Genomic DNA, 72,089 nt, shown 5'->3' on the forward strand with positions numbered 1-72,089 from the left:
CATCCTCCGATTGCTTTTAATGGGTAGTTTTGCCAAAACCTCTCAATGCCAAGAGGCTGCTGCTGTCTTCAAGGACTGTGCCCATGTCCCTCACGCCACCTTTGTCCTTTCCTCCTGGTTCCTTGGGGGAACAGGACCCACATGGGCTGAGGGGCCTACGACAAGCAGTAGGTTGCATCCTGGGGGTCCTTCTTGCCAGTGTGAATGGCTGCTCCGGTTCCGCTGCCAAAGCAACTTGTCCCCTAGAAACAGAGCTGGCTGCTGGGTCCAGCTGCTTCCCCGGTCCCCCGAAGGGCTGCAGCCCACTCAGCTTTGCAATGACTGCTAATAAAGATGGGAGTCATCCAGGGACGATGGAAAAAAAAAAAAAAGGATTCTCCTCTGGCTACTCACTTTCATGGATGTATTTTATAATATCTCATTACTGAAAAATTATATATTCTTTATAATTTAAATTTATTCGACTATCAACTCCTCTGTTTCCTTTTCTAATATTACAGTCTGAACAATTATCTAGACTCCTCAAGAACCTAAAATTGTTGTTTCTACTAAATTGACACTGTGTGTTACTGTGTTTATATATTTATTTTTATTATATTTAGCATTGATTCCCTTATTTATAATTTTAAGCATATGTTTATGCATACCACTTGCTTGCTTAGGTTCTCCAAAAAGTAATTGATTAAAAGGGATTATACATTCAAGAGATTTGGGTAAACTTACTTTGAAGGGTCAAGAGAAAGGGAACAAAAACAAACAGAAAATAATTTTCTATTTTGATGTAGATCTAACACCTGTGAGAGGAAAGGAAGAAGGGAAAGATTAGCTAAGATGAGCCTCCGAAAGCTGCTACAAGTTAGGACTCTCATGCAAAGTCTGCAGTCAAAGTCGCCCCTAGAGGAATCGCATTCAAACAGGAATGCTCTGATTATAATCTTTGTGATTTCATTTACCTTTAATATATTGAAGGTCAGCCCTATATAGTTAGCCTACAAATTTAAATCTTAAACTCTGCCCTTTCTCTTTTTCTCTAGAATAATAAATCAACTTGTTATGTTCAAAAGAATACATAATGTAAATTTTCTATACTCACTTCTCTGAGTGATGTCATCTGTACTTTGTTTTCCCTAGCTTGTCCATTTCTTTATTTTTTCTTTTGCCACTTTCCTCTTTAACCTGGATTGTATCAAAGGATTAGTGTCTGATTTCCCTGTCCCTATCTTTGCTTCTCTACAAACTAGATTTCACATTAGATTTTATTATAAGTTTTAAGAAAGGTCTACTCTCTTAAAACATTCCTAAGTTTATAATAGGTCGTTGTTGACAGAAGTTGCAATGCTATATAGCAGAGCTTATTCATCCTGCTTAACTAAAACTGCCTGTCACTTGATTAGTAACTCCTCATTTCCTCTTCCTCCAGCTCCTGCTAACCACCATTCAATTTTTTTATGGTATGAATTTGACTATTAATAGATTTGATATTGTCAAAATGTTCATAATATCCAAAGCAATATACACAGTAATTCTGTCTCCATTAAAATATAATAACATTTTTTTATACAAGTAGGAAAAAGAAATTCTAAAATGTTTTGAACCACAAAAGGCTTAAAACTCAAATTAATCTTCATAAATAAGAACAAAGCTGGAGGTATCACGTTACCTGTTTGAAAATACCTTACAAAGACTATGAAGTAAAATAGTATGGTATTGGCATAAAAACTGATATGTAGAGCAATGGCCAATTGACTAATAGAGAGTACAGGAATAAACCCAAACTTTATCTAAAACACTAATTTTTGATAAGGGTAACAATAATACAGAATGAATAAAAGACAGTCTTCTCAAAAAATGTTATTAGAAAAACTATATACCCATATGCAAAATAATGAAATTACACTTCTACCCCACATCACAAAATAAACTCAAAATTAATTAGAGACTAAGATGACTTAAAATCATAAAACATAGGAAGTAACAGGAGAAAAGTTTCATGACATTGGTCTTGGCAATTATTTTATGGCTACAATACAAAAAGCATAGGCAAAAAAAAAAGTCAAAGTCAGAATTAGATAAATGAAACTACAAGAAACTAAAATGCTTCTACACAGCAAGTGAATTCATCAATATAGTGAACAGGCACCTTAAGAAATGAGATAAAGTATTTGCAAATGATTTATATGATAAGGGGTTAATACACAAAAGATATAAGGAATTCCTCCAACTTAATACCAAAAAGGTTAATAACATAGTTTAAAAATGGGATAAAGAATAGATATTTCTCCATAGAATTACAAATGGCCAATAGGTTTGTGAAAAGAAGCTCAGCATCACGAAGCAGGGAAATACAAATCAAGATCACAATGATATGCAGCTTCACATTTGTTAGAATGCATACGATGAAAAAAGACAAATGTCAGCAAGGATGTGGCAAAGTTGCAATCTTTGCAGTGTGGATGGGAATGTAAAATGCTATGGCCTCTGTGGGAAATTGTATGAAAGTTCCTCAAACTATTAAAAATAGAACTGTCGGGGAGGCAGAGCAAGATGGCGACCGAGTAACAGCTTCCTTGCATCTGGGCACCGTGAGTCTGGGGAGATAGGACTCCAGGCATCTCTGGCTGGTGGGATCTGCCTATCATCACCCCTGCGAGGATACAGGGAGTCAGCGAGAGACTTCTGGACCCCAAGAGGAGGACTAAAACAGTGGAAAATCAGCAAGTGGTCGTGTGTGTTCAATCCGTCTAAACTTGCCCTCAACTATAAATTCAGTAGCAGTGAGACTGCAAACCAGAAAGGCCTTACCTGGGAACTGTTTTGGTGTCTTTGGACTTGGCACTCAGTTGAACTGCCTTGGGGACAGCCTGAGCGGGAGTGCGGAGAATTTTGGCCATTGTCTAAGGCCCCAGTCTGAGCCGCTGAGCCAGACGGAGCTAATAGTGTTTGGCTGTGGGTCACAGGGAGACATTGTGAGCGATCTGCCCCGGCGAGCTCCGCCCTCAGGGTCGCAGAGCTAGAATTGGGTGGGAGCTGGTAACCCAGCGACCAAGTAGCCTAAGGGCGGAGTCTGAGCCGCCTTGCAGTCCTAACCCTCGGGGGCAGAGGGAGACCAGTTTTGGCACACTGGGTAAGTGGATAGGCACTTCAGCAGTGATTCCAGTGACAAGCACTTTCCTGGGAAAGCTTCTGCTCAGCAAGTGAACAAGTTCAATGTGCCTTTTAAGTGGGCTGAAGAGAGATTTAGGGTGTCTAACTGCTGGGGTTTGAGAAATCAGCAGCCTCCAGTCGTATCAGAACTGTGATTAACATCTAATACCCCAGAAGACCACGTATTGCCCAGACAATATTCAATAACATATACATACTGCTTTGTTTTTGTTGTATTTTTTTTTTTTTGGTTTGGTTTTTTTTTTGTTTATTTTGATGTTGTTGATGTTATTTTGTTTTTTAAGTTCAACCTTTTCCATACAGATCCTTTTTCTTTCTCAATTTTTCTAGTTTAATTATAATTTCACATTGCTGCCTATTTCAATAATTAGAACTTCATTTTTGCTAGTGTTTCTACTGCTATTATTTGGTTTTCCACCCAATTTTATCCCGTAAAGTTTTCTGTTTGCTTGTTTTGGTTTGATTTATAGCATTTTTGTCTTTCCTCTCTACTTGGTGGAGGTGGGGTACTGTGTCTGATCAGGTTAGCAAAGAGGTGCTAACCTCAAGGGAACCACACAACTGGGCACCCCCAGAAGGTGGGTTTTTTTTAAGGTTGTATCAAAGTACTCTACTGTACACCTATATTGCTCTGTCTCCCTCTTTCTGTGCCTCTCTTCTTTTTGTCAATATTCCTTTTACCCACCCCCTCTCCTTTCTCTATTTTTCTTTGTTTTTCTTATCACTCAGTCCTCCTTTCTTTTATCCCTTTTTTGCTCTTCAACCTTCTCACCCTTCTGGTCCTGTAACCCTTAGTCCACAGGCACGAGAACTTAAAGAGCAAGAGGAAGTGAAAGGAAAATTAGGGCAAGGAAACAGATAAAAGAAATCACTCATGAGGAAGAATCAGCAGAAAACTCCAGGCAACATGAAGAACCAGTCCAGAACAACACCGCCAAGGGACCATGAGGTAGCTACTGCAGAGGATTCCACCTATAAAGAAATGTTAGGAATGACAGAAAGGGAATTTAGAATACACATGTTGAAAACAATGAAAGAAATGATGGAAACAATAAAGGAAACTGCTAATAAAGTGGAAAATAACCAAAAGGAAATCCAAAAACAGAATCAAATAAGAGATGAACGATATGAAGAATATAAAAAGGATATAGCAGAGCTGAAGGAACTGAAACAGTCAATCAGGGAACTTAAAGATGCAATGGAAAGTATCAGCAACAGGTTAGACCATGCAGAAGAAAGAATTTCAGAGGTAGAAGACAAAGTTCTTGAGATAACTCAGATAGTAAGGGAGGCAGAAAAGAAGAAAGAGAAAGCAGAACGTTCACTGTCAGAATTATGGGACTTTATGAAGCGTTCCAACATACGAGTTATAGGAATTCCAGAAGGGGAAGAAGAATGCCCCAGAGGAATGGAAGCCATACTAGAGCATATTATAAAAGAAAAATTTCCCAAATATCACCAAAGATTCTGACACACTGCTTTCAGAGGGGTATCGGACCCCAGGTCGCCTCAACTCTAACCAAGCTTCTCCAAGACACATTGTGATGAACCTGTCCAAAGTCAAGACAAAAGAAAAGATTCTGCAAGCTGCCAGGAGTAAGCACCAGTTGACCTACAGGGGCAAATCCATCAGAGTGACCACAGACTTCTCTAATGAAACTTTCCAAGCAAGAAGACAATGGTCATCTACCTTTAATCTACTTAAACAGAACAATTTCCAGCCCAGAATTCTGTACCCTGCTAAACTAAGCTTAAAAATTGACGGAGAAATCAAATCATTTGTGGATATACAAACACTGAGGAAATTTGCCACAACAAGACCTGCTCTACAGTAAATACTTCAACCTGTTCTGCACACTGACCACCACAATGGATCAGCAGCAAAGTAAGAACTCAGAAATTAAAGGACAGAACCTAACCTCCACACTGATGCAAAAGATAAAAATAAGCAATGGACTCTCACAAAATAAGATGAATAGAATACTACTACACTTATCATTTATCTTGATAAATGTTAATGGCCTGAATTCCCCACTGAAGAGACATAGATTGGTTGACTGGATTAAAAAACACAAGCCATCCATTTGCTGTCTGCAAGAAACAAACCTGGCTTCAAAAGACAAATTAAAGCTCCGAGTCAAGGGTTGGAAGACAATTTTTCAGGCAAATGGAATTAAGAAGAAAAGAGGAGTTGCAATCTTATTTTCAGATACCTGTGGATTTAAAGCAATTAAAGTCAAAAAAGACAAAGATGGTCACTTTATATTGGTCAAGGGAAAAATACAACAAGAAGACATTTCAATTCTAAATATCTATGCACCCAATTTAAATGCTCCCAGATTCTTGAAACAGACCTTACTCAATCTGAGCAATATGATATCTGATAATACCATAATAATAGGGGACTTTAACACTCCTCTTACAGAGCTGGACAGATCCTCTAAACAGAAATTAAACAAAGATATAAGAGATTTAAATGAGACCCTAGAACAACTGTACTTGATAGACGCATATACAACACTCCACCCCAAAGATAAAGAATATACATTCTTCTCATCACCCCATAGAACATTCTCCAAAATTGATCATATCCTGGGACAGAAAACAAATATGAACAGAATCAAAAGAATTGAAATTTTACCTTGTATCTTCTCAGACCATAAGGCACTAAAGGTGGAACTCAACTCTAACAAAAATGCTCGACCCCACCCAAAGGCATGGAAATTAAACAATCTTCTGTTGAATAACAGATGGGTACAGGAAGAAATAAAACAGGAAATCATTAACTTCCTTGAGCATAACAACAATGAAGACACAAGCTACCAAAACCTGTATGATACTGCCAAAGCAGTTTTGAGAGGAAAATTCATCGCTTTAGATGGCTACATTCGAAAAACAGAAAGAGAGCACATCAGCAATCTCACAAGAGATCTTATGGAATTGGAAAAAGAAGAACAATCTAAGCCTAAACTCAGTAGAAGAAAAGAAATATCCAAAACCAAATCAGAGATTAATGAAATTGAAAACAAAAGAATCATTCAGAAAATTAATGAAACAAGGAGTTAGTTTTTTGAAAAAATAAATAAAATAGATAAACCATTGGCCAGACTAACGAGGAATAGAAAAGTAAAATCTCTAGTAACCTCAATCAGAAATGATAAAGGGGAAATAGCAACTGATCCCACAGAGATACAAGAGATCATCTCTGAATACTACCAGAAACTCTATGCCCAGAAATTTGACAATGTGAAAGAAATGGATCAATATTTGGAATCACACCCTCTCCCTAGACTCAGCCAGGAAGAAATAGAAACAGACCTGAACAGACCAATTTCAAGCACTGAGATCAAAGAAACAATAAAAAAGCTTCCAACCAAAAAATGCCCTGGTCCAGATGGCTTCACTCCAGAATTCTATCAAACCTTCAAGGAAGAGCTTATTCCTGTATTGCAGAAATTATTCCAAAAAATTGAGGAAGAAGGAATCTTCCCCAACACATTCTATGAAGCAAATATCACCCTGATACCAAAACCAGGAAAAGACCCAAACAAAAAGGAGAATTTCAGACCAATCTCACTCATGAATATAGACGCAAAAATTCTCAACAAAATCCTAGCCAATAGATTACAGCTTATCATCAAAAAAGTCATTCTTCATGATCAATTAGGCTTCATCCCAGGGTTGCAAGGCTGGTTTAACATATGCAAGTCCAGAAACGTTATCCACCGTATTAACAGAGGCAAAAATAAAGATCACATGATCCTCTCAATAGATGCAGAAAAAGCATTTGATAAAATCCAGCATCCTTTTCTAATTAGAACACTGAAGAGTATAGGCATAGGTGGCACATTTCTAAAACTGATTGAAGCTATCTATGACAAACCCACACCCAATATTTTACTGAATGGACTAAAACTGAAAGCTTTTCCTCTTAGAACTGGAACCAGACAAGGTTGTCCTCTGTCACCTTTACTATTCAATGTAGTGCTAGAATTTTAGCCAATACAATTAGGCAAGACAAGTGAATAAAGGGAATCCAAATGGAGCAGAGGAGGTCAAACTTTCCCTCTTTGCTGACGACATGATCTTCTACTTAGAGAACCCCAAAGACTCAACCACAAGACTCCTAGAAGTCATCAAAAAATACAGTAATGTTTCAGGATATAAAATCAATGTCCACAAGTCAGTAGCCTTTGTATACACCAATAACAGTCAAGATGAGAAGCTAATTAAGGACACAACTCCCTTCACCATAGTTTCAAAGAAAATGAAATACCTAGGAATATACCTAACGAAGGAGGTGAAGGACCTCTATAAAGAAAATTATGAAATCCTCAGAAAGGAAATAGTGGAGGATATTAACAAATGGAAGAACATACCATGCTCATGGATGGGAAGAATCAACATTGTTAAAATGTCTGTACTTCCGAAAGCAATCTACCTATTCAATGCCATTCCTATCAAAATACCAACATCATACTTTCAAGATTTGGAAAAAATGATTCTGCGTTTTGTATGGAACCGGAAAAAACCCCGTATAGCTAAGGCAGTTCTTTGTAACAAAAATAAAGCTCCGGGCATCAGCATACCAGATTTTAGTCTGTACTACACAGCCATAGTGGTCAAGACAGCATGGTATGGCACAAAAACAGAGACATAGACACTTGGAATTGAATTGAAAACCAAGAAATGAATCTAACATCTTACAACCACCTAATCTTCGATAAACCAAACAAGAATGTACCTTGGGGGAAAGACTCCCTATTCAATAAATGGTGTTGGGAGAACTGGATGTCTACATGTAAAAGACTGAAACTGGACCCACACCTTTCCCCACTCACAAAAATTGATTCAAGATGGATAAAGGACTTAAATTTAAGGCATGAAACAATAAAAATCCTCCAAGAAAGCATAGGAAAAACACTGGAAGATATTGGCCTGGGGAAAGACTTCATGAAGAAGACTGCCATGGCAATTGCAACAACAACAAAAATAAACAAATGGGACTTCATTAAACTGAAAAGCTTCTGTACAGCTAAGGAGACAATAACCAAAGCAAAGAGACAACCTACACAATGGGAAAGGATACTTGCATATTTTCAATCAGACAAAAGCTTGATAACTAGGATCTATAGAGAACTCAAATTAATCCACATGAAAAAAGCCAACAATCCCATCTATCAATGGGCAAGAGACATGAATAGAACCTTCTCTAAAGATGACAGACGAATGGCTAACAAACACATGAAAAAATGTTCATCATCTCTATATATTAGAGAAATGCAAATCAAAACAACCCAGAGATATCATCTAACCCCTGTGAGAATGGCCCACATCACAAAATCTCAAAACTGCAGATGCTGGCATGGATGTGGAGAGAAGGGAACACTTTTACACTGCTGGCAGGACTGCAAACTAGTACAACCTTTCTGGAAGGAAGTATGGAGAAACCTCAAAGCACTCAAGCTAGACCTCCCATTTGATCCTGCAATCCCATTACTGGGCATCTACCCAGAAGGAAAGAAATCCTTTTATCATAAGGACACTTGTACTGAACTGTTTATTGCAGCTCAATTCACAATCGCCAAAATGTGGAAACAGCCTAAATGCCCACCAACCCAGGAATGGATTAACAAGCTGTGGTATATGTATACCATGGCATACTATTCAACCATTAAAAAAAAATGGAGACTTTACATCCTTCATATTAACCTGGATGGAAGTGGAAGACATTATTCTTAGTAAAGCATCACTGGAATGGAGAGGCATGAATCCTATGTACTCAGTTTTGATATGAGGACAATTAATGACAATTAAGGTTATGGGGACAGAAAGAGGGAAGGACGGAGCGGGGTGGGGCCTTGGTGTGTGTCACATTTTATGGGGGCAAGACATGATTGCAAGAGGGACTTTACCTAACAAATGCAATCAGTGTAACCTGGCTTATTGTACCCTCAATGAATCCCCAACAATAAAAAAAATAAATTAATTAATTAAAAAAAAAGAAAATGCAAAAAAAATAAAATAAAATAAAACTGTCATATGATGCAATGATTCCTCTTTGGGGTATTTATCCAAAATCATTGAAATCTGTATCTTGAAGAATATTACCACTCCTGTGTTTATTGCAGCAAAGAAGTTCATTAAGGAATGCATAAAGAAAATTTGGAATATGCGCATAATGGAATATTATTCAGAATTCTTAAAAAAGGAAATCCAGGAATATGTGATAATGTGAATGAATCTTGAGGACATTATGCTAAGTAAAATAAGCCAGTCACAGATGGACAAATATTGCAGATTATACTTATGTAAAATGTAGCAAGGAACAGGGTGGTGGTTGATGGGGATAGGGGTCCCTGAAATGGTAAGTTGCTAATCAATGCTCAATTGGTTATCAATTACTCAATAATTGGTATGGATTAGATACATATTTTTGAATAAATTATAGCATCGATAAGAATATTTCCAGCAACTGAATTATGATAAACTGAATATTTTTCTCTCCCAAATTAGTTTATTGAAAACATTAACCCCCAAGGTGATGGTATTAGGAGGTGGACCCTTTAGAAGGTGATTAGGTCATGAGGGCAAAGTCTTCATGAATGGGATTATCTCTTTTATAAAAGAGATCAATGAGAGATCTCTCATCTCATTAGCTATCTGATCTTACATTGCAAGGATGGCTGTGGACAAGGAAATTGCTTCATAACAGATACCCAATCTCTCAGTGCCTTGATTTTGGCCTTCTGAGCCTCTGGAACTATAAGAAAAAAATTTCTATGGTTTCCACTCAGCTTGGTCTATATGGTATTTTGTTACATACATTTTGAACAGACTATGACAAAATGTCTAAACTATACAGAAATTATCCCCTGTAAACAGTTATCAATTCCATGATAAAAGAGCTAAGTATGTTTCTTTCCTAAGAAATAATGTTAATGTGTATAAAGTTGTATTTCAATTATCAGAGCTGTCATATTATCACTCATATATCCTATCTTTCTTTGCACTCTCCCAATGACGTATGTTTCAAAACAGCACTATTGAGGTAGAACTGGTGTACAATAAACTTCATGTACCTCAAGAGTACAATTTGATAATGCTTGGGATATCTATACATTCATGAAAACATCATAGTGATCAAGATAGTATACATATTATTACCTAAAAAGTTTTCTTATGCCCCTTTGAAATCTATTTCTCTATTTCCTTTGCCCTTCATTCACAAAGCTATTTGCTTTTTAGTAGTACATACTAGTTTGCAATTTTTAGATTTTTATAATAACAGAATTATAAAATTATGACTTTTTTCTCTTTTTATTTCTAAGTGAAATAGAAATTAGTGCTTTTTATTTCTTCATGGATAACATCACAGAAATTATTTATATGCTGTTAACTATACTACGCTTTTAAAATTAGTTTCAAGTGCACTGTCTCTCAGGTGAAAATAAGTTAACTGTAAAACAGCCTCAGGCAAGTCCTTCAGAGGTTATTCCAGAAGATGTTGTTATCATAGACCATGACAGCTCTATGTGTGTTATTGTCTCTGAAGACCTCTAGTTGCTCAAGATGTGAAGGTGGAAGACAATGAAGTTGATAATCTTGACCCTGTGTAGACCTAATGTATCTGTGGCTTAGTTTTTATCAGAACATTTAAAAAGTTAAAAAAAAAAATTGAAAATAGAAAAAAAGCTTATAACTTAAAACGATATAAAGAGAACATATTTTGAATAGCTGTAAAATATTTTTGGGTTTTAATCTAAGTGTTATTGAAAGAGTCAAAAAGGGGCGGCGCCTGTGGCTCAAGGAGTAGGGCGCCGGTCCCATATGCTGGAGGTGGCGGGTTCAAAGCCAGCCCCAGCCAAAAACCACAAAAAAAAAAAAAAAAAAAAAAGAAAGAAAGAGTCAAAAAGGAAAAAAGTAATATAAAAGTTATAAAGTAAAAAGTAACAGAAGTCAAAGTTAATTTATTTTTGAAGAAAGAAAAATATTTTTAATGAATTTAGTGTAGCCGAAGAGTTCAGTGCTTGTCCAGTCTGCAGAAGTACCCAGGGATATTCTTTCTATGCCTTCATCTTCACTCACCAGCAGCCCAGATAAACTTCCAGTTTTGCAAGCTCTGTTCATCTTTTTATCTTGCACTGTGCCATTTTTATCTTTTAAATTGAACTTTCACCATACCTTTTCTAGGTTTAGATATGTAAATATTTCTTATTGTGTGGCATTTGCTTACAATATTCAAGGGGGCAACATACTATACAGGTTTGTAGTCCAGGAGCAATAGACTATATCCTACGGCCTAGCTGTGTAGTCGGCTAGACCATCTAGGTTTATGTAAGTACATTCTGTGATGTTCACACAATGACAAAATCACCTAATGATGCATTTCTCAGAAGAATTCCTTGACATTAAGTGACACAGGACTATGTACTATGACCCAAGTACTTTTCTACTTATTGAGACTTGTTTTATTCTTTAGTATATGGCTTATTTTGTTAGATATTTTTGCTGCATTTGAAAAGTATGTATATTGAGCTCTTGTTTGGTGGAGGGAATATTCTAAAAATATTAATTAGGACAAACCACTTGTTAGTGAAGTTCAAGTTTTCTGTTTCCTTACTTGATTTCTATTGACGTATTCTATCAAATATTAAGAGAAAGATATCAAAACATGTGACTATAATTGTAAATTGTCTAGTTTATGTATGTCTATTTATCCTCGCAACACTTTCAGTTTTTACTTCTTTTGCTTCATTTTTAAACTGTTAAGTTAATAGATGTCCAAGATTATTAATAATCTGAAGAACTAACCACTTATTATGAAATGCCTGGTTTAAAAAATACTGGTATAATCTTTATGAAATCAACTTTGACATTAATATACTAAAGTCAACTTTCTCCTGACAATTATTGGTATATCTTTTTCCGTAATTTTATTTTAAACCTATGGGTGTCTTTACATTTAAAGTTCATTTTTTGTAAGTAGTTTATAGTTGGATCTCAATCTTTTCATCTAATCTGAGAGTCTCCCACTTAAATTGGTGTGTTCAGGCTATTTACATTTTACTTTGTTTTATTTTTCATTTTATTTTTGGTTGACATACAATTGTATACATTTACGGGATACAGAGCAGTGTTTTGATATATGTATTCCATGTGTAATGATCGAATCAGGGTAATTAGGGTATCAATTGCTTCAAGAACTTAATATTTCTTAGTGTTAGGAAAACTCAAATTCCTCTCTTCTACCTTTCTGAACATATGCAGTAAGTTAATGTTAACTATATTCACCCTAGAGTGCTAGAACACCAGAACTTATTTCTCCTATCTATCTGTAATTTTGTGTCCATTAACCAACCTTTCCCTATCCACACCCCAACCCTATGCTTTCTAGCCTCTAATAGCCATAATTGTACTATTTCTGTTTTGAATCCCACTTATGGATGAGAATACATATTATTTATTTATCTTTGCCTGACTTATTTCACTTAACATAATATCATCCAGGTTCATCCATGTGGCTGCAAATAATGGGATTTCATTTTTTTCTAATAGATTATGAAATTCCATTGTTCATATGTAGCACATTTTCTTTATCTATTAATCTATTGATGTACATTGGCTTTTGTGAATGATGCTGCAATAAACAAGGGGGTACCAATAGCTTTTCCGCACACTGATTTCTTTTCCTTTGATGTATACCCAGTAGTGGGATTGTTGGATTATTTGATGGTTCTATCTTTAGTTTCCCCCCCACCCCAGTAGCTGTACTAATTTAAATTCCCACCAATAAAAGTTCTCTGACTTCTCTTCATCTTTATTATTATTATTATTCTTGTTATTTTTTATAATAGCCTTTCTAACTGGTATAAGGTAATATCACATTATGGTTTTGCTTTCCATTTTTCTGATGAAATAAAGCATTTGAGTTTGTATTTTCACATGCTTGTTGGTCATTTGAATGTCTTCTTTCGAGAAATAACAGTTGAGATCCTTTGAGCCATTTTTTAATCAGATTTTACCTTTTTTTTTTTTTTTTTTTGCTATAGTGTTGACCAATTCCTTTTATACCTTGGATATTAGTTTCTTGTTGAATGAGTTTTCAAATATTTTCTCTCATTCTTCAAGTTGACTCTTTCGTTTGTTGATTCTTTCCTTTGCTATACAGAAGTGTTAGAGTTTGATATAGTCTCATTTGTTTTTGTTTTTGTTGCCTGTGTTTTAAAAAACTTACCCAGAAAATCTTTGCCTGGACCAATGTCCTGAAGCATTTTCCCTATGTTTTCTTCTAGAACATAAGTAGTTTTATGGTTTCAAATAACCTTTAGTTATTTGAGTTCACTTTTATGTTTGATAAGAGATTAGCATCTAGTTTATTCTTCTACATATGGATATTCAGTTTTTCTGGCAACCTTTATTGAAAAGAGTGTCTTTTCCCAGTGTATGTTCTTGGAGCCTTTATTAAAAGTCATTTGGCTGTAAATACATGGATTTGTTCCTGGGTTATTTATTGCGTTCTTGTATTTATATTTCTCTCTCTCTTTTTTAATACTAAGGTCATGCTATTTTGGTTACTGTAACTTTATAGTATATTTTTAATTTGGGTAAGGGCGATGCTTCTACTTTTGTTCTTTTAAGTCAGTATTACTTTCATTATTCAAGCTCTTTTTTGGTTTCATACATGTGTTAGAAGCATTTATTCTATTTTTGTAAAAAATGTGTATGGTATATTTAATTGAATTTCTGGATTGCTTTGTCTAATATGGCCATTTTGACAATACAAATTTTTCCAATCCAGGAGCATAAGATATCTTTCCATTTTTTAGTGTCCTTTTCAATTTCTTTCATCAGTATTTTCTAGTTTTCATCAGGCAGAACTTTCATCTCCTTGGCTAAATTTAATCCTAGTTATTTTAATATTTTTGTAGCTGTTTAAATGAGATTGTTTTCTTGATTTCTTTACCAGATAGTTCATTTATTTATAGAAACTCTTTTCTATGTAATTTTTTTAGGCTTAAACTTTGATTGTAAATTTTAAGTTTTTTGGTGACATCTTTAGGTTTCTCTACATACAAATTATGTCATCTGCAAAGAAATCCAATTTGACTTCCTTTTTTTCTAATTTGAATGCCCTTCATTTCATTTTCTTTCCTAATTGTTGTGGCTAAGACTCACAGTACTATGTTGTATAAGAGTGTTACAAGTGGACATTGTTATCTTGTTACAGTTCTTAGAGAAGAATCTTACAGATTTTTTGTATGATGGAGCCTTGGGTTTTTCATATATGGCCCTAATTGTGTACAAGTATGTTCCTTCTGTATCTAATTTCCTGTGTTTTTATCATGAAGTAATATTGAATTTTATCAATTAATTTTTCTGTATCTTTTGATGATTTTTTCTTTGTTCTATGAATATGATGTATTAAGTTTATTGATTTGCATATGTAGAATCATCCTATCACCTCTATAAATATTTCTTTATCATGATGTATTATCTTTTTTTTTTTTTTTTTGCAATTTCTGGCCAGAGCTGGGTTTGAACCCACCACATTGGGCATATGGGACCGGCACCCTAACCCTTTGAGCCACAGGCGCCACCATGATGTATTATCTTTATGATGCACGGTTAGATTCAGTTTCCTGGTATTATGTTGAGAATTTTTGCATCTCTATTCATCAGGAATATTGGCCTATAGTTATCTTTCTTAATTGCATCTATTTGGTTTAGGGCTAAGAGTAATACTGCCCTTGTATATGAATTAAGGATTACTTCCTCTTCTTTTTTATGTATTTTTGAATAGTTTGAGAATAATTTATACAAGCATTTCTTTGTACCTTTGGTAGAATTTGGATGTGAATGCATCCAGTACTGAATTTTCTTTACTGGGAAACATTTTATTGTTAATTCATTATGTTTCTAATTATTTGTTGGTCTATTCAGATAATCTGTTTCTTTCAGGTTAAATCTTAGTACTTTATATGTGTCCAGGAATTTATACATTTTTCATGAATTTTTATTCAAGTTTTCCAGTTTTTTTGGCATTACAGTCAAGATTAGACTCAAATAATCATATTTCTGGAATATCAATTGTAACATTTTTCCTTTTTTCTAAATGTTTATTCCTTAAAATTTCACTTTAAGTACTGTGAAAATATACCACAGTAGACAAAACGAATCCCTGTGACTAAAATGAGAAACAACAAAAACAGAACCGAAGAGCAGTAACAGGGTGAGGGATTGGACACATATCCTTCTGGTACTAACTTCCACAGGTTTTCTTTTCTGTAATTAAAAAAAGAAAATGTTCCTAAAAAAAAAAAATTGAAATAACTATAGCTGAAAATTTCCCAAACGAACCTGATTGACTAATGTCAAATGATGAAACTGCCTGCTTACCAGTCCTACTACAACTCTGATGGGATGGAGGATTAGCTTTAAAATCATTTTCTACTCTTACATTAGTCACAGACCTCAAGCCAGTTTTAACAGTTTATAGAGAATGTGCACAAACTGTCTTTGTTCCTGACAATCCACTCGAGACCTTTTTCTCTTAAAGAGAAAAATTTCATCCCATTTTCATGCTAAAACTCCACCTTGAAATGCACACGGAATGTATGTTACATATATTAATACATTTACCCATTGTGCATGTGCTTAACTGCCCTCTAATAATCCACAAGATGTCCCAAATCCTGTTATATGTAATATACGTATGAGAGACAGATCTTATAAGGCCTAATACGCAGCTTCCCTCTCCCTCTGAAAGAGCACTTCCGGTTCCCTCTGAAGGTTGTATTCTCCAATCTTCAGGTTTTCTTCAAAATAAAAAATTTTGTCCTTTTTCTTCCTCTGTAGATCTTGTGGTATTTAGTTAAGAGAATTACTTTTGCTGTAAGTACAGGTTTGGATATGTTGTTTCTATTTTCTATTTTCACTTGTTTTAATAAAAGTTTTGATTTTTTTCTTAAATTTTTCATTGACTCATTGGTTATTCAGAAGTTTGTTGTTTAATTCCCATGCATTTGTATAGATTACAAAGTTTCTTTTGTCCCTTATTTCTAGGTTTATTCCATTGTGTTCTGAGAAAATATAGTTTCATTTTTTCATTTTTCAAAAATTTGTTGAGACTCGTTATGTGGCCTAACATATGGTGTATTCTGGAGAATGGCCTATGTACTTTTAGGAATGTGTATTCTACAGCTGCTGGAAGAAATCTTCTGAAAATTTAGGTCTATAATGCAATTTAAGTCTAATGTTTCTTTGTTAATTTTCTGTCTAGCTGAGAGTGGAATTGGATTCCGCAACTATTATTCAATTGGAGTCTATCACTTTCTTTAGCTCTTATAATATTAGCATATTTATATGGGACTATATGCTAATATACATATGTATTAGGGTATTGCATGCACTCGTCTTCATAACTGATATATCCTCTTACTGAATGTATGCCTTTGTCAATATACAACTTCTTCATTTCTTTTTAAGTATTTTTTATTTAAAGCCTACATTTTCTAGGCCAGGTGCAGTGGCTCATACCTGTAATCCTAGCATTCTGGGAGACCAACGTGGGTGGATTACTTGAGCTCAGGAGTTCAAGACTAGCCTGAGCAAGAGCAAGACTCCTGTTTCTACCAAAAATAGAAAAAAAAAATAGCCAGGCATTTTGGTGAGTACCTGTAACCCCAGCTACTTGGGAGGCTGACGCAGGAAGATCACTTTAGCCAAAGAGTTTGAGGTTGCTGTGAGCTATGACGCCATAGTACTCTATCGAGGATGGCAAAGTTTAAGACTCTGTCTCAAAAAAAAAAAAAAAAAAAAAAATGAGTACTTTTTCTTATGTAAGTATGGGCTCTTCCTGCATGTTTTTGAGAGGAATTTTTTTTTTAATCCTTTCATTTTTAGTCCATGTCTGTCTTTACAAGGGAAATTTTTAGGGAGCATACAGTTGATTAGTTATATCCAGTCAGCTAGTCTATATGTTTTAATTGGGGGGTTTAAAGTAGTTTTGTATGAGATTGTTGTTAATAGATATGGATTTACTCCTGTCATTTTGTTAACTGTTTACTGCTTGTTTTATTTATCTTTCATTCTTTTCTTCCTCTTATTGGTTTATTTCCATAGTATGGTGCATTTCTATAGGGATAACTTTTGATCACTTTCTCTTGCTAATTTGAGTATCTTCTCTACTAGTGAGTTTGCTATTTTACTGGCTTTTAATGATATTAGATAATACTCATTTTGCTTTCACTTGTAGATTTCCAGTAAACATTTCTTGTAAGTCTGGTCTAGTGGTAAAGAATTTCCTTAGTTTTTGATTTTGGATGAAAACTTTATTTTTCTTTAATTTCAGAGTGGTACTTTGCTATCATGCTTGGCAGGATTTTTTGTTATTATTTGTTTGCTTGTTTGTTTTTAGCACTTTGAATACATCATCCCTTTCTTTGTGGGGCGGCAAAGTTTCTGCTAGGAATCTGCTGTTAGTCTCATGGAGATTTCCTTATATGTGACTTGATGTTTTCACCTTACTTTTAGAATTTTTTCTTTGTCTTTAACATTTGAAAGTTTGACTCTGATGTGCCTCACAGATCTGTTTGGGTTGAATCAATTTGAAGAGGTATGAGCTTCCTGTATCTATATGTTTATATCTCTCCCAAGATTTGAGACATTTTCAGCTATTTCTTTTGTTAAGTGCTTTTCTATGTTTTTCCCATTTCTTCTTCTTCTGAGACTGCCAATTTTTTTTTCTTAATGGCATCCAATGTACCATGTTAGCTTTCTTCATTTTTTAAATTCTTTTTTCTTTCTTTCTTTTATATTTATCTGACTATTTAGTTTCAAAATACCTATCTTCCTGTTCATAAATTCTTTCTACTGCTAGGTGGAGTCTGTTGTTGACACTTTATTTTTTATTCTATTTACTGAGTTCTTCAGTTTCATCATTTCTGTTTTTTTTTTTTTATGCTATTTCTTTGTAGAATTTTTCATTCAGATCATGAATGGCTTTTCTGATTTATTTGTATTGTATATTTGTTTTCTTTTATATGTCTTTGAGTCTTATTTAGATCATTACTTTCCATTCCTTTTCAGACACTTCATAGATTTCCTTTTCTTTGGGGTATGTTAGTGGATAATAAATGTGTTCATTGAAGATGTCATATATTTTTCCTTTTTCATGTTTCTTGTGTCCCTATGTTGATATCTGTGGATCTGGTGTAACAATTACTTATTACAATTTTATAGAACAACTTTTGTAGGGAAAGACTTTTTCCGTAGATAAAATGTTTGTTTGGCAGAATGTTTGGGCTTTTTCTCTTGGTGGGCATATTAGTGTAGACTCCATGTTTTCTTTGTTTATCAGAAGTATCAGTGGCTTAGGCTACAGTTTTTTGTGGAGGAGATTTTTTGTGGAAGATGTGACTGTTCTGGGGATGGGTAGTTCCAGTACTTGCACCCCTGGGTGGTGAGTGGGCATTGGCTGTTGTGGCTGTGGACCTTAGGGTGACTATTCTTTGTGCTTCTGAGCAACATGGGAAGTCTCACAGCAACTCCGTTGCTGGAAGATGTGGGTTTTCTGAGCAGTGGCAGTATTAGATCTGGTAGCAGTGGTGGCCCAGATGTTCGAGCCGTCAGGTCCCCAGGTGGCATGTACAGGTGTGTAGTCGCCCTGATATGGAATGATGCAAGATCACTGTCAGCAACAGTGGCCCTGGGCAGACAGCTCTAGGCACTGAGTATTATATGCTTTAGCTAATTATGTCCTGGGCAGATTCTCTGATGTACTGGATAGCTTGTTTCCAAGGTCATAGGGTGTTGCACAGGCTTGGGTTCTAGATATATGGCTGCACTGCTGGGTCTAGCTGGTATTATCATCCTGTCACACTCTGGGTGGAGACAGAGAGATGTCAATGGGGCCCTATGGATGTCAAGCTGCAGAAATTATTGGGCCTCAAGACAGGATGTAGTCTGGTATCACCTCCATTCTCACAAATGTGCCGTGTTGCAGCTCCTTGGGCTCAGGATAGGGGAGGAGAGTGTGAATTCCCTCACTTGAACAACAAAGTTACTCAGACTCTAATTGCTCCTTATAATAGGCTCAAGGCCTGTCAGGGTTGTGGATCTCTCCCATAGTCAGTATTACAGGTGGATTGCTCTTTCTGCACAATAGGGAGTCCCTCTGGGCTGATCCCAGAAAGTTGCTTTCCTTTCCTCTCTTGGCTACTGTGTTGAATTTCCACGTCTCAGAAAATCTTTTTCACTTCTTTGCTGAATTCCAGAATTCTCGCTTAAATGCCATGTTTGATGTTTTGTTATCTACTTGCCATTTGGTCTCTTTTTGTGTAGAAGGTAAGTGCTGGTGCCTATGGTCAGACATATTGATCTAAGTCTTCCATTTAATTTTTTTAATTATTAATATTTTGACAGATCACAATCTGTCATCTTGTTACTTCTTTTCCATTTATTTGAGCTAATCTTTGCACACCATTTATCTTTATTTAGTATTATGTTGACCAATGAATAAAGACCATATATTTTTCTTCAAAATATTCCTTCTGTTCACCTGAAATCTCTCTGATCCTCTGTCCTGAAAATTTTATTTTCTATGTTATCCTTAGACTCAGCTATATCTCCTGAAGTCACAGAGCCCACAGGTCTCTTCCTTGTTTCTGTTTTTAATTGCTACAATTCTGAAAGTCTTTCAAGATAGTAAACTCAAGTTATTGTAAGGGTTCATCTTTTTTTCCCATTTCTGAGAGTTACTCTCCTTCAATGCCTTAGATCCAATGTCTTAACAATTTTGTTTTGTGTACCTTTTGTTATTATTTTTCTTGACCATTAGGGAGACTGGTTAGGCTATGTCTGGTCTCTGCTAGATCGTGTTGCCTGAAAACAGAAGCTGACCCAGATAATTTCAAAATTTAGCATGGTCTTTTCTTATTTATTTCCCCCTTCTTTCACCTAAGAACTTTCTCAAAAAGTCTAAGAACTTTCTCAAAAAATCCAACTATTTTGGGTAAAAGTAGAACATAAGTATAAAGCAATTAGGTCATATGGGCCATGTTACCTATCCAATGAACCAAAATAAGGTAATGACCTGATGTAGAGTACTGACATTTTCTAATGCTGATTTTGTCTCCTTTGAAAATCCCTTTTGTCCCAATATTAGACAGTATCTCTAGCATAACTCTTGTTCAAAGCATTTTTTAAATCTAATATTGCTTTATTTTTATTTTATTTTTTGGAGAAGAATAATAATTTCTATTTAGTACTTAAGACCACAACCTTTAGAATTTGAATCCTGGTGTAAGAGATTGAGCAAGGCCTTTAATTCTTAATACTCCTTCTTTTTTTTTTCCTTTGGTAGTAAAAAAGTGATATAAATGGTGCCTACTTTAAACCTTTGCTGTAAAGTTTAAGTGAGTAAAATGCAACATAGGGAAGAAAAAATAAAATAGCATTCCTTTAATACATTAATTGAAAAATAATTTCAATTTCATATGAGAAAAATGTATTCATTTTCATGATGATTCAAATAGGTTTGTTTTCTAAAACTATATAAGAATATACACATTAATGAATTATCTGTTTATTCTAAAGTTCTACCTATTCTAGCATCACTAGGGCTCATTTTAAAGAAGTCAACCATAATAATTCTGTGTATGAGATAATGTCTCTCATAGCAACAAACCTCAATTCACCTCCTGCAAAAAGGTATTTTTTCCCCATTTTCCTCAGTTACTGTGACTGTAGGTTGGTGATCACAGCAGGATTACAAATAAGGACTAAGATTTCTTTTTTTCTTGGTCCATTATATATAAAATTGTGATGTTAAAATGCTTTCAAAATAATCACTTGGATTAGCCCAAATGATAATGGCATGAGGTTTTCCTGGAATTTTAGATTCACAGAAAAATGGGAAGGAAGGTACAGAGATTTCTCCTGAACCCTCACATACCTATCTTCCTCTATTATCAACACTCTAACATTTGTTACAATTGATGAACTTACATTGTCACTTCATGAGAATTTTTCATACATCATTTTCTCCCAAAATGAAATAATGATTTATAATGATTTCTCTCAAGGCCCAAACAGATATATTAGTAAAAAGCCTTGTCTTTAATGGAGTGGGTCCTATTATTGCAACATAAGGCTCATTATTCTTTAGCAATCTACATTAATACATACTTTTGTCAATTCATAAGGAATAATTAGAGCATTTATAGAAACATCTAGTTATTTTTTAACATAAAAAAACAACAAAGTCAGCGCACATCAAAGGGTCCTCATCTGTGGAGGAATATTCAACAGATGCATATAGTTATTAAGTTCATGTAATTTTAAATTATTATTGAATAGTAATATTTAAGGTGGGAATGGTAAGTATTTAACTGTTATTGTTTTATTCCAAAGGAAATTTTCTAAAGAGACCTAAACATGCTGTGAGTGAGAGGGGATTTATTTGTTACTTATGTTTTATGTATGTAGGTAGATAGATGGATAGACAATAGTTAAACAGCTTCATGTGAATATATATGTACCTTCTTCTTAAGTTAATAATCGATACCTATTTTCACTAATTTCCAAACAGAAGTAAAGTTAAAGATATATTTAATCACTCCTTTTCTTTCTTTATTTTGCATTATTCAATAAAAGATAATGGTCTCAGATGTGCTGGTCAAATTGGAATCACTCTTCTGGGGATTGAGTAAAGATGCTCTGATGGAACAAACACAGGTAAGACAGGGAAGAGACAATTCCATGTGGCCGAAACATCTGCTTATTTTTTTAAATCTTGCATTTTACAGGTATCTTAAGAACTATGTTAAAACAATTTTAGAACTTATTAAAGTGAAAATTAATTTTCTTTGTGAAAAGGCAGGGAAGATATAAAATTTTAAATCTTTGAATGTAATAAACATAACAGCACATATATCAGCAGTATGAAAATATTATGCAATCAATCCATGAACAAAATAGAAGAAATAGTAGACTTACGGAGATTACAGTTGTAATGGTCATTAATTGTTACTATTTTATTCTATGATATCAGTGACACCTCAGAAACTAAGTATTTTTTTTTTTTTTTTGTAGAGGCAGAGTTTTACTTTATCGCCCTTGGTAGAGTGCCGTGGTGTCACACAGCTCACAGCAACCTCCAATTTTTGGGCTTAGGCAATTCTCTTGCCTCAGCCTCCCGAGTAGCTGGAACTATAGGCGTCCGCCATGACACCCGGCTATTTTTTTGTTGCAGTTTGGCAGGGGTTGGGCTTGAACCCACCACCAGAAAATAAGTATTTTTAACAAGAAAATTCTTAAACCTTTAGAGGAAGATTTTTATGGCATTTGTATATCCATAATTTGATTTCCACTTTAAGAAATACTATTGTCTACATTCATGTCAGACTATAAAAAAGTCTTAAATAAAAATAACACATTAAAATAAGAAGATGGGGTCATGCCAGTGCATTAAATTGTCTACAGATAGATATTGTACTTCTTCAATTGAAGGGGACATGAGGTTTAGTTTCAGGAACATTTATGATACAATAAATACTTTGTAAAATCTTATTGAATGAATAAAATTATTATCTCTAGGTCTCAGGATTTTACATCAGAATATGAAGTTATTATCCTACTTTTGTACTGAAAATCAACTAAAACCAAATAATTTCATGCAATGTTTAAAGTTCTTGTTAGATTTGAAGTTTAACGATGCCTAAAAGTACCACCTGTCTCTACCCTCCCTATTGGACATTCAGTGTTCATACAATAACACATGTCTATTAAAATATTCTTCTGGATGGGTTCTGCTTTAAGCATATGTGTCAAGGAAATGATTTGTTGGAATAGCTAGGCTGACACCTCATGGGCCCTTCAAAGCCAGGGTAAAGCCCGCAGGTCAGCCACCCCTTTACTCCTAATTGAGTGAAAGGAATCTGAAGGTGCCCAGTCAGGGGAATGTCTGTGTGACTATTCTTACATGCGGAAATCAGAAGTGCAGGCCGCTGAGACCATCAACCAGTAGCTTGGGCTAGAGGGAAACTGAATTGTCTGTCTGAGGAGATGAGACTTGCTCTTCCCCCCTTTCTCATTGCATCATTATGTGGCCACTTCACATGTTGCATTACCCTATGTCCCTGTGTACCCTTTACCCAACCCTTCTGGGGGCTATAATTTCCCCTCTCATTCTTAACCTTGACGGCTGACTGCTGACAGGCTTCCGGTTTTATGCACTAAGTTTGGTGTAAGTTTCATTCTTTCCTCAGCTCCGACTCCCTTGCCGGCACTGTCTCAGGTTGGGGTCAACTAGACGCGCCTCAGTGATTAACTTTGAATAATCACATTTAAACTTCACGGCAACCCTGCATGAAATGCTCAGGTCAGGGTCCCATATCTACCATTTCAAAATGCAGTAAAGTAAAAGAAAATGAAACAAACCCAGCATAAACCACAATTTTGTTTTATTGTAAGTGTTTGTAAATTCATTTGCTGGCAAATCATCCTTTAAATTTTGAAGCTACTCCTATGTATAGTTTAAAAATTCGGGCCAAGTAAGAGACTATTTGCCTTCATCCCTGCAGAAATATGAACAGATTTATTCATGAAGTGTAACATAGTACATACTCTATATGTTGTATTATGTAGCATCTATAAAAATATCTTAAAACATGTTCCAAAATATATCTCGTCTTAATGATGTGGGATAATACAATTGTGACAGTATGCCTGTATTTCACTCATAAATATCACTATCGTACACTCTGCGAGAGATTATGAATATAGTCAACATATTAGTGGCCTACTTTTTCTACTTAAAAAGATTTCAGGGACAATAACTAATGATTAAGATTATCCTCAGTAGCAGTAAAACAGCAACGATAATAGGGGTAATTCTTACTGCAATGGAAATAAATGAATCAAGATCTTTCCTATTGTCTTTTGATGAACTAGACAGTAATTTGCCTCTTTTAATTTCATATGTATGACAGTAGTGTTTTTAGGAAAGCTATTCATGTGTTCCTTTTCACCTTTACCCCTTTTCTTCTGAAGAGAACTCTATCTGCCCTATAAATACTAAGAAGTCTAAGAGAGTTCAAGAAACCAGCATGTGTCTGTGTCAAGCTTAGCCCGGCTCCCATGGAACAGCTGTTTGTTGTGTTTTGTTTTTTTCTTTTCTCTAGCGGAAACTCTAAATTATATAATTGAGTTTGTTTTTTTATTAAGGAAATATGATTTTAAGGATGCTCAGAAAAAAACTTGTGTCCAAAACTGCAAGTGGGTATAACATCCTTTGATAGATTTTTAGAAGTAAAAATTTAATAAGGTTTAACTTCATTTGTTCTAAAAATTTTCTTTTGGTGATCATTTTCCAAGTTAGATATAGAATATGAAATAGTAAGGATTTTTTTGTGGGATATGTTTGGCATTTTTGAAATAAAGTTGGACATGTTAAAAAATACTTCATATGCAATTTATGTCATGCTTTTTCACTTAGCATTATAACAAAAATCCGTCGTTATTAAAGTTCTTCATAAACATTGTTTTATTTCAGTGATTACATAAAATTATATATCCCCATGATTCACCTCATCATGCACTATTTTAGCTCATTTGGCTTTCTCTCAATTTGCTTTTAATATAGGCAATTATGCTATTAATATCGTGAGCCTAAGCTCTCACACAATATTAATCACATAATTTTTTTCTTTTTTTCTTGCATGGTAAAGTAGTTGAAAAGCAATAAAGAAAAAAAGTTTTATATTAGACCAATGTGTATATCTTTAAAATTAGTTGTGCCTGAAACATATAAAATAAACTAAAATATATAAAACCTAGAGAGCACATGCCAAACTGCAGATGATATAAATGTAGTAGAGTTAAGGGAATGAATGATCCTGGCATGCTCAGGCCTGAAGCTACTTTAGGAAGAGAAAAAATTATATTGTTTATTTCACATGGGAGAGTATTGTTAAATTAAAATATGTTTGTGATTATTTATTTATTTTCTTTCTTTTTTTTTTTTGTAGAGACAGAGTCTCACTTTACTGCCTTTGGTAGAGTGCCATGATGTCACAGGACTCACAGCAACCTCTAGCTCTTGGGCTTCTGCGATTCTCCTGCCTCAGCCTCCCAAGCAGCTGGGACTACAGGCGCCCGCCACAACGCCGGGCTATTTTTTGGTTGCAGTTCAGCTGGGGCTAGGTTTGAACCCGCCACCCTCGGCTAGATTTGAACCTGCCACCCTCGCCTACTCACTGAGCCACAGGCGCCACCCTCTTTATTTATTTTCATATATACATATATTTATTATTAATTATTATGGGCAAATATGAGAAGCTTGATGGAAATGTAATTATTTTTAAAAACTTCGAAACATGTCACTTTTAAAATAACTTTGTTATCACTCAACGCCTTTACAGTCATATTCAAGAAGTAAATCTATTTCAAAATTTGACCTTAGTTATTGTTGTATATGTTGAAATTTTGCTTTTATTTCTAAGAATTCCAAAAACCAAGAAACTTACTGTAAAATACTTCAAATAATGTCAAGTATAACATGTCTATAATAAAAACATATCACAATCTTGAAGTTCTATAACATTTTTTCTGGGAAATTTATTTTCTTGCATGAGATAAGATCATATCTTTTCTCTCCTTAGACTTGTGATAATTCAGTTCTCTTCTCCTCTGCTGAGATTTGCTTTAAATTCCTTTGCAGAAGTCCTAGCAAATCTCCAAAATGTTTCACACTTGTGACACTAATCGATTTGTTTCTCTACTCATACTCCAGGCCTTTGTTCATTTTGTAAGGGAAACAGTGTTAACTGCTCCTATCAACGTTCAGCCAACTCCTCAAAATTTTCTCCAATTTTTATGCCCTTTAGGATCTTAAAGAATTCATTCCTAAAAGAATCACCACCTAAAATCCTTTCTACCGTATCATTTCCATTATGTCCACTGGCATAAAAACAAAAAAAAATTTTTTTTCTTAATACAAACAAAACAACAAGGCAGGCTAAGAACAAAAAAGCACTTGAATTCACCTCTGCTCAAATGTACTACATATCACTTTATTTTCTCCCTTTCTTCTACAGTAACGAAAACATATTCATTACATAATGACTGCACTTCCTCCACTTCTTTAGCACCAGCTGTCTGGCCAGTGCCCTCCTGCTGGACTTCCCCTGGCAACTGCTCTGGTAAAGTCAAAGAAAAGCTCACATTAAGGTCATTTTTGGGTCTCAGTATCTAACACAGTTTGCTTCTTGAAACACAAAGCCTTGTTTCCAAAAAAAAAACAAAAAAAAAATACTTTTACTTCCTATCAACATCCCCTTTCTTAGCTCCCTCTTGAGGATTTCACAGAGCTTGGTTCTGAGCCTCCCTCTACTATGTTTGTAACATGTAATTATTTGGTTACTTAGCCTCATAAACATTAAATACCAAGTATGTGATGAAAAATTCTAATACCCTGTTTCCCCAAAAATAAGACCTACTTGCAGGAAAGATAAAACATCCTCTGAAAATAAGACCTAGCGTATCTTTGGGAGCACACCTGAAAATAAGACACTGTCTTATTTTCGGGGAAACAGGGTATATATCTGTCAGGGTCCCATCTCTAAAGACCTGTGGAAACTGGCAGCGATTGAAATACAGAGTTACAAGCGATGGTAAAGAAAGACAAGAGAAATAAAGTGGAATTAAAAGAAATACAGAGTTACAAGTGATGGTAAAGAAAGACAAGAGAAATAAAGTAGAATTAAAAGAAATACAGAGTTAGAAGCGATGGTAAAGAAAGACAAGAGAAATAAAGTAGAATTAAAAGTGGGAGCTCAGGGGTCCATTGCCCATCATGGGATTCTGGCAAAGGCCCAGAGTGTTTGCTACACTCTGATTTTATGGAAGTCTATTTGCTCAGAGGTTAAGCTGAGGGAGGGAATAAAGACATCAGCAGTTTCTTGGACTGATCATATCAGCTCGTGTTATATTATTAACCTTAAGGGTGGCCTTCAGAAATCTCGGATCTGAGCCTTGTATTGGGAGAGCCTCCTGCTTGAGGTCACACACACAGATTTCTAGGGAGGCGTCAAACTCCGATAGTTCTTTGCATACATTTATGGGGTACAATGTGATGATTTGATACACAATGTGGAATACTTAAAACAAACTGATTAACATAGCCATCACCTCATTTACTTTTTTGTGGTAAGACATTTAAAATTTACTCTGAGTTATTTTGAAATATTCCTATGCCTTGTGCATGTAGGGTGAGATCCCACCAAATTCCCTCCCTCTTCCCACCTATTCCCCTCCCCCCTTTCCCTCTCTCTCCTCTGTACTTCTTGCTATACTACATTTGTGTTGGATCATTCATATGAGTATATAAGTATTTATATATTGGTTTAATAATAGTATTGAGTACATTGAAAAGTTTTTTTTTTTTTAATTTTTGAGATATTTTACTAAGAAGAATGTGTTCCAACTCCATCCAGGTAAAAATAAAAGATGTAAAGTCTCCATCTTTTTTTAATGGCTGAATAGTATGCCACAGTATACATATACCACAATTCGTTAATCCATTCACGGGTTGATAAGCATTTGGGTTGCTTCTAAGACTAGGCAATTATGAATTGGGCTGCAGTAAACATTCTGGTGCAAATGTCTTTGTGGTAAAAAAAAAAATGTTCTTTTGCATAGATAACTTGTAATGATATTGCATGATCAAATGGAAGGTCAACTTTAGTTCTTTGAGGGTTCTCCATACTTCTTTCCATAAAGATTATATTAATTTGCAATCCCACCAGCAGTGTAGAAGTGCTCCCTTCTCTACACATCGATGCCAGCATCTGCAGTTTTAATCTATACAATTTATTGGCATTTATTATATTCAGAATGTTTCACAACCATCACCTCTCTCTAGTTCCAAGTCATTTTCATTATACAGAAAGAAACTTGGTATACATTAAACAGTCATTTCCCATTTCTCCCTTCCCCTGTTCCCTGGCAACCACCAGCTTAATTTATTGATTCTGGATGTTTCATATAAATACAGTCATACAATGTTTATGCTTTGTATCTTTAAAAAGTAAAATTTAGCATTTGTTTTAAATATGCAAAAGATGCTCGATAATTCAGCAAGATAAAATTTATTCTATTGCAGACATGACAGAAGAGAGGCTATTTTAAAATTTGCATATGACATCATGCGTATGTGCTGATCAGTTACTCACTAGTAGCTTTGATTGTCTAGCAACATGTAGTTTCAGAGGAATAATAATACTTAATCTGACACTTAAAACTATATTCTGGAATAGAGTAATGGTTACAGTAAGAAATGGTTTCACTGGAAAACCACTTATGTTATCTATTTGAATTATTCTGTATCCTTCTCAGAATATGGAATATGATTATGTCAGTGAAATGCGTATGATACAAACCAGTCAATGGTGTTTCGCAAATAAAATGAAACTCTATACTTCTTGTTACTTATACTCACTATAGTAATTTCCAATAAAATATCTATAAAATGTAAAGCTGTGATAGTTCTTTTTCTGGGACAGCAAACAATTTAAGAAGCTAAAAAAAGTCTATAAAACTTAAAGGTTGTTATTTAGGGTGGTGCCTGTGGCTCAAAGGAGTAGGGCGCCAGCCACATATGTTGGAGGTGGTGTGTTCAAACCCAGCCCCAGCCAAAAACTGCAAACAAAACAAAACAAAACAAAAAAACCTTAAAGGGTATTATTTCTACCCTCACTTCATTAAAAACAAAATTTTAAAAAATGTTGGACATTTACTTCACGCCATGTACAAAAATCAACTCAAAGTCGATCAAAGACCTAAACATAAGAGGTAAAACTATAAAATAAGAATCACGACCTTGGATTTGATGGTAATTTCTTATGAATGACAACAAATGTGTGAGCAACGTGAGAAAAACGAGAGATAAATTGGACTTCATCGCAATTAAAAACTTCTGTTCATCAAATAAACAAAACCAAACCAAAGCACTGTCAAGAAAGTAAAAAGAGTGCTAACTGTGTGGGAGAAAAACATTTGCAAATTAAGGCTTTAATATGTAGAGTTTATAAAGAACTTTTCACAACAAAAAGTTTGATTCTACCTCTTACTTGCAGTGTGACCTTGGTCAGGTTACTGTATATTTCATGAACCTAAGTTTATCAACCTTTAAAATAATGATGATCATAATTACCATTTCATGGAGTTTTTTTTAAAGATTACACATATTTATATATAAAATACTTACAACATGTCCAGTGTAATATGCATTACAGAAGTATAGAAGCGTGTGAATTCATTTTGTAGACAACTGGAAAAAACAGTGATACCAGAAATTACAAATGAGACTGAAAATTAGCTGCTGAAAACAAGTTTGTCTAAATACTCATTGGGTCAGTTAGACTGCATACCACAGTTCTCTCTAACGGTTTCAATGCAGAGACAGCAAGATAATTCTAGGCAAAAATAAACAGAGGGGCACCAGAATAGTTGAGAACCCAGTTTAGCTGTTATATTGAAAACAGGAAGGGAAAGAGAAAGTCGGCGTATACAACCACAAGAGTTGCAGCCACTTTCCCGCAGAGCATTTGCTGGTTTCAGATGCAGACTCAAATGCATGCTGCTACCCTTTGACACTCACACAGGTGAATGAAGCAACATTGACTAGTGAGGCTACATTTGCAGTTTTAATTCTTGCCAGACGGCTTTGCTCTCAAGCCTACAGGTTTGTATTTCCTGTCCATCAACACAGAGCCTCTAATCATCTTTAACTACTTAAAACTAATGAAAGCCAGAAATCACTCTCATTTTCTTTTAGCAAAGTCTTCAATACAAAAAAGAATACCAAAATGAACAGAAACAACAGCCACATACAACAGGGAGGGAGCAGAACAGTAACTAAAAAACCTACAATTCAGACCCTTCAGAGTCAAGAGATGATGTTGCCTACATAAAGCAGTATCTTGATGCCATAGAAAATAAACATTCAAAAAGCATGATATGAGTATTTCAAAAATTTTCCAGAAATAAAGCCAGTCACATGCTAGTAATCAGAAATCAAATGACGTGAGACTTCCAAGTGGCTTCGTTAGGTTGCAGACGACAAGGAGAACAGAACCATCTTCAGAATCTCCAGGTAAGACTAATCCAGAGGGACTGTTGAGTCCGTGGTCCAAAGACCGAACGTGGAGGAGGGCAGAAGTTGCTGAATGCCATTGAAGATTAAAAAAAAAAAAAAGTAATTTACTTGAAGTATGTGATAATATTGAGATAATTTTTATGTAATTGTTAGAGAGTTGGGTTTAGGCGGGAAAATTAATGAATATGCAAATCTAAACTCTTGAATAATACCTAACACCTGGGTAAAAAATAATAATGTAACTCTTAATGCAATTTTAGTATAGAATTTATCTCTGTCATTCTTATATAGAGACAAAATTGTGGCTTACCTACATTGAGATAATAAAGGGAAAAAATTCAGTGTGAATGTCTATGATTGTGAGAGTGTATTCTTTATACATGAGAATATTCATAGTAAGGGAGGTGTGGTGATACCATTCAATCAGAATCTTTTATAAGGGAAATCAATAGTCTCTAAACAAAACTACAGGTGGCAACTAAAGAAATGGCTAACTTGTTTAAGGTGGTTGTTACTGGGGAGTTTTATTTGTACGTGGGGCAGAGTTTTTTATCATCAATATAGCATTGCATAATTTTTAAACTATGCAGATATATTACTTTGATAAAAACAATTTTAATACCATCATAACTTTTATAACATTGTAATTTTTTATAAGTAAAGTTTTTACTTATTGTGAAAAATATGTCATTACCAAATACTTATGAGATTCTGATATATCCAAATTTTATTTTTTCTAAATGTGATCATATTAGCTTCTTTCTCTGGGAAGAATTTGAGATCAGAAGTAAAGATTTTTACATACATGCTATTTTCTCTAAGAAATTGTCATGAATCCATAAGATGTAAGTATTCATCTTATGTACTTTCTTAACAACCTAAATGTTTTCTGTCATAATCAATCCTCGTGCTATGGCGACTACCCAGGATCTGTCTGCTTGGATTGTGATCTCAATGTGGTAGGAATTGTGTGTGCCATGTTAATCCCAAATGCACAATATCTAACAAGCAACTGCTGTAACCTTGGCCCTCAATATTTATTTGTTGAATTCACGCTGAATGAATAACATTTCTCTCTAATAAAAAATATTTTGTCTAGTCAAAGTGATGAAAAACTATAAATCTAAACATTAGATCCTAGAATTACATCCTTGACTTTTACTTACTTTTTAATCCCCTAGATTGTGAGGTATCTTACAATCTAAAACCATTCTTAAAGTATTTTTATTACAGTGTTTTGGCACATTTTGGGCAGATTTACAAACCATTGACCATTTGAGAATTTTCATCACAGTCCTAATTTCATTAGCCTTGATTAGCAAGCAAAGACTCAGGGAAAAAAAATGTAATATTCCTGGTTAAAAAAAGGAAAAAAGCATTCATTACTCTTTGATTAAATTTCTAATCAGTATTCATTTCCAGTTTCTTCCAAGTTACACTAGAGCATAACAAATAAAAAACAAATCACCAGGCCTAGCAATATTTAAAATATGAATGTCACTTTCCAAATTCATTATTTTCTTTTCCTCAAGGCAACAGATAGCTTAGCTTTCATGGCAAGAAAAATAATTCCATTGTGGTCATTTCTATGCAATGAAAGATTTAAAATTTTCTGAGCCATTACTCCAGTTTGATCTAACAAATGCTGAAGGCAAACACAGACTATTTACAGTACACCTTTTCACCAACTGAATGTCTTTACTATATTATTCCAATATCTGTCAGTATTTCTGATAATAGAAGAGTTTTTTTCATTCCTAAGTGTTGTTTATTTCATTAATTTAATGTATGATATAGACCTTCATTTTTGAAAACTGCGGCAATATATTCCCTTGAAGAAATGTGAACTGAAGTGAACTGAGACCAAAAAAAGTAAGTTATATTCTTTTCCATAGACTAATTCCCTTCTTAGTTGCACTGCTAGGTGTGTCCTATAAATGAATTCGAGGACAATATAATACAGTAGTTTTCTGCAACATTGTTAAATATCATAGTATTATCTCTAATTCATTTAAATATATTAACATATTAAAGCTGACTTCTAAAATTATATTTTTAATAACAAGTATGCATCGAAGTTTATGACCTTGTTGTTATGAATAAACGAAAGAAACCTTTATATAAATAAGACAGACAAATCCTCAAATGGCTGGTGATATTTTTTCCTGGCACTTAGTTGAGTCGAAGTGCTTTTGACTGTTATTTTACTACTCATCCTGAATTCTGGAATATTTATCTCCCATAAACCTGTTCTTATATAGTTTTCTGATTTATAAATATGTCATGTTTTCTATTTAGTTTGTTCTTCAAAGCACTGCCCTTGAACCTTCTTTTCTTATTTTTAAAATAAGTTTATGCATTACCATTTATCTGTGACAAGATTAATGAAACTTCAGATTATGACTTCACAAAACTGAGTTTCTAGGCTCTGCAAACATATCTCAGCATGAAGTAGGTTCACTCAATCAATTCTCACAATTAGCCTATGGAGTATGCATTTCTTATTTTTCTCATTTACTGAATTTTTAAAAAGTTGAAGAATTTCTCCAAGTCCCCACAGCTATTAAGTATGAGGTCATGATTCTTCTTCGATACTACTGACTGAAGAATGCAAGGGCATGACCTTTATGCTGTGCAGTATAAAATATTATTTCTGTATAATGTTCATCTGTGAAGTGAATGGTGATTACTTCTTATGGTCTTTGGTATGTCTTTGCCTTTCTCCAATACACAACAGAGGGGCTGGTGCAATGTTACATCTTTTTAGCTTAGTGATTATATAATGTGTCTCCCATACACCTATATATTCAGATGATGTTATTGGGAAACACTGCTACAAAATATGTGTCTAAATTGGCATTTGGCTTATGATGGGATAACTAAATGGTCCTGCAAAATTTCAATGTTCATCTTGTATCACTGTTTCTTCAAAGGACAGTTGCTGAACCTTGGGGACTTCATGTATTCCAGGGAATGCACAAGTCATAAAATTTCAGTATTTAATTTTGTATTCAAATTGAGAAAAGATGTGCATTCATTAATAGAACAGAGACAATAGAATTCAATATATAACCATGCAACAAATTGATTCGAGTCATGCAAATTGAGAGAAAGATAAAAAAAATTCTGAATTGAACAGAATTCCATGAATTAAGTAATATCCATGAATGAAATATACAATAGACCTTCCACAGCTGACCACCTCCTGCCATTAAGCACCTCCGTAAGTTGACCTAATTCTCATAGACCAGAAATGTACCACACGTATATGTCAACAAGTAATCTAGTTCCTTATGTTGACCTTCTCTGTATGCTGACTATTTGTCACAGTCCCTTAGTAGTTACCTTACAGAGGTTGTACTGTATCTTAGTATATTAGACTTTACTAAAAAAAAATTGTTGTATGATGTAGTAAATGTACAAAAATGCAACTCAATTGTGTATTTTATAATGGTTGATTTTTCGATGGAAAGTTGACTCCAAAAATAGTTCTTTTTATACATTGCTTTATTTTTATATATTGAAAGAAAACAAAGTCAGTCATATTTTCAAATAGATTTTAGGGAGTGGAAATTTATTTTCCTGACTTCGAATACTTCATAATTATTTACATGTTAAATACCACTAAAATGTGTTAATATATTTCACATAAAAATAAAAATCACATAATTAATTTAGGTTATAGTATTTTTCTTTAAGCCTTTTTTATTCATAGGTATATTATTATGTACTTGAAACTATGCTGTCTTCCTGTACTCTTTTAGTATTACCTTCATCAGATTCTCAAGTTAATACTGCTTCATAATTAATCATGTTCATATTTAACTTCTAATCTTTACACTATAAATATTTATTTGCTAGCATTATAGTTTGAGTAATATCCTTAACTATATTCATGTTAAGATATTAAACTTTGTATACCTTGTAATTACTTTTTTATTTTTAGAAGAAAAATTAACAATTTAATACATATACCTTTTCAAAGAAAACTAATTTTTTTCAGAAATCAAGATCAAATTTACACTCCTAGAAGCAGTGTTTTTCTTGCAACAGAGCTAACATAATTTCAATATTATCAGATTTCTAAAGTGTTAATTTAATATTCAGAGTTTATTGTTATTAATATTTGTCTACTTAGTTTCAAATGGATTTTACAATTCTCATGTATTTCAAATGGATATACAAATCTCATGGATATGTCTATTATATAATATTTGGTTTATATCTTTTATACTTTTTCTATTGAATTTTTGGTACTTTTTAAATGTAAACAGTATAAAAATAAAGTTTCCAAACATGCTATCACGCACTTACACTGGCATTACAAAACAACTTGGTAACATTGAAAACCTCAGTCTATCAGTGTCTCACAATGGTCAATGCAGGGCAGTGTTTTGCTGAGTGGCCTTCATGATTTTTGCATGCTTTTGTGTGCCATTGCGAGAATATCAGCACTTGAATTAAAACAACGAACATTAACTTTTTTATTTTTATTGTTGGAGATTCAGTGAGGGTACAAAGAACTAGGTTACATTGATTGCATTTGATAGGTAAAGTCCCTCTTATAATTGTGTCTGCCTCCAAGAAGTGGGCTATACACCTTCTTCTCAGTAAAGTATCACAAAAATGGAAAAGCAAATATCCAATGTACTCAATACTAATATGAAGCCAGGAGATGATCTAATTCATGCCCACAAAGGAGAAAAACCTCATTTCTATTAGAATGCTTATTTTTTATGAAAAATATATTTAAAACATTAAAGTTGTACAAATATATTAGCAGAAGTTATACAAAAAACACACTTCAAAAGCAGCAAAATGTCCTAGGAATCATATATTTAAAAAATCATTCACTTAAAGTATTTATGATCACCTATAGATTAGTGAATGAATATTGCCCCTGTTTTTCATAAGGATAAGTAATCTGCAATACATGCAAACCCAATTATACGTAAAAGCTACTCTGAATTTGAATCACAAAAAATGATAAACCACACATGAAAGCTAATTTTAGAAATAAAAGTATAAATAAAAAAGATTAGCTATCTCCTCAATTAGGGGCGACTGAGAAATTTAGGCTCTAAAAGTGAATATTTATCACAATATTTTATGAAGTCCTCCGTTATTCTTAATCTGTTTACTTAAACTCTGGAAATGCCATTTATGATTTAATTGAAATTAGCTTTTTTCAGCAGATTTTACATAAAACCTATCTTTTTTGACTTGTTCAATAGCACCTTAGTGACTTAAAAAATGATATAAAACATTTCTTAAGTAATAATTTAACATTTTAAAAATCTAATAAGAGATTGAGTGGATATTTTCGAATGCTGAAGTATTTAAATTGGATTGATTTTTCTGTTGCAGATTATGATTTTTTAGATATATGACATTCAGAGATACAACACTGATATATTGAAATATTGAGTTGCAAACCATGAATTTTAAATACCTTTCTAAAATTACAAATTAATGTAAAATGAAAGTTTTAAAATTAAAATAAATTTTAAAAATCATTAACAGCTATACTTTTTCACATTTTCTCTGTTCTCAGAAAGACATTTCAATTATTTGTTGTTCTGTGATTGATGAAAGAAACAATGGGAAAATACGATGAAAATTTTAAATATTCTGCTAAGGAAATCATTATTCAGCCATAGTAAATCTTGATAAAGAGATCAATTATAAATAGCTCTGTGTTCATTCAGAATTGTATGCTCTCAGTAATGAACCGTACATCATCATTAGAAAGTTTGGCTATAAATCCTTGAGATGTGATTTAACGAAATCCGAGGAACACATTATTATTATTATTTGCCTTAGGTGTGCGATACAATGATTTGGTTTGTTTCAAGATACACAGCCGGAGAAAATAAATCACAAGTTTAAATAATTTATTTTGGGGATCATTTTTATTTTTACTTAAAACTTCAAGGTTTTTCCAGAAGCAATAGACAACATAGTCCCCTACAAATAGAATTGTATTAGACTGAAAATGTAAATGTCTATTGTAGTTTGTTTTTATTAGAAAGAAAGCACTCTGCCTCCAAAGAGCCGTAATCTGATATTTTTAGCTAATTATGCTGTTTTATTCACTTATGCATGTATAAAATACTGTGTGCCTAAAATATCTTCATACTGACAATGTTTTGGAAAGCTAATTTCTACCGCCAAAGGTAGCTAAATCGGCTACCAGTATCTGTTAGTAACCTACAGGTAGATAAACTCCTACAGAAATCTTCTTAAGGCACACACCTGGGGTTCATGAAGTTCTGTCAAATCAGCTGACAATGTCACAATTGCAATCTTGTAAAATAGTGCTATCCTTCAAAAGTTTAAAACTCTAAGTTTTAATTTTTCTTTCTTTTGTGTGTTTTTTTTACTTTAAAGCAAAATCTGATATATACTTCTTGTAGAAAAATTTAGAATATTTATCAGAAGCTGTCGCCCTTGGTAGAGTGTCATGGCATAACAGCTCACAGCAACCTCCAACTCCTGGGTTCAAGCAATTCTCCTGCCTCTGCCTCCCAAGTAGCTGGGACTACAGGTGCCTGCCACAATGCCTGGGTATTTTTTTTTTGGGGGGGGGGGTTGCAGCTGTCATTGTTTGTTGGGCCAGAGTGGATTCGAACCCACCAGATCAGGTTATGTGGCTGGCACCTTAGCTACTTGAGCCACAGGTGCCGAGCTGGAATGCAATACTTTTTATCTGGTAATATACATTGATGAATTGGTGGAGGATGGAGTAGCGAGTACATATCCACACAGACTGTTCACAATACGTTTTGCTAGATGTTCTGTATGAAGACAAGTAGTGTCTCTTGGAATACATTTGTATTATGCTTAGCCTTTACTTTTAAGCCACTGGATTTGGATTCTTTCTTCTTTTTTTTATTAAATCATAAATGCATAGATGTATTTATGCATAAATGCATAAATGTATACGTTATGCATGTATGGGGTACAATGTGGAATTAGGAGCGTTGGTTAATATAAACCACCCTGGTTTATATAGTTGGTTAATATAACCACACTGGTTAATATAAACCTCATCTCATTTACTTAATTATTGTGTTAAGACATTTATACTCTATACTTAATAGATCCAACAAGTACCCTTGCATTATGCACCATAGGTGTGATCCCACCCTTCACCCTCCCTCGAACTGACCCACTCTTTTCCCTCCCATCCCCTCTCCTCCCTCTTCATCCTGGGCCATAGCTGTGATCTATTCTTCATATGAAAATGTGAGTGATTGTAAATTGGATTCATAATAGTACTGAGTACATTGGATATTTTTTCTTCCATTCTTGAGATACTTTACTAAGTAGGATATGTTCCAGCTCCATCCATGTAAACATAAAAGAGGTAAAGTCTCCATCTTTTTTAAGGCTACATAATATTCCATGGTGTACATATACCACAATTTATTAATCCATTTGTGGGTTGATGGGCACTTGGTCTTTTCCCATGACTTGGATAGTATAAATTGAGCCACAATGAACAATCTGGTGCAAGTATCTTTGTTATAAAGATTTTTGGTCTTTTGGATATACATCTAGTAAAGGAATTGCAGGATCAAACGGCAGGTCTACTTTTAGATCCCTGAGTATTCTCCATACTTCTTTCCAAAAGGGACGTATTAGTTTGCACTCCCACCAGCAGTGCCGAAGTGTTCCCTTTTCTCCACATCATCCCAACATCCGTAGTTTTGGGATTTTGTTATGTGAGCTAGTCTTGCAGAAGTTAGATGATATCTCCAAGTGGTTTTGATTTGGATTTCTCTGATGATTAAAGAAGAAATTGGCCTGGGAGAATACTTTATGAGGAGGACCCCCCGGGCAATTGATGCAATGCCAAAGATACATTACTGAGATCTGATCAAATTTAAAAGCTTCTGCACAGCCAAGAACACAGTAAGTAAAGCAAGCAGACAGCCCTCAGAATGGGAGAGGATATTTGCAGGTTATGCTTCTGACAATGGATTCTTGCTTCTTTAACCACTGCATGAATATTGAACAACACGAGGCACAGTTTTTAGCAAGAAAAATGAGTTAGATAAAGAACGTAATATGGCCTAATGATTATCCAAAAAGCTCTGTGGTCTTCTTGAATATTGAAAATAGCTACAATAATAATGAACACTAATTTTTTCCTTAGATATATATATACTTAACTCTTATAATTTGAATAGAGGCATGCATTGGTTAACAATGGGGATACATACTAAAAAAAGGTAATTTTATCATGAGAACAAAATGAGTGTACTTAATAAATCTAGGTGGAATAGGCCACTGCACATCTAGCCTATATGGCTACCAACCTGTACAGCAAGTTCTGAATACTGAGGGAAGTGTAACACAATGGTAAGTATTTGTGTATCTAAACATATCTAAACATAGAAAAAGTAAAGTATTGTAATGTTATGCAGGGATTCCAACCTGCAGCCTATAGGCCTCACATGGCCCAGGATGGATATGAATGCAACCCAGTAAAAAAATCATAAACTTCCTTAAAATATTATGAAATTTGTTTGTGAATTTTTGGTTGAATTTGCATAGTTCTCAAGTGTGAACTTTGTAGATGAGAACGTCGTGTTGTAATGTCATGTAAAAAATATATATATGTGCTCTATTTGTACATGTGAGGCTTCAGTTTTACAGCTGTAGTTTCCAGTGTGTTGTCTTCTTTAAGTACAGAAAATAAAAATTACACACTCAGACGTTACATGTGCTCCTGTGGCTTAGCAAGGCAGTAATGATCAAAAATATTTCAACCTACCATTGCCATGTTAGCTGTTTAATGTTATTTGGAAGAGAGCATTTTTATTTGATTATTAAAGGTATTTCCACACCTTGACACCACTATGCACATTGCCTGCCATACTTTACAATGGGCCCTCTGCCTCATTCTGCATTAGAAGCCAAGATATGGATAGCAAAAACCTTGCTTTCTATTTTCTTGTCAATTAATTTTCATAATAAAGGCAAACGTAGTCTCTTATCTATTATTAGTTTAATCACAGCATTACTTCTATAACACCTCAAAAGAAAGAAGACCCCCCAAAAGGAAAATTGTGGATAAAGAAAGATTATCTAATGAAAAGTGGACTGATAACTACTTTTTTGTCAAGGCAAATAGTAAGGCACTCTGCTTAATTTGTAGGGAATCTGTTCAAATTTTGAAGACTATACTTTGAAAAAGCATTATATGCAAAAACATCCTGCCAAATTTGAAACCTATGAAGGATTGTTTCATAAGGACAAAATAACTGAACTGAAAGAAAGTCTGATTTCTTTTATTCTTTTACAGTTTTGGCCGGGGCCGGACTTGAACTCACCACCCCTGGTATACGGGGCCAGCGCCCTACTCCTTGAGCCACAGGTGCCACCCAAAAAGTCTGTCTTCTTAAGAAAAAAAATTTTTTTAAGGTTACAACTTACATGGATTTCATTGCAAAAGCAAGCTATGGCAGCATATTTCATAACAAAAATAAAAACCATTTACTAATGGTAAGTTTATTAAGCAATATACGGGAAGTGTGGTAGATATAATTTACTCTGGAAAAAGCGGGGGGAGTATTTCCAAAGTCAGTTTGTCTCACAGGACCATAGCCAGGTGAATTAAAGAAATTGGAAAATATATTGAAGGAAGTTTGGAAAGTAAAGCTGCTAATTTTAAATTTTACGATTTGGAGATGGGTGATAGCACTGATACTACACATATGGCTCAAACTTGCTATTTTTATTAGAGCTATTGAGGACAAATATAATGTCACCTAGGAAATGGATTCTTTAGTGTCATTAAAACACCTAACTAAATTAAATGATTTATATGAAGCAGGAAAAAAAAAATTTAAAACATTTTTTTATCCCTTGTCAAAGTATTTGGTATAGTTATTTTTTTCTTTTATTAAGTCTTAAACACATAGAGCATGAATACATTTATGCACATATGGGGTACAATGTGTTGATTTTTTTTTATACAATTTGGAATGCTTACATCGAACTCATTAATATAGCTTTTGCCTCATTTACTTGATTATTATGTTAAGACGTTTATCTTCTATACTTGATAGATTTGACTTGTACCCTTGCAATATGCTCCATATGTGTGGTCCCACCGTTTACCCTCCCTCTATCAAACCTCCCCACTTCCCTTCCTTCCCACTGCATTTCTCTCCTTCATCCTGGGCTACAGTTGTGATCTATCTTACATAAGAAAGTGTGAGTAAATTTAACTTGGTTTTATAAAAGTACTGAGTACATTGGATACTTTTTCTTCCATTCTTGAGATATTTTACCTATTTGGTATAGTCATTTACAGTGCCCTGTTGATGATAGGTAAAAGAGAGTGACTTGTAACATTAATAGAAGACAATATAATGGCCACAAAAGCTCATGTTTGATGAAATATTATTGCACAAAATTTATGCTCAAAAGATTTAAAAATGCATAACATCATGCAAGTCATCATCAAGACTGTGAATATCTGGTCAGGCATTGTGGCTCCCAGCACTCTGTAATCCTAGCACTCTGGAAGGTAAAGGTAGATGGATCACTTGAGCTCAGGAGTTTTAGACCAGCCTGAGCAATAGTGAGACCTCTGTCTCTAAAAATAGTCGGGCATTGTTGCCGGTCTCTGTAGTCCCAGTTACTTGAGGGGCTGAGCAAGAGGACCACTTGAGCCTGAGTTTGAGGTTGCTGTGAGTTATAATGCCATAGCACCTGACCCAGGGCAACAGAACAAGACTCTGTCTCAAGAAAAAAAAAAAAAAAAGATCAATAAATGCTGTAATGAATGCTATATAGGCTAAGGGACTGAATAACCACCGGATTCAGGGATTTCTTAAATGTATTGATGTTGACCATCATTTATTTTTCAGAGGTAAGATGCCTAAGTCAAGGCCAAATGTTGAAAATAGTTTATGTTTTCAATGTTTTATCAAGTCTTTTATGTTATCAAAAACTAAATTTGTGCCAGAACTTGATGAAAACTGGATTACAGATTTGGTATTTTTTACTAGATTTAACTACTCATTTATATAAGCGTGAGTCTTCAGGTCTTATCAACATGTTTCTTATCAACATTGTGACCAGTATAAAATATGTAGCCTTGCTTTGGTTTTAATACAGAATTTGAATATAGATTTCAACATTTCCTGGAACAGAATCAATATTTTGATGTATTTTGAACTCCATTTTCAGTTGACATAAATATGTTATCTGCTAGTTTTCAAATGGAATGCCTAGATCTGCCATCTGACATTCAACTTAAAGAAAAACGTGACTATGTCTCTCTACTAGATTTGTATAGGTCCCAACTTTCTAGAGACAAATATTCATTGCTTCACGATCATGCCTTCTTCATGTCATCAGTTTTTGGCAGTGTCTACATTTGTAAGCAACTTTTTCAAGAAAGAAGCACATTAAGAGTAAAGTTAGTACCTAAACATCTGGTGAACACCTTGAGAACTGGCGTCATGGCACTCTACCGAGGGTGGTAGAGTGACACTCTGTCTCTACAAAAAAAAAAAAAATAATAAATAAATAAATAAAATTGCAACTACTTCCATCAAATCAGATATTTATGATTTCTCAGATATTTAACAAAGTTAAATATCCCAGTAGTTTTATGTTGCCCACTTTTAATTGTATAATAAAAATGTGTACATTTTTAGATGTGTACATTTTCTATATTAGTAATTGCAAACTTGAGAACTGGTCTACAATTTTAGAAGACTCTTTGAACAGGACACTGTCTGTCTAATTAGGATTTAGGATTAATATGTGAGGTATTTGAGGACATTTTTATATATCTGTGGGAGCAGTTTAAAAAGATGGAGACTTTATATCCTTTGTGTTAACCTGGATGGAAGTGTAACACATTAATTATTCTTAATAAAGCATAACAAGACTGGAGAAGCATGAATCCTATGCACTCAATTTTGATATAAAAACAGTTAATGACCTAGTACACCATGAGGGGTGGGGGAGGGGGAGAGCAGAGAGAGAGAGAGAGAGAGAGGAGGGAGTGGGGTGGGGGTTCTCGGTGTGTTATGCAACTTTAGGGGGCAAGACACAATTATAAGAGGGAGTTAACCTAACAAATGCAATCAGTGTAACCTAGTTTCTTGTTCCCTCAATGAATCCCCAACAATTAATTAAAAAAAAGAATAAGAAAAAAATGAAACTACACTGTTTCTTCCACATTGTTTCTTTCTTCTATATAGAAAGAATATAAAAAAGTAAATTATATCAATATAAAAACATATGTGTGTCTAGAATGATACACATGCTCAAGGTTATCTTCTAATTAAATGCAAAGTATAAGGTTTGTCTCTGGCACTTTTACACATTTTCTGGATTTTCCTCTTCCCCTGTTTCATAAGGCTCTTATTGTATTAATAAGAAGCTTTTTCTTCTCTCCCTTTCTCCCTCTGTTCCTTAAATTTCTTCTTTCTTTCTGTTCTTTCTTTCTAATATTTTATCTTTATTTGTATCCCATCTGGATTTAGAAAGTTTTGAAGGTAGCAGCTAATGATAGGATGATATTACTAAAATCTTTCTTTTTAGAAAAACAAGAGAAGCAATTAAACATTCATGAGTAAAAATGTCTATTTGGGAAATTTCATGTGAAACCAAACCTGTGAAGTCTTGGAAAAATTTTTTAATGCTTATCAAAAATTCCAGCTTATATACATACTAAATACAGAAATAATTAATGACGCTTTATGGATTATGATTTAGAATTGAAGAAAATATACTATTTGCTATTTATCATAGTCTTATGTTCACTAATTTTTAGGACATTTATCTCACATAGCTTCGATGTGATTTAATTAATCTACTTTTATTTTTGCTTTTCAAAAGTGTTTTAACATTTTGAAGTTGAATTGTTTTAAGCTTTTACTTCAGAATCACTCAGAATATTTCATAATAACTGGCAAACAGTAGGTCTTTGATGAGAATTCTTCTCATTTATGGGAAGATATACCTAGTCAAATCCATGTATACCATAGTTTTCATACGGGAAGTGTATGATTAGGGAAGAATTTCTCTGTTATGTAGATTCTCATTATTCTAAACTAAAGTGTTCCTGATCTATTCCCTTTAATCAACACAGAACTTTCAGAATCTTCTTTCCAGAGGCTTTCATGAGTATACCTAGTAAACTAATCCATAATAATAGCCATAATAACAATCAGCCAGAGGGCTTGGTTTTTCTTAGAACATGGAGTGAACTTTGCATGGATTTTAGGTTTGATTAATAGAAGAAATATTGCAAAAAACATTTTTGGGAGAAATACTTTGAGTATAATCTTCATTTACTTTCAAAGTATCTAATTATACTCTTTATTTATTCACTAGGAAGATACGCTCTTATTATTATTATTATTCCTAAAGTTATAGATAGTTGATGCCATACTGAGTATTATTGATATAAATATAATAATGTACAACTTGGTACCATTTTTAAAAATAAGCATAAATATTATTCACATTTGTCTAATATCCTAGATACTATTGTAAAAATTCATATTCTGTGTATATATTCAAAATAGAAATCATTATATGAAAAAAAAACTGCCTTCACTTGCCTGATTATTGCAGCTGTACTCAAAATAAAAAAGATAGGGAATCAACCTAAATTTCCATGTCAGATTATTAGATAAAGATTTATACACACACACACATACACACACATATGCAATGTAATTATTCAGCCATAAAACAAGAAGAAATCATTTATTTTATATCAACATGGATAGAACTGGATGACATTCTCTTAAGTAAAATAAAAAAAAAAACTCAAACGGAAAATCAAATCTGTATGTTATCACTTATAAGTGGGTGTGAAATAATATATATGTATGAACATCGAGTAAGTGTGGAATAATAGAGAGTAGAGCCTTAGAGAGATGGGAGGATGGAAGAAGAAGAGGTATGAGAAATTACTTAATGGGTACAGTGCATGCTATTCTGGTGGTGGTTACCCTAAAAGCTGACTTCACTATCACATAATATATCCATGTAATCAAACTGCATGTGTACTCTCACATTTACACAAAAACATCCTAAGGAAAAAAATTGTGAGGTTGAGGGAAATTTGTGTTTTGCCTAAAGTTTGTTGAAAATAACTGACAAGAGAAATGCAGCTTGCAGATCTTTATAATGGTCCATTGTTAATAATAATACAATTTTTTAAATAATGTAGTAATTTGTGGACCTCATTTTATGAGAGCAGGTTTTACTAAGAGAATGGCTTCAGAGAAAAAAAAAATAAATAAATAAAGACAACATTCTGAAACAAAAAAAAAAAAAAAAAGAAAAGGCATATACATTTTGTTATTTAATGATATATATGCAGAAGTCTCCAGAATGAAGGTTCAAATATGTAAGCAGAAATTTTCCCTTTTTATGTTTAAGTTTAATAGAGTATGGACAGTTCTGTATAAATATGATTGGACAAAAAAGTTAATAGACTGGAAAAATCCAGTGTATGAGTATTATGTACTTTGTCGGGGGGACATAAGGCTGTATCCTCTTGTAGAAGGGGAGTCTTATGACCTACAGTGGTATGATTATAGGTCAGAACCACCTCTAACTTGTGAGCTCAAGTGATCCTTTCTCTTCAGCCTGCTGAGTAGCTGAGACTACAGGTATGCACCACACTGCTTGGCTTAAATATTTTGTAGAGATGGGGGTCTCACTATGTTGCCCAGGCTGATCTCAAAATCCTGGCTGTAAGTGATCTCCCTGCCTTAGCTGTCCAAAGTGCTGAGATGATAGGCCTGAGACAACAAGCTCTGCCCTATGGGCAGTTTTTACAGAAGGATGGAAGAAAAAAAATAGAGTAATATTTTTAGGTTTGTCTAGCTAGTTCTGGGGAAAGGGGATTATTTTTAATCATTTTCACATATTTATGTTCAGACTTTGATCATTCATATACCATCACTTGTTGAGCTCAAATGATAAAACAGATTTTTAATATGAAATTTTAAAATATTTTTCAAGGCATTTTAATATTTAATTAAATTAAATTTCTTTTTTAAATTTTAGAATATTATAGGGGGATAAATGTTTTGAGTATATGAATTGCTTTTTTTACTGCTTGAGTAAAAGTTTTAAGTGTGCCCAGCAAACAGATAGTGCACATTGTACTCATTAGGTATGATTTCACCCATCCCTTCATCTCCCCCACCACTTAATTTCCATTGGATTTTACTTCAAGCTGTGCACATGAGTGCTGATTGGTTAGTTACTATTTAATAATGAGTATATGTGGTCTTTGTTTTTACATTCTTGTGCTACTTTACTTAGGAGTATGGTCTCCAATTCCATCCAGGTTGTTGCAAAGATATTAATTTTTTATGACTGAGTAATACTTCATGGTATACACATTTTATCAATCCACTCATTAACTGATGGACAATTGGCTTGATTCCACATCTTTGTGACTGTGAATTGTGCTACAATAAGCATTCTAGTGAAAATGTCTTTTTGATAAAATGACGTTTTTCATTGGAGTTAATACATATAGTTGGAAAGTGGATTAAATGGTAGGTCTTTGAGTAATCTCCATATTATTTTCTATACAGGTTGAACTAGGTTGTGGCCCCACCAACAGTATGTAAGTGTTCTTTTCTCTGTGCATCCACTTGAGCATCTATTGTTTGGGGAATTTTGATAAAAGTCATTCTCACTAGGGTTAGATAATATATCTCATTGTAGTTTTAATTTTCATTTCTCTGATGACTGGTGATGTTAAGCATTTTCTCATATGTTTATTGGCTATTATTTTTCCTTCTTTTGAAAAGCTTCTTTTTCTGTCTTTTGCCCACTTTTTAATAGGGTTGTTTGATTTTTTCTTGCTGATTTTCTTGAGTTATTTTTAGATTTTTAATATAGATGCAAAACTCCTCAGTACAACTCTAGCAAACTAAATTTAGTAGCATATCAAAAAAATAATGTACCACACCACATGGGCTTCATCCTAGAAATGCAAGGATGGTTCAACATAGTTAATCTATAAATGTGATTCACCATGTAAACATAAACAAAAAAAAATCATATGATCATCTCAATAGATGCAGAAAAACATTTTACAAAGTTTAGAAAAAATCTGAACAAAATAGGCATATGTGGAACATATCTCAAAATTATATCTTATATAATTTTGTCATATATGTCATGTATGAGTTGTCATATATGACAAACTCACAGCGAACATCATACAAAAGGGAAAAAATCTGTAAGCATTCTGACTGAGAACTGGAACAAGACAAGAATGTCCACTGTCACCACCTCTGTTAAATATAATTCTAGTAATCCTAGCCAGAGCCATCAGGCAAGAGAAGGAAATTGAGAGTATTCAAATAGGGAAAGAGGAGGTCAAATTGTCACTCTTTGGTGATGATTCATTCTTCCTTTTAAATCTAGAAACACCCAAAGATTCCACAGAGACTCCTGGAATTGATAAATTCAGCAAAATCTCAGGTTACAAAACAATTTATACAGATTAGTGGCATTTCTATATAGAAATAGCACTCAAATTGAGAGAAAATCAAAAACTCAGTATCACTGATAATTGCTATGAAGAAAAGAAAATATCTAGGAATATATTTAACCAATAAGGTGAGAGATCTCTACAAAGAGAACTATGAATCACTGAGGAGGGAAATTGCAGATAATGTAAACCAATGGAAAAACATCTCACAGTCATGGGTCAGTGTAATCAACATTGTTAATAGGTTTATACTACCCAAAGTGATTTACAGATTCAATGCAATCTTCATAAAACTACCCCTATAATTTTTCTTTTTCTTATCTTTTCTTTCTTTCTTTTTTTTGAGACAGAGTCTCACTTTATTGCCCTCGGTAGAGTGCCGTGGTGTCACAGTTCCCAGCAACCTCCAACTCCTGGGCTTAGGTGATTCTCTTGCCTCAGCCTCCTGAGTAGCTGGGAGTACAGGTGCCTGCCAGAACACCTGGCTTTGTTGTTGTTGTTGCAGTTTGGCCAGGGCCAGGTTCGAACCTGCCGCCCTCAGTGTACGGGGCCGGTGCTCTACTCACTGAGCCACAGGCACTGCCCCAAATACCCCTATAATTTTTCATAGATCTAGAAAAAGTTTTCAATGTTTCATCTGGAAACAGAAAAGAGCCCAAATAGCCAAAGCAACCTTAAAAAAATGGCTGGAGGTGTCACTTTATCAGACTTTAACCTGAACAGCATGGTGCTAGCACAAACATGGAGACATAGATTAATGGAACAGAACAGAGAATATAGCTACAACATTGTCAACATATTGCCACATATTGCTACCTGATCTTTGACAAAGTAGACAGCAATATACACTGGGGAAAAGAATTCCTATTATACTAATGGTATTGGGAAAATTGGATAGCCACACACAGAAGAGTGAAACAGGATCAATAGGTCTCACCAACCACTAAAATTAATTCAGGAGATTACATTTTTAAGTCTAAGCTGTGAAACTATAAGAATTCTATAAGAAATTGCTGGAAAAGCTGTTCTAGATATCAGCCTGGGCAAAGAACTTATGAAGAAGACCCCAAAGGTAATCATAGCAACAACAAAAATGGATAAATGGGACTTTTATTGGTTTAAATTAATTATTTAATGGTTAAATTAAAGCGCTTCTGTACAGCCAAGGAAACAATCAACAGTGCAAATACCCAACTGCCATATGGGAGAAAATATTTGTAAACTATACATTCAATAACGGGGAAAAGGGTCCTAATTTCAGTGACTCACCTTGGGGAAGAGGAATTTGAGTTTTCATGCCTGGCCTTATAGTCACAAAGGCCAAAGGACTAAGAAGTATCCTTATTTTAAAGTATACCCCTTTATTTGGGGGTATTGTTTTTTGAGTTTCATAAAAAACAAACAAGCAAAACCTTCCATTCTTTAGAGGGGTATCAATCCTCAGAAATCTTTTTACCACTATCTGGTGAACTTCTGCCTCTGTCTCTTCAGACAGCATCTAATTTCTTTCAGATTTCAATATTATAGTATATTTTTTGACTCCAATATGGAAATAAAACAAATTAAGGTATTCTGTCTCCTCTTGGGGAAAAAAGTCATCCAATATAAATTAGGCAGATGTCCTACATAAAATACGGGCTATGAAGAAGTAATAATATGCCAAGAGCAAGCAAGTAAACATAATTGGTAGTTGCAAAATGCCCTTTATAGACATCATATAAGCTCTTAAAAATTATTTGTCCAATATTCGCTGGTTTAGATTTATATTGTAGGTGTATTTTGAAATGGAAAGCAATAAAATTTTGGAGTGACAAAAACATTCAACCATGGTTTGTACTAATCCTTACTGATGAAACGTATTTGTATGCAACCTTGAAGACACTCTGAATTCCAGTCTCATACTTCATCCTCTAAAAGAGCTCAAGGATAAATGTGCTGCAAAGAATACTTATGTTAAAGTATGACTCATAACTTGATTTTGTTTTCTTCATTGTCTTGGATACAGATTATTCATTTCTTATTTCTTATCATATGTTTCACATACTTTGTAGATGATGATGTCAGGAAAGTGAGATGTAAAGTACTTGTATATGATTTGTGTTGAAAAATATCAGTGATATTAAAGCTATGGCTTTTGGAACTAAATTGCCTTGTGCAAAATGACCTATTTAAAATATGACATTTTCATTGCATTTTATATCGACCTACGTTTCTATTATGTGCATAATATTGCAGTTGTGCATTGTTTATTAAACATAACCATACTGAAGTATTGTGATTACTAATTCTATTTCTTAGAGTCACTGAGGATCTTTCAGAATTCTGAAATAGTAGAAATGCAATTTATCTACTATGAACTGATTTATTAAGAATATATTGCATTATATCGTATTTTTCATCACCATGAAATCGCATGGAAACTATGACTTGTATTACTTGTAGATCAGCAGAGGCTATTTTGCAAAGGGTATGATATGGCTATTAGTAATATATCTTTTATCCATGTAGTGTCAAGAGATTTCAAATAACTTATTTATTTATTTTAATTATTTATTTTTTTGAGACAGTCTCTGGCACCCTGACTAGAGTGCTCTGGCATATAGCTCACAGCAACGTCAAGTTCCTGGGCTCAAGCAATCCTCTTGCCTCCATTTTTCTATTTTTAGTAGAGATGGGTTCTCGCTCTTGCCCAGGCTGGTCTCTGTAGGATAATATTTAGAAATAAACTTATCCTACATCAAGCACACAAAGTAAATTCAGTGTGAGTTTAAAATGACATGCTTTTCTTCCAGAGGCTTAAGAGGCTTGGAGCCCCCTGGGTTACTCGCAGAGTTAGGCTTTTTTGGAATTGTAAAATTCCCTAGGCCTTCTCTCTGAAGCAGTACACCCCGTGAAGTCTGAGATCAAAGGGCATGCCGCCCTTCCTCAGAGATACGGGCCAGAGGGTTGACATATGTTAACAACATATTGTCTGAGGTCTATAGGTACTCTGCCCTGAGGGAAGGACACAGTTGTTACTTCATATTGAGTAAACTGAGTGAATGCTTGAAGATATTCTTCTATTAACTCTGTTCCCCTATGGCTGCTTTCGTCTTTGTGCCCGGCTCAGAAAACTAGTCACTGTTTAGAGGAAGAGATTTACTACACAAGTGGTTGCATTGATATGATAAATATTTCCTTTCAAGTTAAATTACAGATATGTAAAAAAGAAGATAGTTTTATACTCTTCCAGAAGATAGTTTTATACTCTTCCAACTAAAACTTGGAATAAAAAATTTTGCTATATGCCATCCCACGGTGTATAGTCTGTTTCTTGACTTAATAATTACAGGAGAGAGTTTACATCTACAGCAAAGCTGCTGTTCTTTCACGTCTCTGGTCACGCAACAGTCTCAAACTCCTAAGGTCAAGTGATCTACCTGCCTTGACCTCCCAGTGCTCAAAAACAGGATCTTGCTTTGTTGCCTAGGTTTGAGTGCAGTAACTATTCACGTACATAATCATGGTATACTATAGTTATTAACTCCTGGGCTCTAGTGATTCTCCAACCTCAACCTTCCAAATATCTGGGCCACAGACACATACCATTGTGCTTAGCTCCCAAAGGATTTAACAATTTTATTTTGGCCAGAAAATTCATAGAATACTTTGGTCTGTGATTATTAATAATTATTCAAAATAAAGTCATGTTTCATTTTGACTCACTATTTCCTCTATCTACAGAGCTTAGATCTATTTTATTATCTGGTATTAGAATAGCAACCATGTTAGATGCCAATGTAGAATTATAGGGACTATTCAGATCATATCTGAGACAATATCTGAGCTTAATGGAAAAGAGTGCAGTGGTCATTTTCAATATCTTTCAAGCCCAAGTGAGTAAGAGTATCTTTTATTTGCCCTCCCAATGGTAAATGTGAAAACAAGTGCAATTAGCATATTATACTCATCAATATATTGAAATAGTCCAAAATTGTTGATGCCTGGAATTTGTTCGCTTCTGGAATTAGAAAATACAGGTAGCCATAAAGTTTGTATGCAGTTTTAAATTGCACAATATTTTAAATTTCACACAAACTTTATGGCCACCCTGTATAAAAGTAGTTTACTTTTTAACCTCTTTTGTTAATTATTTCTCAAAATGTGGTCTTTGGGTAACATTTATCAGAATCTACTGCGATTTCTGTCACAAATTATGTTTTCTGAAATTTGCCCCACATGTAACAAATTATAGAAAGGGCATAGGTGGGCAAATTTTAAACAAACACCTCTGGTGGTTTCTATGCATACTGAATATTAAAAACAGCTGCTCCAATTATTTGATACACATGTCTCTCACCTATAAAAATATAGTAATTAGTTTTATGTGTTAAAAAACTCAGCCTTTGAAATATAAGAAATCCATGGCTAATTACGTTTGTGTTTATTATTAGGAAAAGTCTTTTGACACTCTTTGATGTAGGTAAGAAAATTCTAGGTATTCCTGTGAACAGGTCTACATTTTATATCCAAATTTTGTTATGTAGGTTCTTGATCTATTCTCTAGTGATCAAGTCCCTGGAGTATTATTTTTGAATCCTTATCCCATATCCTTATGAATGCAGTTTAGTATGACTCATTTTGTATATAATGCTTCATTATTATATCATTAATTAGCTGAACTCAATCTTTTAAATGTCTATTATTTAAAAATTCTTCATCTAATCATCATAGAAATGCAAATCAAAACCATCTTTAGATATTATCTTACCCAGTGAGAATAGCTACAAGGTCCCAAAGCTACAGATTCTGGCGCAGATGTCAAGAGAAGGGAACACTTTTACACTTTTGGTGAGACTGCAAACTAATACAGCCTATTTAGAAAGAAGTATGGAGAATCCTTAAAGAACTCAAATTAGACTTTCCCTTTGATCTCATAATCCCACAATTAAGTATCTAACAAGGAGAAAAAAATACCATTTTATCAAATGGCACTAGATTATTTATTGTAGCTCAATTTATAGTTGCCAGGATGTGGAAATAGACTATATCTTTTGTATTAAGTGGATGGAGTTGCAACACATACTATTTTTTTTTCTTTTTTTGCTTAAACCTTGGTGTTTGAGGAAACACATTCTTCCCAGTAAAGTTTCACAAGAATGGAAGAGTAAGTACCCAGTATACTTCATACTAATATAAAGCCAGTAGACAAAGTAATACATGCCCACCCAAGAGAAAATCTCAATTCAATTCAAGTGAGGGAAGAGGGGAGGGAGTTGAGGAAGAGATGGGATGGGGATTTGATGTATGTCCTAAGGGACATAATGTATGGGTATAGGGCACACCTCCTGGGTGTGAGACACAGCTACAAGAGAAACTCTACCTAACAAATACAAATATTGTAACCTAATAATGAGATTGTACCCTCATATTAATCTGAAATTTAAAAATACATTGACCCACAGACTGAGGGCATGGGAGAAATTAATCTTGAGGAAAAAATAAGGCCAAAGGAACTTAGCCAAAAATAAAATTCAATCCATCAACTTATAATTCAAAACAGATTTTTTTTTCAGTAACTATTGTTCAGTACCAATAAAACTGATTTAAAAAAATAATAAAGATTTGGGCGGTGCCTGTGGCTCAGTCGGTAAGGCGCCAGCCCCATATACCGAGGGTGGCGGGTTCAGACCCAGCCCCGGCCAAACTGCAACCAAAAAATAGCCGGGCGTTGTGGCGAGTGCCTGTAGTCCCAGCTACTCGGGAGGCTGAGGCAAGAGAATCGCGTAAGCCCAGGAGTTGGAGGTTGCTGTCAGCTGTGTGAGGCCATGGCTCTACCCAGGGCCATAAAGTGAGACTCTGTCTCTACAAAAAAAAACAAAAAACAAAATATAAAGATTCTTCATCATTGTATTTCGGGATGTATTTAGACTACCTAGTTGTAAATCTTTACTAAATCTTCAATTCATTGCACATTGCCTAGTGCGCAATTTACTTCCATTTGCTCATGTATTTCAGGGATCGTGTGCTCCACATCTCTCGCTGGTCTTCCATTGACTGCAGAAGGATATACCCTATCCCAGGTGCATATTATATTCTGTGAGGTTTAATTTTGAGATTCCAAACCACACAATCCCAAATATACACATTCTCTGTCACACACATACTTGGAACCAAGATGAACTCTATGCTGACATACACTATTATTTTTTAGATGGAGTGATCCTTCTTTTAACTTCTATTAAATTCATTGCCTGTATGCACTGCCTACTATTCAAGGCCTCTTGGAAGGATTAGTGCAGTATCTGCTTCCTGTATGTCCCCTCTTTCCATCTGTGCTGTTCTACCTTTGCACAGCTTGATCCCTATGTCTACACTGTTCCCTGTTTGTTAAACACTCATCCTTGCAAAATAGTACATTTTAAAAAGAAAGTAAAATGGTACTTGAGAAATAGCAAAATCAATTATAAGTGTATAAAACAGCTGAGTCCAAAAGTCTATGACAAGATAATTCCTCAATTTGAATTTTATTTTGATAGTTATTTATCTTTCTTTCACCAAGCTGCTGCTGAGAACAGTTTGGTTTTCACTTGTGTTTGTATTTGTAGGACCTTATACAATGAATGTATTCCCAGATAAATGCATTTTTATTTATTTATTTATTTATTGGGAGAAGAAGATAAGTGTATTTTACTTATAATATTCAGTAAAGCTGTTGTCACCCATTAGTTTTAAGAACAACTGTATAAAAGCAATCGATGATTAACACTCTTGCAGAATCGTTAACTTTCTGTCATCCTCAAATCCTAGGTTGTGTCAATGATCTGACAGTCATGTTTGAAGACTTGATATTTTGTCCCACCATACTTAAAATAACTTGTTTCCAATAGACAATTCCACTGTGAGTGTGCTTCCTATTTCTCTAATCTTTGCTGTTTTACAATTATTCGGATATCACGTTTTATATTGAAAAGTTCTGTCCACATTTTTTTTTCTGACAAGATATTTAAATTTCTCAGATGTAGTTGCAACAAAAGACTTTTATATTTTTAGTCTTTTTATTTTTCCCCTACCCTGTTTCCTAATTTATCACTGTAGGGTTCTATGATCTATAACTTTCCCTGAAAAAAGGCTTTACCATTAAATTCTAAATATGTAAGTTAAACACACATTTTTAAAATAGAAGAGAGTGATAAATTTCTCACCTCTTCCAAAAATAATATTCAAAACCTGTTAGCATTATGTTAATTGCTAATTTGAATAATTACATCATCCCTAAAAAGAAAAGTAAAGCACAATTCTCTTTACTTGGACCTTTTTATTGTTAAAATGCATTTCTGTAATTCAAAAGGAAAAATCCGTCACAGGTAACCAAATTAAAACACTTTGCAATTAACTATAAAAGTCCGTATTGGGCAACTGTGAAAAATATAATCCAGGAAGTATGGCTATTGACTAAAATGGTATTGAAAATTGCATGTTGCCTGTCCTCCAGGTCCATATGTCTAGGACCTTTGTGTCAGCAGACGTTCTCTTTCCCTGGTTTGTTCCTGTGGGTTGCTCACATACCACGTGGCAGTCGCTGCAGTTTCACATCTTGAGCTTCCTGTGTGGATTCCTTGCCTCCTTCAGGCCTCCTGTGCCGGTGCCATGCCCCTCTCATCAGAGCAGGTGCCTGCTTCTCCTGGTCCTTCCTGAGTTTCTCTCTTTTTTTTTTTTGGACAAGCTTTTTTTTTTATTGCTGGGGATTCATTGAGGGTACAATAACCAGTTACACTGATTGCAATTGTTAGGTAAAGTCCCTCTTGCAATCATGTCTTGCCCCCATAAAGTGTGACACACACTAAGGCCCACCCTCCTCCCTCCATCCCTCTTTCTGCTTCCCCCCCCCATAACCTTAATTGTCATAAATTGTCCTCATATCAAGATTGAGTACATAGGATTCATGCTTCTCCATTTTTGTGATGCTTTACTAAGAATAATGTCTTCCACTTCCATCCAGGTTAATACGAAGGATGTAAAGTCTCCATTTTTTTTAATGGCTGAATAGTATTCCATGGTATACATATACCACAGCTTGTTAATCCATTCCTGGGTTGGTGGGCATTTAGGCTGTTTCCACATTTTGGCAATGGTAAATTGAGCTGCAATAAACAGTCTAGTACAAGTGTCCTTATGATAAAAGGATTTTTTTCCTTCTGGGTAGATGCCCAGTAATGGGATTGCAGGATCAAATGGGAGGTCTAGGTTGAGTGCTTTTAGATTTCTCCATACTTCCTTCCAGAAATGTTGTACTAGTTTGCAGTCCCACCAGCAGTGTAGAAGTGTTCCCTTCTCTCCACATCCACGCCAGCATCTGCAGTTTTGAGATTTTGTGATGTGGGCCATTCTCACTGGGGTTAGATGATATCTCAGGGTTGTTTTGATTTGCATTTCTCTAATATATAGAGATGATGAACATTTTTTCATGTGTTTGTTAGCCATTCGTCTGTCGTCTTTAGAGAAAGTTCTATTCATGTCTCTTGCCCATTGATATAAGGGATTGTTGGCTTTTTTAATGTGGATTAATTTGAGTTCTCTATAGATCCTGGTTATCAAGCTTTTGTCTGATTGAAAATATGCAAATATCCTTTCCCATTGTGTAGGTTGTCTCTTTGCTTTGGTTATTGTGTCCTTAGCTGTACAGAAGCTTTTCAGTTTAATGAAGTCCCATTTGTTTATTTTTGTTGTTGTTGCAATTGCCATGGCAGTCTTCTTCATGAAGTCTTCCCCCAGGCCAATATCTTCCAGTGTTTTTCCTATGCTTTCTTTGAGGATTTTTATTGTTTCATGCCTTAAATTTAAGTCCTTTATCCATCTTGAATCAATTTTTGTGAGTGGGGAAAGGTGTGGGTCCAGTTTCAGTCTTTTACATGTAGACATCCAGTTCTCCCAACACCATTTATTGAATAGGGAGTCTTTCCCCCAAGGTAAGTTCTTGTTTGGTTTATCAAAGATTAGGTGGTTGTAAGATGTTAGTTTCATTTCTTGGTGTTCAATTCGATTCCAAGTGTCTATGTCTCTGTTTTTGTGCCAGTACCATGCTGTCTTGAGCACTATGGCTTTGTAGTACAGACTAAAATCTGGTATGCTGATGCCCCCAGCTTTATTTTTGTTACTAAGAACTGCCTTAGCTATACGGGGTTTTTCCGGTTCCATACAAAACGCAGAATCATTTTTTCCAAATCTTGAAAGTACGATGTAGGTACTTTGATAGGAATGGCATTGAATAGGTAGATTGCTTTGGGAAGTGTAGACATTTTAACAATGTTGATTCTTCCCATCCATGAGCATGGTATGTTCTTCCATTTGTTAATATCCTCTGCTATTTCCTTTCTGAGGAGTTCATAGTTTTCTTTATAGAGGTCCTTCACCTCCTTCGTTAGGTATATTCCTAGGTATTTCATTTTCTTTGAAACTATGGTGAAGGGAGTTGTGTCCTTAATTAGCTTCTCATCTTGACTGTTATTGGTGTATACAAAGGCTACTGACTTGTGGACATTGATTTTATATCCTGAAACATTACTGTATTTTTTGATGATTTCTAGGAGTCTTGTGGTTGAGTCTTTGGGGTTCACTAAGTATAAGATCATGTCGTCAGCAAAGAGGGAGAGTTTGACCTCCTCTGCTCCTATTTGGAATCCCTTTATTTCCTTGTCTTGCCTAATTGTATTGGCTAGAACTTCCAGCACTATGTTGAATAGTAAAGGTGACAGAGGACAACCTTGTCTGGTTCCAGTTCTAAGAGGAAAAGCTTTGAGTTTTACTCCATTCAGTAATACATTGGCTGTGGGTTTGTCATAGATAGCTTCAATCAGTTTTAGAAATGTGCCACCTATGCCTATACTCTTCAGTGTTCTATTTAGAAAAGGATGCTGGATTTTATCAAATGCTTTTTCTGCTTCTATTGAGAGGATCATGTGACCTTTATTTTTGCCTCTGTTAATATGGTGGATAACGTTTATGGACTTGCGTATGTTAAACCAGCCTTGCATCCCTGGGATGAAGCCTACTTGGTCATGATGAATGACTTTTTTGATGATAAGCTGTAATCTATTGGCTAGGATTTTGTTGAGAATTTTTCCGTCTATATTCATGAGTGAGATTGGTCTGAAATTCTCCTTTTTGTTTGGGTCTTTTCCTGGTTTTGGTATCAGGGTGATGTTTGCTTCATAGAATGTGTTGGGGAAGATTCCTTCTTCCTCAGTTTTTTGAAATAATTTCTGCAGTACAGGAATAAGCTCTTCCTTGAAGGTTTGATAGAATTCTGGAGTGAAGCCATCTGGACCAGGGCATTTTTTAGTTGGAAGCTTTTTTATTGTTTCTTTGATCTCAGTGCTTGAAATTGGTCTGTTCAGGAGCTCTATTTCTTCCTGGCTAAGTCTAGGGAGAGGGTGTGATTCCAAATATTGATCCATTTCCTTCACATTGTCAAATTTCTGGGCATAGAGTTTCTGGTAGTATTCAGAGATGATCTCTTGTATCTCTGTGGGATCAGTTGTTATTTCCCCTTTATCGTTTCTGATTGAGGTTATCAGAGATTTTACTTTTCTATTTCTAGTTAGTCTGGCCAATGGTTTATCTATTTTATTTATTTTTTCAAAAAACCAACTCCTTGTTTCATTAATTTTCTGAATGATTCTTTTGTTTTCAATTTCATTGATCTCTGATTTGATTTTGGATATTTCTTTTCTTCTACTGAGTTTAGGCTTAGATTGTTCTTCTTTTTCCAATTCCATAAGATCTCTTGTGAGATTGTTGATGTGCTCTCTTTCTGTTTTTCGAATGTAGGCATCTAAAGCGATGAATTTTCCTCTCAAAACTGCTTTTGCAGTATCCCACAGGTTTTGGTAGCTTGTGTCTTCATTGTTGTTATGCTCAAGGAAGTTAATGATTTCCTGTTTTATTTCTTCCTGCACCCATCTGTCATTCAAGAGAAGATTGTTTAATTTCCATGCCTTTGGGTGGGGTTGAGCATTTTTGTTAGAGTTGAGTTCCACCTTTAGTGCCTTATGGTCTGAAAAGATACAAGGTAAAATTTCAATTCTTTTGATTCTGTTAATATTTGTTTTGTGTCCCAGGATATGATCAATTTTGGAGAATGTTCCATGGGGTGATGAGAAGAATGTATATTCTTTATCTTTGGGGTAGAGTGTTCTATATGCGTCTATCCAGCATGGTTGTTCTAGGGTCTCATTTAAATCTCTTATATCTTTGTTTAATTTCTGTTTAGAGGATCTGTCCAGCTCTGTAAGAGGTGTGTTAAAGTCCCCTGTTATGATGGTATTATCAGATATCATATTGCTCAGACTGAGTAAGGTCTCCTTCAAGAATGTGGGAGCATTTAAATTGGGTGCATAAATATTTAGAATTGAAATGTCTTCTTGTTGTAGTTTTCCCTTGACCAATATAAAGTGACCATCTTTGTCTTTTTTGACTTTAGTTGCTTTAAATCCACATGTATCTGAAAATAAGATTGCAACTCCTCTTTTCTTCTGAATTCCATTTGCCTGAAAAATTGTCTTCCAACCCTTGACTCGGAGCTTTAATTTGTCTTTTGAAGCCAGGTGTGTTTCTTGCAGACAGCAAATGGATGGCTTGTGTTTTTTAATCCAGTCAGCCAATCTATGTCTCTTCAGTGGGGAATTCAAGCCATTAACATATATTGAGATAATTGATAAGTGTGGTAGTATTCTATTCATCTAATTTTGTGAGAGTCCATTGCTTAGTTTTATCTTTTGCATCAGTGTGGAGGTTAGGTTCTGTCCTTTGATTTCTGAGTTCTTACTTTGCTGCTGATCCATTGTGGTGGTCAGTGTGCAGAACAGGTTGAAGTATTTCCTGTAGAGCTGGTCTTGTTGTGGCGAATTTCCTCAATGTTTGAATATCCATAAATTATTTGATTTCTCCGTCAATTTTGAAGCTTAGCTTAGCAGGGTACAGAATTCTGGGCTGAAAATTGTTCTGTTTAAGTAGATTAAAGGTCGATGACCATTGTCTTCTTGCTTGGAAAGTTTCATTAGAGAAGTCTGCGGTAACTCTGATGGATTTGCCCCTGTAGGTCAACTGGTGCTTACTCCTGGCAGCTTGCAGAATCTTTTCTTTTGTCTTGACTTTGGACAGGTTCATCACAATGTGTCTTGGAGAACCTCGGTTAGAGTTGAGGCTACCCGGGGTCCAATATCCCTCTGAAAGCAGTGTGTCAGAATCTTTGGTGATGTTTGGGAAATTTTCTTTTATAATATTCTCTAGTATGGCTTCCATTCCTCTGGGGCATTCTTCTTCCCCTTCTGGAATTCCTATAACTCGTATGTTGGAACGCTTCATAAAGTCCCATAATTCTGACAGTGAACGTTCTGCTTTCTCTCTCTTCTTTTCTGCCTCTTTTACTGTCTGAGTTATCTCAAGAACTTTGTCTTCTACCTCTGAAATTCTTTCTTCTGCATTGTCTAACCTGTTGCTGATACTTTCCATTGCATCTTTAAGTTCCCTAATTGACTGTTTCAGTTCCTTCAGGTCTGCTATATCCTTTTTATGTTCTTTATATCATTCATCTCTTATTTGATTCTGTTTTTGGATTTCCTTTTGGTTATTTTCCACTTTATTAGCAGTTTCCTTCATTGTTTCCATCATTTCTTTCATTGTTTTCAACATGTGTATTCTAAATTGCCTTTCTGTCTTTCCTAACATTAATATACTGGTGGAATCATCTGCAGTAGCTACCTCATGGTCCCTTGGTGGGGTTGTTCTAGACTGGTTCTTCATGTTGCCTGGAGTTTTCTGCTGATTCTTCCTCATGAGTGATTTCTTTTATCTGTTTCCTTGCCCTAATTTTCCTTTCACTTCCTCTTGCTCTTTAAGTTCTTGTGCCTGTGGACTAAGGGTTACAGGACCAGAAGGGTGAGAAGGTTGAAGAGCAAAAAAAGGGGATGAAAGAAAGGAGGACCAAGTGATAAGAAAAAAAGAAAGATAGAGAAAGGAGAGGGGGTGGGTATAAGGAATATTGACAAAAAGAAGAGAGGCACAGAAAGAGGGAGACAGGGCAATATAGGTGTACAGTAGGGTACTTTGACACAACCTTAAAAAACCCCACCTTCTGGGGGTACCCAGTTGCATGGTTCCCTTGAGGTCAGCAGCTCTTTGCTAAGCTGATCAGACACAGTACCCCACCTCCACCAAGTAGAGAGGAAAGACAAAAATGCTATAAATCAAACCAAAAGAAGCAAACAGAAAACTTTACAGGGATAAAATTGGGTGAAAAACCAAATGATATCGGTAGAAACACTAGCAAAAATGAAGTTGTAGTTATTAAAAAAGGCAGCAATGTGAAATTATAATTAAACTAGGAAAATTGAGAAAGAAAAAGGGATCTGTATGGAAAAGATTGAAATTAAAAAAACAAAAGAACATCAGCAACGTCAAAATAAACAAACAAAAAAAACAACCAACAAAAAAAAAGAAAAAATACACAACCAAAAACAAAGCAGTTTGTATATGTTTTTGAATATTGTCTGGGCAACATGTGGTCTTCTGGGGTATGAGATGTTAGTCACAGTTCTGATACAACTGGAGGCTGCTGATTTCTCAAACCCCAGCAGGTAGACACCCTAAATCTCTCTTCAGCCTACTTAAAAGGCACTTTGAACTTGTAAACTTGCTGAGCAGAAGCTTTCCCAGCTTTCTCGCTGGAATCACTGCTGAAGTGGCTATCCACTTACCCAGTGTGCCAAAACCAGTCTCACTCTGCCCCTGAGGGTTAGGGCTGCAAGGCGGCTCAGACCCCACCCTTAGGCTACTTGGTTGCTGGGTTACCAGCTCCCACCCATTTCTAGCTCTGTGACCCTGAGGGCGGAGCTTGCCAGGGCAGATCACTGACAATGGATCCGTGTGACCCACCGCCAAACACTATTAGCTCCGTCTGGCTCAGCGGCTCAGACTGGGGCCCTAGACAGCGGCCAAAGTTCTCAGCACTCCCGCTCAGGCTTTCCCCAAGGCAGTTCAACTCAGTGCCAAGTCCAAGGACATCAAAACAGTTCACAGGTAAGGCCTTTCTGGTTTGCAGTCTCGCTGCTACTTAACTTACAGTTGTGAGCGGGTTTAGACGGATTGAACACACACGACCACTTGCCGGTTTTCCACTGTTTTAGTCCTCCTCTTGGGGTCCAGAAGTCTCTCGCTGACTCCCTGTATCCTCATAGGAGTGATGATAGGCAGTTCCCACCAGCCAGAGATGCCTGGAGTCCTATCTCCCCAGACTCACGGTGCCCAGATGCAAGGAAGCTGTTACTCGGCTGCCATCTTGCTCCGCCTCCCTGAGTTTCTCTTTTACAGACTGCAGCTTCGCAGGTTAGCATCAGAATACCTGTTATTTTCTACCTATGTAAAGTGATTCATTTTTTCAGTATTTTAACCACTTTTCATAGAGAAATAGGAAGTTACTCTTGGTTTCTCTTTTACCATATCAGGAAAGATTTTTGTGGAGGGCCCTTATACAATGTATCGATCAGGCACAAAAACAGGATGGCGGAGGCGTACTTTAGGAAACCTGCTTGCAGGCTGCGCCCTGGCAACAACCTTGCCGCCCGTGCCCTTTGCGCTCATTGGAGAGATACCTAGGTCAAGAAACCGCAATAACAGGATGTGTCCTAGAGTATATATACAGAGTGCTGTAAACAAGGTTAGAGGGCTTTTCCATCCTGCTCTCCCGGACAAGCTGCTTGTACCTGATAATAAACCTGCTGAAAGCTGACTGCGTTGGTGTGTTCGTCCCTGCTGGCCGGCGGCCAAGCGACACCAACAACTGGTGCCGAAACCCGGGAACTTCAGGATCCCCTCTCGAGACTGCTTTCAGCTGACAGGTAAGCTGCCCTCCGTGCTAGAGGTTGTCCGGGTAGCCCCACCACATAGATAAGTGGTGGGGGAGACTTCTGCGGTAGCCGCAGAGCTTGCAAGGGAGGAGAAGGGATCCGGCTCGCGACAAAAGCGAGGGCCCGCGTTCAAAGCGGGGGAGGAAAAGGGATCCAGGAAAAGGGATCCAGGAAAAGGGATCCAGCTCACGACAAAAGCGAGGGCCCGCGATCAGAGCGGGGGATTGTGTACACGGGTCATTGGCCACGACAATAGTGGCGGGTGTTAGTCTTTTGTTAAGTGTGTGTACTGTCTGGTGTTCATGACCCCTTTTGTTGTATCTGTCTTTAGCCTGAGTGAGAACAGCGGTTCGTTGCCTGTCCTCATTCAATTATCTAACGGCCGGTGGCACAAAGAGTGCCGCCGTTGGGTTTTTGGACGGAAATGGGGAATGAAACCTACCAAGTGCGGCTTCAGGCCCCGCTGCAGGTACCGTTGAAACGCAATGGTACCCCTTTGAAAGGTAAAACTGCCAAGGCTTTTGTGAAGGCAGTGACAGTAGCCTCCCCTTACTACTCACAAATAAATAAAAAAGGGGGAGCTACCCTGGCCTTTTGCAGAATAGCCGCATAAACAAACAAACAAAAAAAAAATTCATTCAAAAATTCATTAATAATTTCATTTAAAAATTTGTTAACTGGCCACTGACGTGGCCCAGACCCGGTTCTCATCTGGAACCGAGGTGCAGTTTGTGTTTCTCCACAGGACCAGAGCTCCCCGGTGTGGGTCCCGGAAAGACTCACCCGTCCAGTGAACCCCTCACACGATGAAGCCGCGCCCATGGAGCCACATCGAAGCATGACTTCGGAGTCACCGCGGCCCTTGTCACGGCCATCGCCACAGCCCTCGCAGCCGCCGCCACCGCGACTGCAGCCCTTGCCACCGCGGTCCCCACTGCTACTGCTGTCAACCAATTGTCCGCCTCAGTTGCGGAGGCCCTGCGCACCCGGGCCGCCTCAGTTGCGGAGGCCCCGCGCACCGGGCCGCCGCAGCCGGACGCCTTCGCGCTGGACTGTTGTTGGTCGATTAGGGAGTGGACATTTTGCAGCAGCGGGTGGATGATGTGGAGAGATGCCTCTCCTTTGGTTGTTTAGTTCCTTGTGTATTACCCCCGTCCCTTTTGAACCTAATGGTACCCTGCGTAATGCTTCCTTGCAACTATCCCGTTACCTTCTGGGGAGCTGGGATGCATAATTTGAAAACCTCACCCGCAAAATGTTGAATCAGATTGTTAGTATCAATAGCACTCGAGTACAAGTAATTCTCACGATATTCTAGGAAAAGTAACTAGTTTGCTCTCCCATGCTCGCAATTGGGCCAGCACCACGGCTTTAAGTATTATACTTCTAGTTGCCATAGTCTTTTGCATCAAACTTCTCCTTACCCTCCGCCAAAAACAACAACCAGACCGCATCATCGTCCAGCAGGCCCTCCTCGCCCTCCAAGCAGGAGGTTCCCCCCAAATCTGAATTAGCATGCTGGACCAGTAGCCAATGACGGGTAAGATCCCCCCCGATGTAGATCAACCTAAGACAGAGGACAGGCCACTGCTGCCTGTACCCTCAATGACGGGTAAGACTATACTCGGACAGGGGGACAACCTAAGACAGGCATGGTCACAACTCACAATAAATAAATAAAAAGGGGGAGATGTGGAGGGCCCTTATACAATGTATCGATCAGGCACAAAAACAGGATGGCGGAGGCGTACTTTAGGAAACCTGCTTGCAGGCTGCGCCCTGGCAACAACCTTGCCGCCCGTGCCCTTTGCGCTCATTGGAGAGATACCTAGGTCAAGAAACCGCAATAACAGGATGTGTCCTAGAGTATATATACAGAGTGCTGTAAACAAGGTTAGAGGGCTTTTCCATCCTGCTCTCCCCGGACAAGGTTAGGGCTTTTCCATCCTGCTCTCCCGGACAAGCTGCTTGTACCTGATAATAAACCTGCTGAAAGCTGACTGCGTTGGTGTGTTCGTCCCTGCTGGCCGGCGGCCAAGCGACACCAACAGATTTTTAACTAAGGAGGCTACAAAACAAATTTGCCTCTGCATGTGTGGTATCCAATTTACCTAGAAAATGTTCATACATGTTTTTTTTTCTTTATATCCATTAATGGCCTTTCTGTCTATTTAGGGAACTGCTTAACCCAAACTTGTTGCAGTAGCTCAATACCTGGCATTTCTGCCAGCCTACCCTTGCCAAGGGGATAGCTTGTTTTTCCTGGTACCCTGAAGACTTAGGCAGATAGAGAAGTTCACAGCCTCTTTGATAATCATAAACATAGAGCACCAGCCTATCTACAACGTTTTGCGCTTTCTGGCACCCTATTAATAAAGTGTGAGCATTTAGTTAGTACAGAACAGAATTTGAAATGAAACACAAGAAGCTTTAACCAGATATCAAATTGAACTGAAAGTGGAAATTAGCTCTAGTATGATTTAGGCTCTTAACATCTCTACCTAACACAACAGATTTTTAAATGTTTTCCTTCTATTATTTATTCAGGAAAAAAAATTGCTGAGTATCTGTTATATTCTAGATTTTTTCTATGCACTGGGAATACATTACTGAACAAAAAAAGATAAAATTTTCTACTTAATGAAGTTTGCATACTAAAGGGAGCGGAAGGGCGATATGAAATTGACATATTACTGGAGTAAATCACATACCATTTTAGATATTGGAATTGAGAGAAGGATACAATTATTCTGTTATACTGCATGAGGAAGGAGATTGCAATGTTAAATAGATGATCCTTCCAGCCCTTTGTGTGGGTAGGTTTTGCATCCTTGGATTCAACTAACCATAAATCAAAAGTATTCACAAGAAAAAAAAAATAAAAAATACAAATAAAACCAACTATTTACATTGTTTTAGGTATTATAAGTAATCTCAAGACTACTTAATGATTATGAGAGAATGTACATATATTATGATTATCCTTAAATTTCAGTATCCTAAAAAGTCCTGGAACCAATCTCTAGGAAACACCAAGGGATGACTATAAGCTGAAATATGCTCAATGAATAGGAAAATTTTGATCTAAAACTTGAAGAAAGCAAGATAATTAATTATAATGTCTGATAAAAAAATATTCCAATTAGAAGATACAGCCAGTATGGAGGTTTAAAATACTCTTCCACATTCAGGCATCCAGTATGGCTGGAGTAGGTGAGCCCAGAGGAGACCAGTATGATTAAGGGAGAAGATAGGTGTAAAGGTTAAGATCTTATTTTTGCCAGAGCTTTAGCCTGGTGCTAATAATATTAAAGATATTTAAATAATATGCACTGGTATGAAAGAGAATCCTAGATTATAGAATAACAAAGTCACCTGGAGTGTACTAGTTTCTTGTGGCTGCTGTGACAAATTATCACAAAATTCATGGCTTGACATAACAGAAATTTACTTTTTCAAAGTTCTGGAGCCTAGAAGTCTAAAATCAGTATCACTGGGTTGACCTCTTCTAGCTTCTGTGGGCATCCCTTGTGGCTCTATCACTTCAATTTTTTAATCTCCTCTGCCTCCTCCCCCCATAAGAACACTGTGATCCAAGTCAGGATTATTCCCACTTGGTGTTGCTTAATTTAATCACATATTTTCCATACAAGGTAAAATTTAATTGTGCCACAAATTATGGCTTAATATTTTTAGGGGCCATAATTAAGCCTACCACAAACATTAGGAAATTTTAGTATCATTGCAATTTTAAAAGGAACAGAATTAAGTCTGAATATCTCCTATAAAATAAATTCAGCAGTACTACTTTTTTGCAGCTAACCTGAATTTTACCTGCATTAAGATAAATAATATCAGCTTTTAAACTTTCTGGCAGTTTTGTGTTTGATTAACCATGTAGCATTATTGCCTTATAGAAGCAGCAATGCAATACTCCAGTAAGAGCCTGATTCATGGACAGAGTTTTTACTTTCTGTAATCTAAAATTTTCACAATTTTTAGCCAGCTTCTCGCTAATTCCTCTTTTTCCCATCACAAAAAATGCATGCAAAAAGTATAAGTTTATACTGGGAAACATTTCTAGAGAGACAGCTTATTGGCACAAATTTCACCTACCTTATTTTTGTAAACCCCTGCAGTTATATCATCACTGATCTAAGCATATTCACTAAAGAATTTAAGGTTTTTCCAAATTTTTTGGTCTTAAGTTTAGGCCCTTACACCTTATACACCACATATCCTTCCTGAGAGACTATAGGTCTGGAGTCTTGCGCTGTTTTATTTATTCATTTATGTGTTAGTTTATGAATTTATTTTTAAGCAAAATTGTTTTAACTCAAATAAGATACATGACTCTACAGATGAACCATTCTGCTTTGAAATACTCCATGAAACACTCAACAAAGGAAGAATGCTAGAATTGAATTGTAATATATTTTAATATCAGAAGTTCACATAATTTGCCCTCTTGTTAAGAGAAGTCAAGCCATGTTTCAGAAGAATTCATTGTGGAAGAGAATCCAGGGCATAGAGTTGTCACTAGAAAAAGAGCATTTTTTTCATCTTTCATCACTGGACCTTCAGTGTTAACATCTTGAAGTGGGAGCTATGGTACCTGAGGGATGCAAGGAAAAGAGTATTCATGTGTTTACCATGCTGTACCTGGAACCCTGGGCCTCACAGTGTCCCTGGAAAGAGTCTCCTGGAGATTACACCATTTGGCCCCATGTCCCTGGCTCTGAAGCCCTTTATTTCTCAATTCCATCTGCATCTGCATCGGCAGACCAGGCATGCCCTCCCCTACTCCGGCTTTCAGAAACTTACAATATAAATCACGAGCCACAGGAGAAATTTTTGTCTCTTCACTTTAAAAATATTGAATTCTATTTAAATTCAGTGCATAATGCTATTCTCAAATTACTATTGTGATTGCCTGCATTGATCTCAAGTGCTATTTTCTCCATAAAAGAACATTTAAATTAAAAGGAGATGAAGGTTAACTCTACTAGGCCTATTAAACATTACGGTTTCCCCTGCATTAGTGAATTAATCAATGTTCGTATTTCTTTAATTATTCGACCATCATTTCCTTTCTTTTTCTCTTCCATTTTTGGTATAATTTTTCTAACATTTCTGCCCTTCTTACTGAATTGTGTGTGTATTATGTCTGAAAAGGTTATAAACATACTTCTTTTATATCATCTAGTTCCTAGGACAAAGGAACACTAAACAATTGCCTCCTGAGGAGAGTGGTTTTGTAAAGTGGCAGTCATTTGCGTTAAACATGTGTAAATTCCACTTCAGTTAGCAGAGCTAGAGATTTAAATACGATCATTTTAAATGAATGAAGATTCTTAGAAAATCCAAACTATCAAATTAGCACTAACTATCACACTGGAAAATGATGAGGTGTAATATTCATGTTTATGGCAACTTTCACAATGGAATTCTATAGTCAGTAGATGGCACTATTTGTTTTATTACTAATCACTGACCACTCCCTTTTGTTTTCATATAAAAGATATCAGTAGCTTATTTTTAATTGTATTTAAAAGATCCCAAATTTGCTTATATATTGTTTACCAAATGACTCATTGTTGCTGTCTGGGATTGTTGCTTTCTCACTTTAATTTCATAGAAAAATTTTAAATGAGGATCTGAAAAAAGTTTTTTTCCTAATGTTACCATTTTTTGTTTGAAGTGAATATTCAACCTGACATACCAAGGAATGATTAATATGAACATGTTTCTTCTACTAAAAGGGCTATTTTCCTACCCCTATAAAACATTAAGAAAGGAATCTGAGATAGGTTATTTACCAGTCTTATTTGACAGAATTCATTTCAACTTCCAAATGTATGCAGACATTCAAATTACTTCTCTATTGATTAAAAACAAAGCAAAATACAAATAAAAAAATTGGTGAAATGATGGTACATTTTATGGAAAGATGATTGCATGAAGAAATGAGAATAAATGGTTCAATAGTATAAGAAATAAGAGGGCGGCGCCTGTGGCTCGAGGAGTAGGGCGCCGGTCCCATATGCCAGAGGTGATGGGTTCAAACCCAGCCCCGGCCAAAAATCACAAAAAAAAAAAAATAAGAGGACCAAAAATATAAGCCAACACAATATTTTACATGAAAGTAACAGTCAAAGAAATAAGAGGACCAAAAATATAAGCCAACACAATATTTTACATGAAAGTAATAGTCATTGATGTAAATTATATTATACAATGATTAATTTTATTTGTTAATTTAGCTATTTGTCAACTAGCTGTGGTGCCCAGTTGTTTGGTCAACCACTAATGTATATGTTGTTACGAAAGTATATTGTAAATGTGATTAACATTTATAATCAAGTGACTTTTAGTAAACAGGATTCCCCTCAATAATGGAAATGGTCCTCATTTAATCACTTGAAAACATTAAGTGCAAAAATTGAGGTTTCCTAAGGAAGAAGAAATTTTGCCTCAAGACTGAACACAGCAATCCTGCCAGAGTTTCCAACTGCCAGCCTGGAAATTTCAGATTTCAGACTTGCAAGTCTTTAAGATTGCATGGGCTAATTCCTTAATATCAATTAATCCTTCTCTCTCTGGTAGGAATTCCCGTTGTTTCTGCTTCTCTTAAAAACCTTGAAAAATAAATTATATAAGTTAGACATTTACATTAAATCAATAATAAGAATTTAAGAGGATATCAGATCTATGAAATGAGAGTTGGTTGTAATAAGAAGGGAAAGACGACCTGCTGCAAAGAAAATAATAGCTGAATTGAGAACAATAATGAAGAAAGAAAACCACCAAGTAATTAACAAAACACATAATTAAATTAGGAGGCTAAAATGGCATAAAATTTCTCTGCGAGTTCATTAGAAAGGGAAAAGGAGTTTAAAAAAGTTATCAGAAAAGATGAAAGGTGACTGCTAGAGGAGCCTTGATGTCTGATTGGTAAGATTTCCAATAACAGACAGTAGATTGATAAAGGGATTGGCAATGATACAAATGAACACTGAATTGATAGAACTCGTGAAATGTTAGGAAAATGATAATGCAATAATATCAAAATATGGCAATATTCAATGTGTGAGAAGATTTAGTTTACCCAAAGTGGAACAAACCGGAGACAACCTTAAACATGTCAGTAACACTTAGCAGCAAATGACAATGAGCAAGGCTGCAGGATGTGCAGGGGAAGGGCAGTGATCCAGAATTTCTTTTCTTTTTTTTATTCAATCATAGCTGTGTGCACAAATGTGATCATAGGGGCACCATACACTGGTTTTATAGACCGTTTGACACATTTTCATCACACTGGTTAACATAGCCTTCCTGGCATTTTCTTAGCTTTTGTGTTAAGACATTTACATTCTACATTTATTAAGTTTCACATATACCCTTGTAAGATGCACCGCAGGTGTAATCCTACCAATCACCCTCCCTCTGCCCACCTCCCCCCTCCCTCTCCTCCCTTTCCTCCTTCCCCCTATTCTTGGGTTATAACTGGGTTATAGTTTTCATGTGAAAGCCATAAATTAGTTTCATAGTAGGGCTGAGTACATTGGATACTTCTTCTTCCGTTCTTGAGATACTTTACTAAGAAGAATATGTTCCAGCTCCATCCATGTAAACATGAAAGACATAAAGTCTTCATCTTTCTTTAAGGCTGCATAATATTCCATGGTGTACATATACCACTATTTATTATGCTTGATCTTAGCCAGAAGGCCGAGAAGAGATATATATACCACTATTTATTAATCCATTCGTGGATCAATGGGCACTTGGGCTTTTTTCATGACTTAGAAATTATGAATTGGGCTGAAATAAACATTCTGGTACAAATATATTTGTTATAATGTGATTTTTGCTCTTCTGGGTATATACCTAGTAGAGGAATTATAGGATTGAGTGGCAGATCTATTTTTAGATCTCTAAGTGTTCTCCAAACATCTTTCCAAAAGGAATGTATTAATTTGCATTCCCACCAGCAGTGTAGAAGTGTTCCCTTTTCTCCACATCCACGCCAACATCTCTGGTCTTGGGATTTTGTGATATGGGCTAATCTTACTGGAGTTAGATGATATCTTAAAGTAGTTTTGATTTGCATTTCTCTGATGATTAAAGATGATGAGCATTTTTTCATGTGTCTGTAGGCCTTGCGCATGTCTTCTTCAGAGAAGTTTCTCTTCAAGTCCCTTGCCCAGCCTGTGATGGGATCACTTGTTCTTTTCTTGCTTATACATTTGAGATCTCTGTGGATTCTGGTTATTAAACCTTTGTTGGAGATATACCCTGCAAATATCTTCTCCCATTCTGAGGGCTGTCTGCTTGCTTTCCTTACTGCGTTCTTGGCTGTGCAGAAGCTTTTTAGTTTGATCAGGTCCCAGTAGTGTATTTTTGAAACTGCTTCAATTGCCCAGGGGGGCCTCCTCATAAAATCCTCGCCCAGACTGATTTCTTCAAGGGTTTTCCCTGCACTCTCTTCTAGTATTTTCATAGTTCCATGTCTTAAGTTTAAATCTTTAATCCAGTGAGAGTCTATCTTAGTTAATAGTGAAAGTTGTTGGTCCAGTTTCAGTCTTCTACAGGTTGCCAGCCAGTTCACCCAGCACCATTTGTTAATAGGGAATCTTTTCCCCATTGAATGTTTTTAATTGGCTTGTCAAAGATCAAATAATGGTAAGCAGCTGGATTCATCTCTTGGTTCTCTATTCTGTTCCAGACATCTACTCTCTGTTTTTGTGCCATTACCATGCTGTTTTGATCACTATCAATTCGTAGTATAGTCTGAAGTCTGGTAGCTTGATTCCTCCTGCTTTGTTTTTATTTCTGAGTAATGTCTTGGCTATTTGAGATTTTTTCTGATTCCATATAAAGCAAAATATTGTTTTTTTCAACATCTTTAAAGTATGACAGTAGAGCTTTAATAGGGATTGCATTAAAATTGTATATTGCTTTGGGTAGTAAGGACATTTTAACAATGTTGATTTTTCCCAGCCATAAGCATGGTATGTTTTTCCATTTGTTAACATTTTCAGCTATTTTTTTTTCTTAGAGTTTCATAGTTCTCTTTATAGAGATCTCTTACATCGTTTGTTAGGTATACTCCCAAATATTTCATCTTATTTGGCGCTACTGTGAAAGGAATAGAGTCCTTGACTGTTTTTTCGGCTTGGTTATTGTTAGTATATATAAAGGCTACAGATTTATGGGTGTTGATTTTGTAGCCTGAGACATTGCTGTATTCCTTGATCACTTCTAAAAGTTTTGTAGAATCCCTAGTGTTTTCTAGGTATATGATCATGTCATCAGCGAAGAGTGAAAGTTTGATCTCTTCTGACCCTATGTGGATACCCTTGATCGCCTTTTCTTCCCTGATTGCAATGGCTAAAACTTCCATTATGATGTTAAAGAGCAATGGAGACAATGGGCAACCTTGCCTGGTTCCTGATCTAAGTGGAAATGATTTCAATTTAACTCCATTCAATAGGATATTGGCTGTGGGTTTGCTGTAGATGGCCTGTATTAGTTTAAGAAATGTCCCTTCTGTATCAATTTTCTTAAGTGTTCTGATCATGGAGGGATGCTGGGTATTATCAAAAGCTTTTTCTGTGTCAATTGAGAGAATCATATGGTCTTTATTTTTTAGTTTGTTCATGTGCTGAATTACATTTATAGATTTACATATATTGAACCAGCTTTGAGACTCTGGGATAAATCGCACTTGGTCATGGTGTATAATTTTTTTTTATGTGTTGTTGGATTCTGTTTGTTAGGATTTTATTGAGTATTTTTGCATCAATATTCATTAGTGATATTGGTCTATAATTTTCTTTTCTTGTTGGATCTTTCCCTGGTTTAGGGATCAAGGTGATGTTTGCTTTTTTCCCTTATATTTTGGAAGTGGTTTAGTAGTATAGGTAGTAGTTCTTCTTTAAAGGTTTGGTAGAATTCTGAAGTAAAGCCATCTGATCCTGGGCTTTTCTTTTTAGGGAGATTTTGTATAGTTGATGCTATTTCAGAACTTGATATAGGCCTGTTCAACATTTCCACTTCATTCTGGCTAAGTCCTGGTAGGGGGCGTACTTCCAGGTATTGGTCAATTTCTTTCAGATTTTCGTATTTCAGAGAGTAAAGTTTCTTGTAATATTCGTTAAGGATTTTTTTGAATTTCTGAGGGGTCTGTTGTTATTTCATCTCTACCATTTCTGATTGATGAAATTAGAGATTTTACTCTTTTTTTCCTGGTTAGGTTGGCCAAAGGTTTATCTGTTTTATTGATCTTTTCATAAAACCAACTTTTGGATTTATTGATCTGTTGTATAGTTCTTTTGTTTTCAATTTCATTTAATTCTGCTTTGAT

The sequence above is a fragment of the Nycticebus coucang genome, chromosome 10, assembly GCF_027406575.1.
Source record: "Nycticebus coucang isolate mNycCou1 chromosome 10, mNycCou1.pri, whole genome shotgun sequence".
In the NCBI taxonomy this organism is placed as follows: Eukaryota; Metazoa; Chordata; class Mammalia; order Primates; family Lorisidae; genus Nycticebus; species Nycticebus coucang.